This window comes from Pinus tabuliformis, chromosome 6, assembly GCF_031772625.1.
Source record: "Pinus tabuliformis cultivar Carrire ecotype Pingquan chromosome 6, CPIR1, whole genome shotgun sequence".
In the NCBI taxonomy this organism is placed as follows: Eukaryota; Viridiplantae; Streptophyta; class Pinopsida; order Pinales; family Pinaceae; genus Pinus; species Pinus tabuliformis.
Window position 1 is genome coordinate 175,206,550 of NC_142292.1, and position 72,089 is coordinate 175,278,638.

Sequence of the window (72,089 nt, forward strand, 5' to 3'; positions counted from 1 at the left end):
TATGGAAAAAAGATTGTATTCGCAATAACATCAAGGGGAAAGAAAGATGCATGTCCTCTAGAATGGATCTTCACACTGAGACCAATGCTAATGGTGTTGAGAAACTATTGTGCAATGGAATAAACAATGTTGAGGTGTAGAACAAATATATTTTTCCTCCCCAGGAGCAACCCAACATGTCTCAAGTATCTTTCTGCGAGAGCATTCTAGTGGTGGATCTGAAACACCTGGATGGCCCTAGCAGAACCACTGTCATACAACAAATTCAACGTGCATGTCAGGAGGATGGCTTTTTCTAGGTACAACCTTCAATCTCCAATGTCCCAAGTTATGATTTTTTTTGCAGAAGGGATTGGATTCATGAGGCTTTGAATTTTGAATCTCATGATATTGGGATATAAACTGTTTTGAAGATTTGAATTTTGAATTTTAAGATTTGAATTTTGAATCTCATAATATCTCTCAATAAACTTCCAAAATCTCAATTATGAACATTAATTCTCAAAAAAAATTCTGTTCAAATTCAGTATTAATATGGTTGAAGCTGCATGATATGATCAGATAGTGAACCACAGGGTACCAGAGAGGGTGATGAAAAACATGATGGGAATCGCCAAAGAATTCTTCGAAATGCCGATGGAAGATCGTGCATGCCTCTATTCAAAGGATCCAAAGCAACTAGCTTAGCTTGCTACAAGCTTCAATATTCACAAAGATGAAGTCCTTAACTGGAGGGACTATCTGAGACACCCTTGTTTTCCATTACACAAAGTCATTGACTCTTGGCCTAAAAAACCTGTAGCCTATAGGTAGCCATTAAACCTTATGTCAACCATTAAAGCAGCAATCATAACTTGTTTGGCTTAATATAATATTGAAGCTTTTGTTACAGGGAAATTGTAGGCAAGTACGCTGTGGAGGTGAGGGCACTGTGTTTAAGGCTGCTGGCTGCAATTTCTGAAGCTCTAGGAGTCCATTATGATTACTTGAATAATATTTTTGGGGAACACAGACAACGGTTACTTGTAAATAACTATCCACCATGCTCAAACCCAGATGTTACCCTTGCTTTAAGAAGCCATTCAGACACAGGTGGCATCATTGTTCTAATGCAAGGCGATGTCAGCGGTTTGCAAGTACTTAGAAAAGGGAAGTGGGTTGTTGTAGAACCCATTGCTAATGCCTTTGTTATCAAACGTAATAAGCGAGTCTTCCTCGGTTAAAATCAAAATAATTCACGGGCTACATAAGAAACCTCACAAGCTTTTGATAAGTGATCAGTTAAAGAATATTTGTGATGAGTCTGTTCAGAGTATTAATTTTCAACAATGATCAAAAATATTTTGAAAAAGAAGTTAAAATAACTGGGCGGGCATAAAAACGTTCCATTACAGATCGTTCAAGCGAAAGAATACTCACTCTATAATACTGTGTAATCCAGTTCTAGATATCATACTCACTCTATAATACTGCGTAATCCAGTTGAGCGATGAAGCTATATTTTTGATAACATGATTGAAGCATAAAACTAACCCATACCTGCCACCAACGAAATTCCTAAAATCTTGTACAGTTGATAACTGTGGCTATCAAGCCTGCCTGGGTATTCTTGTGGGTATGTTGTCTGTCGAACACATAAAGGTATCGCCATTTCATTAATTGGGCTCTCGATTGATTTCTGCATAAAGATTTGCATTGTCTAAATCTAAAGTCGTTTCCATTCAACAGTCTATAGATTCTTCTTTAACTATAGTAAAACTGGGAGATGGAACGCTTATCAAAGCTAAGGTAGCATCTTAAATCCAAACTTCTGACTCCCATTTGAAGTAGTAAAACTTGGGCGTAAATTTAGTAATGAATTGAATCCCCTCTTGCTAAACAAAGGTAATATTAATAACCCATATGCGTTGGTTTCTATCAGACAGGAATTTCTGTGGTGGTTTCTCTCATACACGAGTACTATTTGTGAAATTTGAATGTGAAACTGCTTTGAAAGAACATTCAAAATGATTTTATTTATTTTTTTTAAATAATTTTTTATATTGTCTCTAGAGAGACAATAGTTTGAATTATGATTTTATTTATTTATTTTTAAATAATTTTTTATATTGTCTCTAGAGAGACAATAGTTTGAATTATGGACATATTGTCTCTATAGAGACAATATGTTTTTAATCTCAGCTATTGTCTCTAAAAAGACAAAAATGTAATTGTCTCTAAAGAGACACAAATGAAGTTGTCTCTAGAGAGACAAATGAAATTGTCTCTAGAGAGACAAATGAAATTGTCTCTAGAGAGACAAATCAAATTGTCTCTTAATAGACAATAATTCTTGTCTTTATAGAGACAATAATAATATTTGTTCTATATTGTCTTTATAGAGACAAATTTTTGAGACATTATATTTTGAGACACCCGCTTAGAGACAATATTTAAGACAATGCACAAGTTTCTTTTTGTCTTAAGTTAAGACAATTGACTCAAATATTGTCTTAAATATTGTCTTAAAACCCCCCTACATGTAGTAGTGGCATCAAAATCCAACCCATATTACTTCAATTGATGAAGTATTTATACAATTTCCTCACAAAATATCTTGATAAAAATATCAAGAGCTATTACAAATATCTGAAAACTGTATTACAAAAATAGAACACAAATAAAGGTAACTAAAACTATTTGAAGAGTTCTAGTACTATCCTTGAGGATTTTTTTGATAAAGAAGAGAAATTCGAATTTGGTTGCAACTCATATTTGATGAGGTGGCCTCCAAGTCACTAACTGTCTTTGAACTTTTTCCTCCCGAAATTCTGAAAAATAGGGTCATGTAATACCTTTGTGTCTCCCAAAACATAATAGATGTTAGAAACGTGAGAGAGGTTTTTGTAAATGATTATGTTAGCAACAAAAACCTATTTCATGTTTTGAAAATTTGTTCCCCCCTACTCGGAAACCGCATTTCAAAACCCTGGCTAAAATAAGGAAACTTCTGGAAAACATGCCTGCAAAGATTCATCCAAATATCCCAAACCATAACCTCTGTTAATCTGAGGAACAAAAACCTCCTCCAATTTCCCAAGATTCATCTTTGTTTAGCCACCATATTCTCTGCAAAAAGGTGACTAAAACATGAAATTTCTAGAAAACAAGCCTTCAAAGATGTAATTGTATCTCCAAAACCATAACAACTGATAGAAAACTGAGAGTGGGTTTTGTAAATGAGGATGTTATAAACAAAAACCTCTTTCCATTTTTGAAAATTCATTTTCGGTTGTTTGTAAACCATGTTTGAATTTACTTTATTACATCATTTAATCATGTTTAAATGCATGATTAACTAAATCAACCAGCTAATGAGACTTAAATTTACATTTTGAGGGCGCATTTTACTCTTGCAGACCCATTTATTATTTCTAAACTACTAAAACCTATTATATCAGCAAACTTAAATTATCAAAACTAATCATGTTACAACATTGGCTCCAATGGGCACTGCTTCCCCCTGTGGGATGCAGAGAACTAGTAGACCGGTTGCCTTTAGTGTTGGGCATGGAGTCATACCATAAAACCACCAACCACTAATTTTCCATCTTATGTCAAAATATAATGAATCTCCATGGATCAGTGTTTTCATTTGAATACTCTGCTACTGCACACTACACACTACAACCTACAACTGTGAAATGCAACCATATGCCTGCACTAATTCAGATACTCTTTCATACTGAAATCTGAAAAATGAAAATTTCTAAAGACTGAAAATATAAGTTGATCTATCATATACTCTTCAAATCACACCACTCATAAAAATCGAACACGTTGATATACTACATACTGAAACTCAAAATATCTATTTAATCCCCACACCTCTATCTAACTGAACTGAAAAAATTTACACTATTAGGTGTAATCCGCTTTCCAATGTAACCAAGTGCGAAGTGGATTTATTGACAAACCATGTTGTGAGGAGCTGAAAATCTGAAGAATATATACAATATGAACATAAAATCCCATGGAAAACTTATACTCATAGGTGTACTTTAAAAGTTGCATCCTCTGTAGACATTTTAAATTTTTGACCATGGCTGAGAGGGAGAGACATATACTACTGATTGAAAGTATCAATGAACCTTGCATAGCAGTAAAGGTAGTTGAAATTTCGAAACAGTGGGATTGATCACCCAGTGGAATCGCCATATGACAAAGTGGAGTCACCAGGTGAAAGAAATGCAACCAATAATAAATGTCTACTCCTTGTTCACCATAAAAGAATAGATCTAATCTTTATCATTCCCCGGAGAAATATATATTCGTTACTTCGCTCCCCGGCAAGGACGCCAGATTTTGTACCTGTTTCCCATAGGCAGTCCTTGGATGCAAAAACTATGCCAGGAAACCAACTCAACTAGCCTTTAGGTTCAAGCTGGCCCTTGAAACAGAGGGGGCTCCATCAGTTGTTACGAGGCTTTGTTTAACGTTGTTCACCTGTCACTGAACAAAAGCCTTTGAAGCACAATGGCTAGATTTATGGTTTTATTGGGGATGGTTGGTGATCAATGACAATCCCTAATCATGATTAAAGGCCTCTCTCACAGGGTCCCTTTTGAAAGTGTCAGCTTCGAGCCTGACAGAATGACTTAGCTTTTTCAAGAATTATGGTAGAAGAATGTAAGGGGATTCCTAATAATTGAGCAGTCAGACTGACTACTTAACAACTAGGGAAATTTAGATGTGTGTAGAAGATTTCTACAGCCCAACAAAAACATATTCAAAGGTAACAGAAGGCCAAAGTGAAACTGATTCCAAGAGGAGCTATTTCAGACAAATAGTCTAATAAGCTAATCTCTTTCTAAAGGTTATGATTTTGCAGGGAATTACAGGGAGATTAAGACTTAATCTACCTTACCCAAACCTTCCTACAATTTCTTTGAACATATGTAGAAACAAGTTATGAAAACACTAGAAAGACATACAAGAATCACAAAATTTTGTCATAACTGGAGTTGGAAGGCTTTCATTAGAATTCTATAAGAGAAGCTATTACATAGTTTAAGAGCCTTGGCATCAAAATCCAACCCATATTACTTCAATTGATGAAGTATTTATACAATTTCCTCACAGAATATCTTGATAAAAATATCAAGAGTTATTACAAATATCAGAAAACTGTATTACAAAAATAGAACACAAATAAAGGTAACTAAAACTATTTGAAGAGTTATAGTACTATCCTTGAGGATTTTTTTTGATAAAGAAGAGAAATTTAAATTTGATTGCAACTCATATTTGATCAGGTGGCCTCCAAGTCACTAACTGTCTTTGAGCTTTTTCCTCCCGAAATTCTGAAAAATAGGGTCCTGTAATACCTTTGTGTCTCCCAACATAATAGATGTTAGAAAACTGAGAGAAGTGTTTGTAAATGATGATGTTAGCAACAAAAACCCTTTGATTTTTTGAAAATTCGTTTCCCCCTACTTGGAAACTGCATTTGAAAACACTAACTAAGAAAAGGAAAATTCTGGAAAACATGCCTGCAAAGATTCATCCGAATATCCCAAACCATAACCTCTGTTACAAAAAGGAGAGAGGTTTTTGTATAATAGAATTGTAGGAACAAAAACCTCCTCCAGGTTCCCAAGATTCATCTTTGTTTAGCCACCATATTCTCTGCAAAAAGGTGACTAAAACATGAAATTTCTGGAAAACATGCCTTCAAAGATGCATTTGTATCTCCAAAACCATAATAGCTGTTAGAAAACTGAGAGTGGTTTTTGTACATGAGGATGTTATAAACAAAAACCACTTTCTTTTTTTTTAAAATTCATTCGCGGTTGTTTGTAAACCATGTTTGAATTTACTTTATTACATCATTTAATCATGTTTAAATGCATGATTAACTAAATCAACCAACTAATGAGACTTAAATTTACATTTTGAAGGCGCATTTTACTCTTGTAGACCCATTTATTATTTCTAAAGTACTAAAACCTATTATATAAGCAAATTTAAATTATCAAAACTAATCATGTTACAACAGCTGCTAGAACGGGCGAATTATTTTGCCTCTTTAATTTTGCTAGTGATCCTAAAAATTCGGTGGGAAACTTTTGACCATATTGTTTAAATAAAATGAAAAAAACATAAAAAAGGGGTGGTGTGTTAAGACCCCCAATGAAATTTTTATATTATATAGTCAAACAAGGTGGATGGGCCACCCAATGGCGGACCCACCCAACCAAACGGCACAACATGGCAGAATACAATGGGTTGACAGGGTTTGAACTCACGTCGACCAGTGGCCAGCCTGCCCAATGTGGCAGCCTAATCAAAACAAAACCAAACTAAATGCGCCTCTACCACCAAATTGTGTAAAACACCAAAATCGTTATGTAACCACAGGAAATTTCAAGTGAGGGCAGGGTTGGAACCACCGACCTCCCTTGCCCAACTTAACCCCGCCACCAATGGCCCAAGTGGCTTGTCTTTGTATTGTTTGTGAAAAAACACATATTTAAACCCAAACATTCATTCACCTGGGACAGAAGAGGCAGCGCTGAACCCAATAATAGTGAAATTCAGAAGGCATGTTTTTGAAGACATAACCATTTTGAGAATATTCATTTTGCAGAAGCTTGAGGAATCTAAAAGATTCCCTTGGAGGCTGATTTTTTACAAAGGTAGAATGATGCCAACTTTATAGTCATTTTTATCAAAATTTTACAAGGAGCACGATGGTGGACTCAGAATGGTCATCTGAGCAGCAAGATTTCAGGGAGTCATTAATAAGGAATCTTTGGAGAATCTTTGAGATTCCTGAGGGTCCAGATTTGACAGTGTTAGAAAGGGGTCAAGTTTATAGTTGTTTAACATGATTTCGTGCCACAAATTCAACGATGATGTCTGTTTTTGTAACTAAGATTTGCATTTTCATGCCATCCCCGGAAGTGGAGGTATATGATGTAGTGATGCTATGTCTTTCTTTTGATTTGCTAAGATGATGATTTTGTTGTTGAGATCCTTGTTACCATTATGTTGAAAGATACTTGTATGCCATGTCATATGAGAATTTATTATCTTGTCATGCTGAAGGAGGGCCCATATGAGTGAGAGCTCTTATAGGAGAACGTCTCATGGAGGGAAATCCCACTCTATTTGAGGGAGTTTACCCTTGTAATGACAAATAATGTACCATGTACTTAACATCATTCTTCCACATTTAATGAAGCAGCCTCCCCACTCTTAACATCTAGCCCATAGACGTAACCCACACTTGGTGAACTTCATTATGAACTTCACTATCAACTTGTTTGTGTTCTTTGATTTGATGGTTGTCATTATTTTTCCTCTTCTTTAAAGCATGCACATACGGTTTTTCATACTCTTTCACATGAAATTTTGTTAACATCACAGAATTAAAAGATCTTGGCTAATTCTAGTAGCAGAGAGAATCCAGATCAAACTATGAAAGCAAAGTGCCTATGGAGTCTCTGGTATTCTCAAATCCATCTTAAAGGGTTAAAAGACATTATGGAGTGACGATAAATAAAGGAAAATCTTTGGATGTAATTCTAGAAGAAATTTAGGGAAATTTGTGTTACTACAAGATTGTTGCAAGATACCTCCATTATGCTACACGAAACTTCTACCAAGCTTATTTCTCGAGTTAACCTGCCAAATTCCTAAGCTAATAAAATGAAAATGTTGCGGGAATTTTTTATATTAATTTTAATTTTTTTAGGATTAAATCTATGTGGAACCAACATGAAAGATCTTCATTAGCATGTGTTAAAATTTAGCAGAAATTTACAACTAAAAACCAGAAATTTCAGAACAATGAAGTAGTAAGTTGATCTAAATACTAAAATTACTCACCTAATATAGTGAAAATGCTATGGGGTGAATTTTTTTGATTAATTTGAATGTTTTTAAACTTCAACATAAGTGGAATAAACTCAAAATAGGTTCATTAACATGTGCTAAAATTCAACAAAAAATTATTACTGAAACTAGAAATTTCAGAATTATAAACTAGTAAACTAATCCAAGTAACTCAATGATGAATATGAATTTGTAGAGTTGTTATAAGGATGCTTCATAATTTTAACTATATGTATGACCTAAAAATCAAATTATTTCAATCATTTAACTAATTTAACCTACAACAAATGAAGCATGAATACTAAATGCAAAAATACGAAATGCAAGAATAAGATATGTAAGTGACTAAGAAATGCAAAGAAGATAAATAAATTGTTTAGTAAGGACCTGAGGCTCCTAGGATGGCTAATCCCAAGGATACTCAAATTCCTATGAGGGAAACCAAGCCTCAGAAGCTGGAAATGAAACCAAACTTCATTACTCAGATCAAATCAAGTACATGCCTGCTATAAATGAAAGTAGAATTGCTAAATAACAATTTTTCTTCACAAGGCCAAATATTTCATGCCCCTAGAAGCTAATTTGAATTGGTACTTATACAATTTGATGGGGAAGCATCCCCCTTGAAAGGAGGCATCTTTCCCCTCCAAAATCCCTCAAAATGTGGATCTAGTCCTCAACAATAGGAATCTTCTTTAAATACTGAGTTTTGTTTTCTCTTGTAGCAGGGAATACATCCCTAGATTTTCTCAAACAGTGGAGCTACAAAATTTGTTCAATAATTGTATAATATCCTATTCATTTGTTGTTCCATCAAAGAAAGTTCCGAAATTCTCTCATTCTACATATCTTCAAAATTCGCTCAATATTCTACAAGTTAATTAATATTAGGCACATGATAAGCAATTATCTCTACACCTTCCTAAGAACTTATTAAAGCTAAGAAAACAATATTAAGTGTAAAATGAGATATTTAATATAGCCTTTATGTGCCTAGGAAAGGTTAGATGGGCTTTATTTTGCACCGAATTGGGAAGCCCATCACTAAGTTCCATTGAGGCTTGTGTACTTGCTTATGTATAATTTTTTAGGCGAGTGGGCCATTGTATTGATACATTGTAAGACCAAAGTTCCCATGTGATTAGGCTACATAGACTATGTGGTAAAAGTTCAGTGAGCCTAGTATACATATTATGTAAATACAATGGGATTAACATAATACCACCATGGTTGTAGACCGAGGTACAAAAAGTGTATGGGGGGCTAGGACTCCATGATCATAAAAGTGCTTTGATACATTATAATATTATAGTATATCATTAAAAAATGTAAAAGTAAGGGGTACCATTCCTATAAAATGGAGGTTCTCCTATTCAATTGGATGTGGCTAAGTGGGGACAAGTGTCTATATGTGAGGGCCTGGAGGGTAATTAGAGACTCATAAGGGTAGTAGGAACTCTTGGAAGCCACACGGTCTGGGAAATACATGGTCGACCAATTTGGTCACCCTGGAGGTAGTGGTATCGCCCGATTGACTGTTAGTGAAAAGAAGGGGGTGCATTAATTGAGTGCGGGGCAAATGGGGCATATGAGATTATTGGTTAGAGGTTGTTATGGTTTGGTACCTTGGCCTTATTTGTATCTGGTTGTGGATATGTACCTGGCTTTAGCAGGCATTACCATCATGGAGTAATGTCCCTAACTCGAGGGTGATTGAAAGCTAAGAGAGCACGAGTAACATGGTATATGGTTGGATGGTATGTCTAAGTCATATAGCTAGTCAACGAATTTCATAGATAAGTGCTTGAAACTTGTCATCTACATGTTTTATGTATTATCTATCATGTTATTTTACTATCTTGTCATTCTATATGTTTGTATATTGTGATTATGGTATCAAAGTCAGAAGCGGTGGCATTGCCTCAGTTGGGATACTAGGGGGTGTTACACAAGGCATTATTCTTATTGTATCTCTTTGATAATTCTTTTTCTTTTTTGGTAGGTAAGCACCCACGGGGGATTAGAACCAGTGACCTATCACAAGGAGTGTCTTAACAGTGCACCCATTCACCGTCAATCCAAAGCCCCATGGGCAATCTCTTTGACAAATCAATATATATATATATATATATATATATATATATATATATTCTTCCTCCCCCCTCCATCACCATGCCACCTAGTTACCCATCCCACTTGATTCCCTTACCCTTGAACCCTCCCACACCGACAAGATAAGGAAAAAAAAACTCTCTGATTTATTAACCTTTTAGCATCTATTAAATAATTAAATTGTATAAATAAAAAATAAAATAATTATACATGAAAACTTAGAAATATTATTATACCTGAAAGCATTGTATGTTTTCTTTTTCCCATTTTTAAATAACAATGTGAAAAATATTACATATAATTAGATTTTTTTTCTATCTTAAAAGATAATGCCAAACATGTCAACAACTCAAAATAATTTAATAGCATATATGATCAACATCATTACCAACTAATTTAATAGCATATATGAATTGGTACTTATACAAGTTGATGGGGAAGCATCCTCTTTGAAAGGAGACAACTTTCCCCTCGAAAATCCCTCAAAATGTGGATCTGGTCCCCAACAATAGGAATCTTCATTAAATTTTGAGTTTTGGCTTCTCATGTTTTAGTTTGAAAAAGTAAAACATGTTATATGAAAGGAGACTTTTTCATTCTTAAAAGACCATCTAAAACATATTGCTCTATAACTCTATTAGGAGATGGGCAAAACTATATAGTTTCACATTCAATAAATTGCTCTCAAAAATACTAGTAATGATAGTAGATAGTAGAACTATGTAGTGAAACTTTGATTTTGTTAAGCAATAGAATCTTACTCTTTATATATATATATATTGAACACCATTATCAATTAATTATTTTTTGTGATTAAATATTAACATCCAAACTGTATCAAACTCCGGATCACTGTACCATTTTTTTAGTTTGAAAAAGTAAAACATGTTATATGAAAGGAGACTTTTTCATTCTTAAAAGACAATCTAAAACAAACTCCGGATCATTGTACAATTTTTTTAGTTTGAAAAAGTAAAACACGTGATATGAAACCAAACTTTTTCATTTTTAAAAGACAATCTAAAACAAATTAGATAAAGGTAGACATTTTCTATTTTTGAATGTCGAAAGAAAATACGCAACTGACCATATCCTCCCGACAGACATATATATATATATATTTCACAAAACATAACTATAGACTCTAGACTCTAACTAACCAGAACTCTGACACAGTCGTATGCGGCAGAGGGGATTCGGTGGGTGGACCTGCAACACCGGGTCATTTAGCATAGTTATAAAAGGGAGCAACGCTCTCCATTCATAATCAAATTCAGTCCATCTCTATTTATTTTCGAATAGAAGAAAAGAAAAATAGTGAGTTACAGCCATGGAATCCTTTCCGGCGTTAGCAGTTGCAGTACTAGTGATCTTATCATACGCGAATAGTATTGTTATTGTGCGTGCAAGTGATCCAGATCCTTTACAAGACATTTGCGTTGCTGATATGCAAAGCAATGGTAATGTTTCCATGTTGTAATTATGTATGTCTTGTGCGTTTGCGAATGTCTGCTAGCTGATCATGGGTGAATAACATTTTATATATATTTTGAATTGTGCAGTTATTGTGAACGGGTTTCCATGTAAGAATGCGATGACGGTCACAGCAGACGACTTCCGGTTGAGGGGCCTAGATAAACCAGGAGATACCAGTAACCAGTTGGGATTCGTTGTAACGCCAGCTTTTGTAACGCAGCTACCAGGCTTAAACACCTTGGGAATTTCGTTGGTCCGCCTTGATTTCGCTGCTCCTCTCGGCCTCAACCCTCCTCACACACATCCGCGGGCCACCGAAATCTTGGTGGTGATCGAGGGTACTCTCTTGGTTGGCTTTATCACCACTAACAACACTCTGTTCTCCACAACGCTGGAGAAGGGAGACGTGTTTGTGTTCCCTCGAGGTCTTGTGCATTTCCAACAGAACATTGGCCCTGTCAACGCAGTGGCCTTCTCTGGACTGAACAGCCAGAATCCAGGAACTCAGCAGGTTGCGCCGGCCTTGTTCGGAGCCTCTCCTCCTGTTTCTGCCTCTGTGCTCGCCAGAGCTTTCCAGATCGATGACAAGCTCGTCCAAATTATCCAAAGCAGGTTCACATCCTCATGATCTTGATCCGATGCTGTCATAATACTATTCGCTCTTTCCTTCCTTCAATTGTGGTGGTATTTCTATACCAACCTCCCGATGTTGTTATCTGAGAGAGGTAATTATAATAGCAGACGCTGCGTTTAATTATAATATAAATAAAAGTTCAATATTTCAAATCTGACGCTGCGTTTGATACACGATTGACAAAGACTTGGAAATACATATCAGTGTTAATTTGGATTATGAAATTTCTCAGGTTAATCAATATTCAACTGTTCAGAGAAGAACACCATTCTCACAAAGAGAACAACATCCTTCTTTTAATGTATTTCATATATATCGTCAGGATTAAAGTAAATCATACTAAATAATTATTTATAACTTTATTATTAATAATTATAATATGGAATAAATTTTCAATCGTAAATTCATTCAAACAAATGACTAAAAAATTAACTTTTTTCATGTCAAAATATTTATATTTTATTTTTCAACATTTTAAAAACCAAATTGCCAAAAAAAAAAAAACATAACGCTTTAACATCAATCTTAACCTCTATCTTTATTACTATTTAATATTCATGGAAATTTTGTACAAGTTAAATCTCTATTGTTCACCTATCTTTTTTACATGTAATAATGAAAAGGTAACTTGACCCCAAGATTGGTCAATTGTAACTTAACTTGATTTGAGCAATCAAAATGGGTTAAATCATACTTTGGTTGTATTAAATAATGATATTTATATCTTTATTTCCAACAGAAATTTTCAATCATGGCCTTCTTGGATTGAACACCAAATGAACTCAACAGGTTGCGCCGGCCTTGTTCGGAGCCTTCCTATGTTTCTGCCTCTGTGCTCGCCAGAGCTTTCCAAATCGATGAAAAAAAAAAAAAAAAAAAAAAAGGTTCACATCCTCATGAACTTATCCTGCTGTCATCGCTCTTTCCTTCCTTATTATTATTTATATACCATAGATGTTTTTCTGACAAGTTAATCTTTATTGCAGACCTGCGTTTTGCATTATAATATAAAGGTAGTTGATTTCAAATATGGTGCAATTGATACACGATTGACAAAGACTTGGAAATACATATCAAATTTGGATTATGAAATTTCTCATGTTAATCAATATTCAACTATTCAGACAAAAATGAGGAAGAAGTCGGACATCATTTTCACAAAAATCAAATCCTTCTTTTAAAAATGTAGTCTATCAAAAGGCAGGAACTCTTTCATGTTCAAAATATTTATATTTATATTTTAATTTCTTTTATAAATTGTCAAAAAAATATAAATACCTTTAGAGAGAGAAAATCTTAACCCTCTATCCTATACTAGAAAAATATGATGGAAATGATCTATGTATACTATTAAAATATTATGGAAATGTACAAGTTAAAGCTATCACCTATAGTTTTAAATAATTGAGACAAGCACTTCACGATACCATGGATACTAAAGATAGGCCATGATACATTTAAAAATGAATGTTATTTATCTCTAAAATGTGTGATGTAACAATGTCGTAAAAAAGGGGCAAAAAACTGCATCAAAGAGAGCACATTAAAAAGGGGGCTTAGGAAATGCAAAGAACTGAATGGATGTAATCTTCTATAGTTTTCTCTTCATCATCAATCTTTGATTATCAATTTGCTGCAACATAAGTCCATAATAGAATTTTATCCCTTTGGGCTCCAATACATGAAAATTTCATTAACATTTTCATTTTCTACATCATTCATGTTGTCTTCAACACTCAGTGTTTCAACTTCTATGCAGACTTCATCAAAACCTGGTGTTTCAAACCTTGCTTCAAGGAACTTTAATTTTTCTTCAAATTTTGTTTCTTGTTCTATGTCATTTTCTTCATGATCTCATTTTACTAGAGTTGGAAGATGATTTTCCTATTTACTTGCACACTCAAAATAAATGTTAATTTTATATGAGAAACATTTGTAGAACCATATTTATTTTGTTCTTTCTACTCTACAATGAGAGATTTCTCCTCTTCCTCTTCCTTCTCTACCTCTGGCATTACATCATAATATTTATTTTCCAATTTTTTACCAACCTCTGTTGCTGTAGATAGGTTGTCTTCCACTTGTCTTCCATACAAAAGTGGTCTTCTCTCACCAAATAACAGCATATCAATGATCTATTTATGTTGCATCATGTGCAACCACTTGTCACTAGTTAATTTTTCTTCATCAAAGTTAACATCAAAAATTTTCATTGTTGGATCCACTAAACCTCTTGTTGCTCCATTGGTAGCTTTAACTATGCCAAACATAGTTGTTGGTGGTAACACTCCATTACCATCCACTTTCAAGTGGGATTCACTAAACTCTTCATCTTTCTATAGATCTATTGTTATATATCCAACTTCCTTTTCATTTTGAAGCACTGTTGCAGTAGTTTGTACGACAATACTATCTTCAACTTGATTACTCCTCCCTACACAAAAGATCCTCTCAAGGATATGCCAAGCCTACTTTATTGTCTTTGCATCTACAAGGAGGGGAAGAATGTTGCCATCAATGGATTAGTTTATGAATTTTATTGCCAAAACATTATTTTTCTTTTTGGTTTCCAACTCTTTCAATTAGATCTCAAACAACTCTTGTTATTTCTTTGACTTTCTCAGCGTCTTGGCTTTCTTATTTCTACCCAATATTTGCTTCACATATGGGTTGAACACTACAAGTCAAACACTATTTACCTTTGCATGGTTCCACTTAAAATAAAATGTGCCACATATCTAATGGTTTTTGGGCCGAAGCCATTAGTACTATTGTTTATTTGAAAAATAGGAGTCCAACCAAAATTTTAAATCTGAAAACACCTTTTGAAGCATTTGATGGACATAAACCAAAAGTGAATTGTTTAAGAGTTTTGGATGCAAGGCATTTGCACATATTCCAAAATATGAAATAAGAAAACTTTATGCAAAATCAATTAAGTGCACATTCATTGGTTATTGTGATGATCAAAAGGCATACAAGTTATTTGATCCTAGTTCACATAGATTTCTTGCAAGTAGGGATGTGGTGATTCATTAAAATGAGGATGAAGGTGATAAAATGAATAACACGGTTGTATGGCACGATATTGATGATTATTGAAAAATAGAAGCATGTTTTGAATAGGAACATGAACAGGTACAACAACATGAACAAGAACATGTATAGGTTCAAGAGCAGGAAGCATCCAATAGTCATGACACTCCAAGAAGAGAACAAGAAACTCCACAAAGTAGAAAGAAGGATGAAAGAAATAAAACTCTAAGGACGTCATCACGTCAAATTCAGCCACCTATAAGATATAAAGATTATGCATTTATGTCTCATGTAATGAATGTTGTAGAACCTTCAGTTTATGAAGCAGCTAAAGAATATAAAGAACGGAGAGATGCAATGAATGAGGAATACAACTCTATAATCAAGAATGACACATGAGAATTAACAGAATTGCCTAAAGATAAAGTTCCCATAGGATTCAAATGGTTTTTCAAACCAAAGTTTAATGTTGATGATAGTATTGATAAGTATAAAGCTACATCAGTTGCAAAAGAGTATTCACAAAAAGAAGGCGTTGATTATGAAGTTACTTTTGCACCTGTAGCTAAACTGAATATAATTAGAATCATGATTGCATTAGTTACAAAACAAGATTGGAAAATGCATCAGTTAGATGTCAAATCAACTTTCTCGAATGGTGAATTAAAATAACAAGTTTATTTGGTTATGCCTAAAGGGTTTGTAAAGCAGGGACAAGAGCATCTTGTCTGCAGGTTAAAGAAATATTTGTATGGTTTGAAACAAGCACCGAGATCTAGGTATGTGAAAATTGATTCATTCTTTTATGAAAAAAGGTTTTGTGAGAAGCAAAAGGGATCCTAACTTGTACATCAAGAGAGATAAAGATGGGAACATTGCCTTCATATCTCTGTATGTTGATGATCTTATCATAACAAGCAATGCACTCAGGTTGATTGAAGAAATTAAAATTCAGTTGTCACATGTATTTGAAATGAAGGACCTTGGTGAATTGTATTATTGTTTGGGTCTTGAAATTTGGAGGGAATTTGGTAAGACAATCCTTGAAAGATTTTATATGTTTGAATGCAAAACCAATGTCTACTTGTTTGGAACAGAATGCCAAGTTTTATAATGATGATGGATCTAAAGAAGTGAATGGAACTTGGTATCGTCAATTGGTGGGAAGTTTGAACTACCTCACCACCACCAGGCCAAATATAGTGTATTCTGTCAGCATCCTTAGTCACTTTATGGATAAGCCTTGTGAAATCCATTGGAAAGCAGCAAAGAAATTCCTTTGATATCTGAAGGGAACACTTTATTTTGGTATTTTGTATAGCGATGAATCTGATGTTGAGTTGGTGCGTTTTTATGATTCATATTGGGCTGGAAATCTTGATGATAGAGGATCAACCTCTAGATATGAATTCAATTTAGGATCGGGGGTCATATCATGGAGCATCAAGAAACAACCAACTGTTTCTTTGTCATCCACATAAGATGAACACAAAGCCTTGACCAATGCAACTTGTGAAGCTCTTCAGTTAAGGAGGATTCTTAAAGATGATGGAGAAAAACAAAAAGGACTAACAAGCATCAAATGTGACAATCAAAGTTCCATGAAGCTCGCAAATAATCCAATTTATCATGCCAAAAAAAACATATTGAAGTTGAGCATCATTTTGTAAGAGAAAATATACAATCAAATGAGACTCATTTAGTCTATTGTAATACAAGTGAGAATGTAGCTGACATCTTTACCAAGCCTCTTGGAAAGATGAACTTTGAAATATGTAGACAACAACTAGGCATTGTTGAAAATCCATTTCTCCGTTAATGGTGGATGTTGGAATAATGTGGAAATGATATGTCTAGATAGAGTTAATGAGTTGTGTTCTCATAGTTAGTGTTTGAGTCTAACTGTCATGAGTTGTGCCTTCGTAGTTTTTGTTGTGTGTTGGTGATCTGAATTATTTGGATCTAGATTGTCCTAGAAGCTCTCTATGTGTGCCTATATAATGTACTGGTTGTCCAAGTAGTTTGATTAATGAGATTTGATTTCATTCTTGTGCATCTCTATGTTTTGTCTAATAATGTATTTTGGTCAAACCTAGTTTGATTTTCATTTGCATTATGAGCCAACCCCCATGCGATGTTAGTGCATGAGGGGCAAAAGGGGAGGATGGGGAGAATGAGGCCCCTAGGAAAATAATCAAGCCCATCAGTAAGCCGAGGAGGTTGATGAGTCATTTCACTCATATGATCCTCTTGATATTTGAAGTGAATTTCGTAACCTTGAGACCATGGCAGTTGTTGGTATCTAGGTATGAACAATTTATCGACCCCTTTTCCTACATTAATTGTAGGTTTTAACCCCGTACAAAAATTACCTGCATATGAATTCTAAAACACAAAAAATAAATAATGCGAGAGCAGAACACATAAAACACATATACACAGAGATTTTCCCCTGGATCCCAAAACCGGGACTACCAGCTTGATTTTTCATTATTTTCCTTTCAATGTTATAATACATACTTATACATGCTGAAGCATCCAATACCATGGACCGAAAAACCATCGCATCCAATACCATGGACTGAAAACCATCATGTCCAATACCATGGAGCGAAAACCATCGCGTCCAAAAAACATGTGCGAAAATCATGCAAAAAACCATAGGTGGGTCTGCCCAACCTAACATAGGGTCCAAAACCAAAATTTTCCAGGGCGCTTCCCGAACCCCATAAAGTGCGGTTACGGGTGCCCTTCAAACCCCCTGTTAACTACATGGAAAGAATATAACACAACCCAACATTCTCCCATTTGTTGTTTTCTTTCCACAAGGGGCCACAAGAGAGCTTAGTCATTTTTCCAGCCCTGAAATGCCCATTGTCTCTCTACACCAAGAGAACTTCTCAGAGCTCACAGATTTTGTCAATGCATCTGCAATATTCTTCAAAGTGTCCACCTTTACCAGCAACACCTTTTTGTCTTCTATCATATCCCTCACAAAGTGATACTGAACATCAATGTGCTTTGTCTTTGAATGATATGCGGGGTTCTTTGCCAAGAAAATTGCACTTTGGTTGTCACAGTCTATTCTTATAGCTTCCTGTACTAACCCCATACTTGAACACAATCTCTGCAACCAAACTGCTTCCTTTCTTGCATGAGTGGCTGCCATGTATTCTGCCTCTGTAGTTGATAGTGTCACTACATATTGTTTCTTACTCATCCAACTGACTGCACCTCCAAATAGGTTAAACACATACCCACTTGTAGATCTTCTCTGATCCAGATCTCCAGCCCAGACTGCATCAACAAAGCCACAAATATCCAACATTCTATCCAATCCTGATCTTCCTTGGTAACACAAACCATAATCACTAGTGCCACGCAAATACCTGAAAACCCGCTTCACTGTTGTTCAATGCTCCTTTCCTGGTTTTGACATAAACCTGCTCAATACTCCCATTGCATGTGCAATGTCTAGTCTAGTACAGACCATTGCATACATCAGGCTATTGAATACACTTGCATAAGGAACATGGGACATGTCCTCTTCCTCTTCTTGTTTCTTGGGACATTGTTCAGCAGATAACCTCACACCTACAGGAATAGGAACCTTCACCAGTTTACTATCCTGCATATTAAACCTTCGTAATATTGTCTCGACATACTTCCTCTGGCTTAACCAGAGCTTCCTCTTTGCCCGATCTCTTTTAATTTCCATGCCCAAAATATAGTTTGCAGCACCAAGATCTTTCATGTCGAATTTGGAGGACAATTGGGTCTTCAAATCCTAGATAATTTCTTTGTCATTTCCAACCAACAACATATCATCCACATATAAGGCCAGATAAATAACACGGTCACCACTTAATTTAAAATACACACATTGATCTGCTTTTCTTCTGGTGAAGCCAAGTCCCCGTATAAATGTATCAAATTTCTGATACCACATCCTTGGTGACTGTTTTAACCCATACAAAGACTTCTTTAACTTGCATACCAGTTCTTTCTTACCATTCACTGCAAAGCCTTTAGGTTGCTTCATGTAGATTTCCTCTTCTAGATCCCCGTGAAGAAATGTTGTCTTCACATCCATCTGTTCTACCTCAAAATCAAAAGCAGTAGCAACAAATAAAAGTAATCTAATAGAAGTTACCTTGGCAACAAGAGAAAAAATATCACCAAAACCAATTCCCGGCACCTGGGAATAACCTTTTGCTACCAACCAAGCTTTGTATTTCTCCACTTTTTCTTCTACATTTGTCTTCATTTTGAACACCCATTTGCTGCCAACGGGTTTCCTTCCAGTCGGAAACTCCACCAGATCCCAAGCCTCATTTTTGTGCAAAGATGCGATTTCATCAACCATGGCCTATTTCCAGAGTTTTCCATCCTCTGAATCTACTGCTTCATTCACAGTTTTGGGATCATCGCCAGTAATAGATAAAGCAAAATTTGAATAGAAAGTAGATGGACTATACTTTTCAGGCTGCCTTGTTTCTTGAACTGATCTTATCACAACCGGAGCTTGTGGCTTTTCATCTTTTGATTCCTCCTTTGTTGTAGAGTTTGATTCTTCCTCCTTTAGCTCAAACACTATCTTCTCAGGTTCCTTTCGTTGGACTTCATGTTTATAACATCTTTCACCTCTCTGAACACCACATCTCAGTTGTACACAACCTTCCGTGTGACTGCGTTCCAAACCTTATAACCCTTTAAACCATCCTTATACCCAATAAAGATTCACTTTTCAGATTTACTATCCAACTTGGTTCGTTTCTCCTTTGGAACATGTACATATGCATCACATCTAAATACACTCAGATGTGAAAGAGAGGGTTTCTTACCAGTCAATACCTCTTGTGGAGTCTTATCCTCCAACGCTGATGAAGGTGACCTGTTGACCAGGTAACATGCAGTATCCGCCGCCTCTGCCCAGAATTCCTATCCTAACCCGGCACCACTGAGCATGCTTCTTGCCCTTTCCATCAATGTCTTGTTCATTCTTTCTGCAACTCCATTTTGTTGCCGTGATATACCAAACTTCTTATAGAATTCTTCAAATTCCTTGCTGCAAAACTCTCCACCATTATCTGTCCTCGGTGCCTTTATCTTCTTCTCTGTCTAATTTTCCACGAGAGCCTTAAATTATTTAAACCTGTCAAAGACTTCATATTTCTTCTTAAGGAAATATATCCATGTATTCCTCGAGAAGTCATCTATAAATGATACATAGTACAAAGACTTACCCAGTGATGGAACCTTCATAGGTCCAAACACATCACTGTTCACAAGCTCTAATATCTGTTTTGCCCTCTTACTACCAGAGGGGAAACTCACCCAATTCTACTTCCCATATACACAATTTTCACAAAAATCAAAATCAAAAGAGCTATTACTCACACCTTCTACCATACCTTTACCATGAAGTATTCGAAGGCCCTTCTCTCCAATATGTCCAAGCCTTTAATGCCACAACATGGTTTTCTCTCCAAATACCACTAGATTTTCTACTCCACTTTCAGGAACCAGACAACTATTGCACCCATCAATAATAGTGCTACCTTGCAGCTTGTACAGAGTTCCAATCCGAAATCCCCGCATCAATACCAATGCTCCCCGAACCATCTTGCAGGTATCCTTCTTAAACATTATTTTTACACCTGCATCATCCAACTTGCTTACAGAAATTAGATTTCTGGCCAATGCAGGAATATGCAGAACAACTGGAAGTGTTCTAACCCTTCCAGCTTGCAACTTCAACTTTACTTTTCTGCGACCAATGATTCTAGCCTTCCTATCATCCCCTAAGAGGACATCACCACCATCATATTTTTCATACTCGCGGAACCACTCTCTATGGGGAGTGAAGTAAAAAGATGCACCTGAGTCAATCAACCATGCCTCGTGATCTACATGTGTACTTGAAGAAGCCAAGTACACATCCCCACCTTCATTTGAAGTGGTTTTCACCTCTGCAGAAGGAGCATCATCAGATCCCTTTCCTTTATCCGGAGCTTTAGATTTACATTCCCTTTTGTAGTGCCCTTTCCGCATTTCCAACACGCCACCTTTACAGGTTTTCCTAGAGATTTAGATCTCCCACTCGATGACTTACTTTTTTTTTGTTCTGGGACCATCCTCGTACAAACAAGGCATCACCATTCTAGCTCTCTGTATTTTTTCGTCTCATCTCCTCCGTCAGCAAGGATGAGACTATTTCATCAAAATGCAAGGTAGTTGCATTGCTACCTATTGCAATAACCAGACTATCCCACGAATCTGGTAGAGAACACAACAAACTGATGCACTTATCTTCATCTGAAATTTTAATATCAACAGATGCTAACTGACTTACCACAATATTAAATGCATTCATATGCTCTGTCACCGAGTCTCCATCTTTCATCCTCAGGTTATACAGCTTTTTCCGCAAGAACAGTTTATTCACCAGAGACTTAGATTGGTACAAAGTCCCTAACTTGTCCCACAAAGCCTTTGTCGTAGCTTCCCCTAATACATTCAACAATACTGAATCTAAGACACACAATCGTATTGTGCTCTTTGCCTTCCGATCCAACTTCTTCCATTCTTCATCGGACACTCCTGTTGGTTTAGTACCCCGATCTATCGTGATCCACTGATCTTTATCCACAAACAAATCCTCCATCTTGAGTTTCCACAACTCAAAACTTTGACCATTAAATTTCTCGATCTCTATCTTTCCACTGCTCGCCATCTTCTTTCACCACTAGAATCGATCTTGCAGATCTCCCACTGAACAGGGTCTACCACAGGCCCGAGCGAAACCCCTCAGCAACAAAGGTGTCCCCTTGAAGCCAAAACTACTCTAATACCAAATGTAGGTTTTAACCCCATACAGAAATTACCTGCATACGAATTCTAAAACACAGAAAATAAATAATGCGAGAGCAGAACACATAAAACACATAGACACAGAGATTCCCTTGGATCCCAAAACCGGGACTACTAGCTTGATTTTTTTCATTATTTTCCTTTCAATGTTATAATACATATTTATACATGCTGAAGCATCCAATACAATGGACTGAAAAACCATCGTGTCGAATACCATGGACCGAAAACCATCGCATCCAACACCATGGACCGAAAACCATCGCGTGCAAAAAACATGTGCGAAAATCATGCACAAAACCATAGGTGGGTCTGCCGGACCCCATTAAGTGGGGTTACGGGTGCCCCTCAAACCCCCTGTTAACTACATGGAAAGAATATAACACAACCAAACATTAATGTATCAATCCGGGTGCATATTATTTTCAAGGCAACACGCAAGGTATATGCAGGGGCAAGGTTATAATATGTCATCGACCAAGCGTTCGTGATTACCAATCAAAGCATTGCTAAAACAGAAATAAAAACTCAACTGCGAAACTTAAAAAGGTATTCACAGTTATCTAAGGAATCTCTGACAGTAAGCAATAAATCAACACAGCAATAAACAATACACACAAATCAAGGAAACACGTAGCACCTAATCAAAAGAGCGGGCCCAGCTCTCTGATCAGGGCTGTGTTACTCACAGCAAACGATAGATCAGCAAAAAGTTTTGTATCTGATTAATCTGAATAATGTTGTTACAATACAATGCAGGGTCTGACTAAATTTTGATATAAGAATGACCCGTCTTTTATACAGTACGAAGGAGAATAACATCTCTCCCCAAAACCTGGCAACTATATGCCCAAAGATATACATCATTTCCATCACAACACTAGCGCCGAGAGAGCAAGAAGATGAATGATTCAAAAACGGGTTGGGAACAACTTCAAATCAATTATTTTGTTTCATCGTGGTCGGTTAGCTGTTGTGAATCACAGAATTGCTGCGATATGTCGTGTGGTCAACACCTGCGCTCCATAATCTATGGTCATAACATGTCTTAGTGGTTCACATAGGTAAAACCCTCATGACTCTACTTCTTTAATTAAATATCCCAAGAGACGATAAAAGGGGGAATTAACTCATAGTTTTACACAATAAATATATGTGAATGAATACAAAAGGGATGAAAAGAGGAGTGGAAATTCAGGGAAAAGATAGGCTAATTTGGTGCCCAACATCTCCCCCCAACTAGCCTTCTGTACGCCCTTGTGCAGCTTTCCATCTCCACAGATCTGGGTTGGATAGGCTGTGTGCTTCCTGAAGCCAGGCGAGATCGTATTCCTCGGCCATTTCTGTTCTTGGGACCTTAAACCCCTCTGAGAGGAGAACTTCCTTCCACCAATCATTTGGTACTTTATAGGATGGGGTGTAGTGTTCTTCCGGCAACCATAGTATAGGGTACTGAAATCAAATTCCCATCCACCAAACCCCACATGTTTGGATGAACGCCACTTATCTTGGCACCCTGATGAGTGCTCGTGCAAAATTTGGTGTTCCAAACAGTTCTCTGTTCCAGACAGATGTGGATGACATCATCCACCTTTTCTGACAACTATCCAGGGCCTCAGCCTAAAACGTGACCAATTGTTTGACACAAAGATCGATGCACCACTTTTGTGTCCTCATCATCCGTTCCTTATTTCCCATAATTTCCAAAAATGTAGTGTGCTTATTATACATAGTCATTGATCTCTCCAGTTATCCTCTTACCATAAAAGGCTTTGTGGCCTGATTTGACTCGAACGTGTCAGAAGCCTTCTGCCAGCTTATCTTATTAAAAGTGTAAGAGGTGAGGGCCCCTAAATGAACGTCCCCCACATATGGAACCGGATTAAATTCTCTCTCAACCCATAAGAGATACCCATGCATGTAAAGCTCACACGTCAAATGTTGAGTTGGCACATCATGGGCTTTCAATATCCAGAGGAACTGTACACCATCCTCAATCTCATGACTAATTTCTTTCTGGATGCTTTCTAAACAAAAGAAAAGAAAGCGTTCATGCAAAAATAAAGAATAACCAGAAGCGGGAGGGCGACATGCCATCACTTCTTGTGCTAAATGGAGCATCTGCTCTTTATCAGTTTTTAACTCTTCTACTTGCGTTTCCAGCTGCTCCACCTTGAGTTGTTGCTTTGCATGCCTCAATCGCATTATATCAATGCGCTCCACATATTCAAAGATAGTCGTAGATGCTCATTCTTGGGCTTTCTTCGCTTCATTTTGATATCGCGCTACATTGCATTTCCAAGTTTGTACCTCAACCATCAAAGAAAACTCACGGCCTTCAAACAAATATTCTATCGGGTCTGTCTGAGTGGCAACAGAAGTTGTTGCCACTTCATCTACCTGTGTCCCTGCTTCAGCCGTCATTGTTTTGGGCTTCTTAGCCTGCCGCTTGTATTTCTTCACTTGTTTCTTCAACCGGTGCATCTGTTTTCTCAGCCTCTTAACCTATGTTTTGAGCAGCATCGTTTCTTTGAATTGAAGCTGATATTTTTGCTTCATAGGCATCCTTCATTATTCACATAATTCTACCCATTCTTGTTTGACCACCACCTCATCTGGTACTGCATCCGGTTCGAAAGGTGGTGGATTACTTAAGGGAGTATCCACAAGGTTAATCGACGGGGCTTCTTTGCTTAGCCTCTCTTCGTGAGTAGCAGCCACTTCCTTACTGTCTCCTGCCTCGTCTTGTTGCGAAGCTATCTCGATAGGTGCCGGGCTCACTCGATGAATGTCCATCGGTGGTTCAACCAAACCTGCCCTTCCAGGTTCCCTCGTTTCAAAAACATCTGCCTCTTCCCTTAAACTAGGTTCCTGGGAAAGGTCTCCATTAGGGTATGCAGCCAACAAACCCGTGGCAGCTGGTTCCTTCTTCGACCCATCACACTTCAAAATTGGCAGAATGGCCACATCTTCCTCTGTGTATCGGGCAGAGCGAGACACCCTCGCCCTTTTTGGAATGGAGAAGTAAGAGGAAAATTGAAAGAATTTTCCTACCTGATCTATCTTGGCCCCAGTTGTAGCCTCGAGCTCTTTCCCTCTGTCTATAGCATCTCTGCTCTAGGTTAAAACCCCCGCCTGTGCAGTCCCCTGTTCTGAGGTTGATGCTGGTTCTTGTGGAATAGCATCAGTCCCAACATCTAATTCCTCTGTGGTCTCTAGGGTCGAACAGGTTGATGGTGGTTCTTTTGTAACACCACCTTCCATGTCCAGCAGTTCTTGAACAGACGATGTTGGCACTGTTTCTTCCAGCACGACATTGATACAAATGGATTCTTACATAATTACATCAATTCCATCCATTATACCCATAGCCTCTTCTTCTTTTGGCCCAACGGTTCTTTTGGCTTCGGGCCCCTCTCATCTAGGTTCATCTTCCTCCATTGGTTCTACAGTCGAGGGTGGTTCTTGTGGGACACCCCCAGCCACAATATTAACAGACTCCTCCACCTCAGCCTGATGTGGTCCCTCTTCGCTTATTATAGTGTTGCTGATTTGCTCCACTAGCTCCGTGATCGAGGTTGTTTCTTGAGGGACAACCTTGGTCGTGGTGCTAGTGGCCCTTTCTATATTGGCCCCTTTCTATAGCACTTCTTCTTTTATCAGTTCTGCGGTTGAGGTTGGTTCTTTTGGAGCAACCTCGACTATCCTCCCATGTTTGCACTCCTAGTTTTGTTCCAGCCCTTCAGTTTCCATCTCCATTTCCTCTAGTTCCTATTGATCTATGTATTCATCCTTTACTCCGGTTCCTTCCTCCATCGCTTCAGGCTCTTCTTCTCTAGCGGCTCTAGCAGCTACTATTTTTTCCTCTGTAGAATCCTAGAATGTTTCCCAAGGGATTTGAAATCGACCAATTGCGTGCATGTCTAATAGCTGGACTAGACCATGGTTGGTAATGACTGCTGCCACTTGTTGCAAGCACTGAGCAGAGTGCACCATCAGCTGGAGACTCCTTAACAGGAAGAAAGGCATATTCAATGAGAATGCTTCCGCCTGTGGGAACCGGAGGTGAGCCAATATTCTGAAATGGTATTTAAACATGGTGGTATACCTCCCCTTGTAGGTTATGTATCTCATTACAAAACCTGCTACCTCACCCCATGGGTGCGGTAATGAATTTCGGTCGTACCATCGGCCTTTCTGAACAACATTTTCTCCGGCCTGCAAGAATGCTTTGGGGAACTCCAGAAGGGAGGTTCTTCGTGAAAACCATTTTTTCCCCTGCTAGGGTACCCCGCTGACCTTTGCAATGGTTTCTTCTGTAATAGGGATTTCTATCCCCCAGACCCGAGAGCTCCCTTCCTCTAAATTGAGTGCAAATTCAATTGCAATTGCCTCATTAATCCCTTGCAATATGTCGAAATAGACGTTCCATCCTGCATTTTCAAAAACCTGCCATACTTCCTGATTGTTTCTGACCATTGTCGTGCCCTCCAGCTCATGGCACACAGCCAACCCACCCATCACCGTGAGAACTGGATGAACATGATGGATATAGTCGGCTGGTAGGGAAGAGTAACAACAACCCAATTGACGATGACAATATTGTTAGCATGGTGGCCGCGGGGTAAAAGAATGATAATAATGGTCGGTACACCTCAAAAAACACAGCAAATAATGGCAGGGTATGGTAGTACAGGTGAATGATTATGGTAATTGAATGCAATGTACTGGGGAAATGACCTGTAAAGTTCTTGGCATATGATTTGAAATTACGACGCGTAGGAATCATGATTACAAAACCGCATGATTTTTTTGGTTTTCATTCTCATTGGATTTGGTAATGATGTGATATGATTATGATTTTTAGGTATGCCGTCATTTCTTTATGACGGGACCACCCCCAACTTAAATGCAGTCGTCCGCAGCACATACTAGTCTCTTTCTTTTGGAATATTTTAATAAAATCCATAAGATTCAATGAAGGTGTACCCAACGACCTACATGGCAGTGGAGTAATAGAAAAAATAACCGGCGAAGTAATGGCAATGGCGAAGTAACAGCGCCGACGAAGTAACAACACTAGTGGAGTAACAACAGCTATGGAGTAACAACACCGAGGAGTAACAACAACGGCAGAGTAACAGCAATGACGGAGTAACAACACCAATGGAGTAACATCAATCGACAGAGTAACAACAATAGTGGAGTAACACCACCGACGGAGTAACAACACAGTGGATTAACAACACTGACGGAGTAACAGCAACAGTGGAGTAATAGCACCAGCAGAGTAACAGTGACAGTGGAGTAACAGCACCGGCGGAGTAACAGCAACAGTGGAGTAATAACACTGGCGAAGTAACAACAATAGTGGAGTAACAACACTGGCGGAGTAACAGCAATGGCGGAGTAACAGCAACGACGGAGTAACAACACTGATGGAGCAATAACAATGGGCAGAGTAACAACAACGACTATTACTTGAAAAATTTCTCTGTTTCTCCTTGTCATAATTCAGTTCTTATTCCTGCAAAAAGACAAACAAGTAAGTACTAACAGCATATATTTATTATTGTTATTATATATATATATATATATATATATATATATTCTCTATATATATATATCTTTATATATATATCTATATATATATATATATTATCTATATATCTATATATATATATATATATATATATATATTATATTTATTATATTTTTTTTTTTTTTCAGAAGGCAAAGGGAGAATTCTCTGCACCAACAACCATCAAACGAGATGTATCAGAAAGATGTTTGATGAAGGCATCTTTAGAAGTTGGACAGTGGTATAACTTCAAACAGTGTCCGTTCACTAGGAAGGAAGTACGATTTTCATCTATTGTAACCAATCTGACTGTGCCATTGTCGAATACAACGTCCACTTCATAGGGTCCCATCCAACGAGTGTGAAGCTTTCCTTTGAAGTCATTGAACCAGAAATCATATAACAATGCCCAGTCCCCTGTATGAAACACCTTTTTCTTGATAAATTTATTGTGCCATTTCATTCTCTGCTGTTGGATAGCAATAGTTCTCTGGACAGCTACTGAATAAATCTCGTCTAACTCATTGAGCTATTCCAGCTGCTGTTTCTAGTCCTCTGATAAGTCTAATCCCACTTACAAATCTTTTTTGAGCGTTTTGATCTCGAATTCAACCGGAAACAAGGGGGATTTCCTGTAGACTAGCTCAAATGGTTAAAACCCAGTTGTATTCCACCATGTTGTCCTATACGCCCAAAGAGCTTCTAGAATTTTCTGTGACCAATCCTGGCGATGACTTGCTATAGTTTTTGTCAAGATATTTTCCAATACCTTGTTTGTGCTTTCTACCTGTCCATTCGCTTGGGGATGGTATGGAGTTGTGACTCTATGTTTAACCCCATATTTCTACATGAGCCTCTCTATCATGTGGGATGTGAACTGTGCTCCTCCATCTGAAACAATTTCTCTTGGGGTACCATATTGGGCAAAAATCTCTTCAAAAAGAAAACCTGCCACCACATGTTTTGTCGGTTTTGCAACCACTCTGCTCCCACCCACTTAGTCACATAATCAGTACAAACCAAGACGTGAACTTTTCTGATGGGAAGGTGGGTTGATGGCTCTAAGGAAATTGATGGCCCACTTCTCAAAAGGTTCAAGGACTATTTGGGGTTGTAATGGCATTTCATCAGATTTCCCAGGTTGTCCCATCCGTTGACAGTTGTCACATCTTCAGACATAATCTCTAGCATCGCGAAAGATAGAAGGCCAGTAGTATCCCATTTGCAGCACCTTGTGGCTTGTTCTTTTATCTGCAAAATGTCCTCCACAAGGTCCACTATGGGCGGCCTTCAATATATCATAGATATCATCCTCTGATACATAGCGCCGGATCTGTTTATCAACCCCTATATGAAAGAGGTATCCAGCCATCCATGAATATCGGGTACTATGATGAATAATTTTCCATTGGCCCTTATATGAAAAATGACGAGGTATCTTCTCTGTAGCAAGATAGTTAGCAATATTTGCATACCATGGAGTGTTAGCGTCAATCAAAAATATATATTCATCTGGAAAGCTATCTTCGATAGGTGTACCTTCGGCATTATTTTCTAATCTAGACAGAAAATCAGCAACCACGTTGTCCTTCCATGGTTTATCTACTATGGTAATATCAAATTCTTGAAGTGGCAAAAGCCATCTTGTAATACGACCAGGAGTAACGGATTTATTCATCAGATACCTAATGGCTGCATGATCTGTGTGTACAAAAGTGGGGTAACCAGTGATATAGTGCCAAACTTGTTGATGGCATAGATGACAACAAGGAATTATTTTTCAGTCACTGTGTAGTTTAACTTAGTAGGAGCCAAGTTCTTACTAAAATAGTAAACTGCATATGGTACCTTATCCACTTGCTGCCCCAAAACTACCCCAACTGCTATCTAGGAAGCATCAACATGAATATGGAATGGTAATGTCCAGTCTGTTCCTCTAAGGATTGGAGCACTACAGACCAATTCCTTGATCTTCACAAAGGCTACATCAAAGTCATCTGTCCAGACAAAGTCTGCATCTTTTTTCAGTAATTGAAAAAGCAGATGTGTTGTTTTAGAAAAAATTTCTATAAAGCACCTGTAATAACCAGCACAACCAATAAAGCTACGTACCTGAGCGTGTGTTCTGGGTATTGAAAAATGTTGTATTACCTTTATCTTGGTTGGGTCCATCCGGATTCCTGCAGCCGAAAGAGAGTGTCCCAGGACTATTCCTTCATTCATCATCATATGGCATTTTTTTGTACTTAAAGAGACATGCGCATGCTTTCATCTTTCAAGAACTTTTTCTATCTTCCACAATGCTTCTTCCAATGAATCTCCATATGCCGTGAAATCATCCATATATATTTCAACACTATCATTCATCAGATCAGAGAACATCCCTAAAATTGCCCTCTAGAATGTTGCAGGTGCATTACAGAGACCGAACGAAAGGACTCTGTATGCAAATGTTCCCCAAGGGCATGTAAATTTGGTCTTATTCTGATCTTCAGGAGCTGTTTGGATCTGGTTGTACCCACTAAATCCATCCAGGAAGGAGAAAAACTTCTTCCCAGCTAATGTATCCAAGACTTGGTCAATGAATGGTAACGAAAAATGGTCTTTCTGAGTTGCCTTATTTAATTCTCTATAGTCCACACATATTCGCTATTTACCATTTTTCTTAGGGACGATTACCAATGGAGAAACCCATTAGCTGTATGAAATGGGGTAGATAAATCCCACGTCCAACAGCTTTTGAAGCTCTTGCTTAACAATATTTTTTAGAGCAGGGTTCATTCTTATCTGGGGTTGCCTCACATGACGACAGTCCTCCTTGATGTATAAGTGATGGGTGTATAGATCAGTAGGAATTCCCTTCATATCTGAGTAACCCCAGGTGCAGGCTTCTTTGTGTTTCCGAAGAACATCCAAGAGTTTTTTTTTTTTTTCTGAGAATCTGACAGATTTGGATTGACATTAAGGTATTTTCCCAGTTCTATTTCCACGAAAATACTGTCATGGGGTGCAGTTGTAGGTAGCTCATTGAATCCATCTGTTGTTATGATAATCTCCTGAGGCTCACAGCTCAAGACGGACTCCAGGATTTGCTGATTCAAATCTAAAACAGAACAAGGATCACTGATAAAGGTAGTAATTGTGTCATCTTCTATTTCGGCTTTCAACTGGAGGTCCTGTCCAATAGTAAGAACTAGTCTTAACTCCTCATTTTCTGATTCATACTCTTTCCTATATAAAGATTTCTTGCGGCCTGCTGGTTTTCCGGATGAGTTAGGTTTTGCGGGAGGATATAACACTAGGTTCTTAGTCTTTTTCCCATTCTAAATGATCATATGTCCAGACCGACACCCAATATAAGCATCTACGGTTGCCATCCAAGCCCTTCCCAGAATTAGGGGATGGCCTCCAGCTGGAGATTGCGTTTGGAGTACTAGGAAGTCCACACTGTAGTGCCATGAATCAACCGAAATCGTGATATATTCTAACCTCCCCACCAGTTTCACTGTAGATCGATCTGCCAATTATAACACTATAGGTGTGTGTTTCAAGTTACGAAGACCTAATGCATGCATGGTTTCAGTAGTGATGACATTTATGGCAGCACCCAAATCTACCAATACATTTGGAATTTCTACTCCATTAATTTGTACGGTTAAAATTGGGTTCCCGGGATCCCCATACTTTACAGGCATGGACCTTCCCATCATGAAATCTAATAGCTTCCCCATTACATGAATGGTGAACGGGTCTCTTGATTTCTTTTTAGGCTTCTTAGCCCAATATTCCCTAAGGTTTTTTGCATATATAGGTACATCCCTCATAGCTTGTAACAGGGGGATCTTAACAAATAAATTATGTAACTCCCCTAACAGGTCAAACTCAGCTTGAGGGGTTGGTTTACTCACAGCCAACCTTTCTCGATAGGGCGGTTCAGCTTGGTGCTTTTGAGTAACTAGTGGTTGAGGAGGTGTATAATTTTTGTTTACTCAGTTTGGTTCCTCTTCAACCATTTTTGGTTCCTTTTCCTTACTGTCAATCTATTCAATGATAACATGTGAGGGTTGAGCATCTACTGTTTGCCCAGATCGTAAATTCATCTCATAGAATTATGTGGTAGAGATGCTATATGAAGGTAGGTTGAGGGTGTCAGCTTGTTGAGCCCCTTTATTATTAGGATTCGGATTGGGTTGGATAGGGAGTTGGGGACGAACAAGTTGATTACCACGAGGCACATTAGAGGTCAACTGAATTTTTTGTTGTGGCATTGACTGGGGAAACTGACCAGGAAGAGAAGGTCCCCACCAGTTCGAAGCCCATGAGGAAGTTGAACTAGCTTGAGGAGCCCACCGCTGCCAAGGTGGAAACTGGTACTGGGGTGACGTGGGCGGATAAGGCATGGTCTGGGGACCCATATTAAAATTTCTAAAGTATTGAGATGGATCAGGAAACATACCTTGATTTCCCATTGATGGCCGAGGTTGCCATGGCTTTTTAGGTCCCATAAATTACAGTTGCTCCATCTCTTCGCCTGTCCCTTGAAAAACTGCTTTTAGTCATGGCAAGGATGGGCATGAACTTGTCACAAGATTCAGCTCACAGATTTCACATTCTTCTACGGAGTTTAATGGACATTCCCTCTGTGGGTGTTTCTTCCTGCAAGTTGGGAAAAATACGGCCATAGTTCTTTCCAATTCCAGATGTTTCTGTTTTACCTGCAGCATGTCTATCTGTTCAGACAAAGTACTCAGGATATCAGTCCTCAGGTTGTCAAATAAATTCCCAATTTCTGCTTTTGTAACACCTCCACCAGATACGTTTGTTGATCGAATCCCTTGTTTATTCCTTGCAACTCCTCTTGAGCATTGGATACACAACTTAGAGATGGTATCAAAGTTCTCCTTTGGTATATCTCCCTTTCCCGACTATATTCAACAATTCCAAAGAGTCTTCTGAGAAAGCCCGGAGAAGGATAATTTTCAAAATGTCCTTATCTAGGTCAGAGTGACCTGATCTCTGCAATTTGTATTTAAAGCATTCCACACAGTCTTCCATATTTTCGTCCTCTTTCTGTGTCAAATCTCTTCTTTAATATCCCGTGATTTACAGTAGTCCTGGTACTTCTCCAAGAAAGCAATTCTCATCTCCTCCCATGTGGTGATAGACCTTTCCGCAAGACCCATAAACCACTGCAGGGCTGTCCCTTTTAGCGTAGCAGGAAAGATTTTCAATTTCTAAGCATTTGTTATGTAATCATACCCTCGACACACAATGTCAAATTCGAACAAAAACGTGTCAGGGTCTTCTGAAGTAAGCCCATGGAAACTGGGTAAAGTTGTTAAAGGAATGGGCTTTGTTGGTGCACCAGTCCCTAAATCCCCAATTGGGAAGTCAATAGTAGAGGTTGTAGGGTCCATGAATATCCTCCAATACTCACTAGGGATTTCAGCAGGCTCCGCAGGAAGGGATTTTATCAAAGGGGTTCTAGCTGCCTTAACAGCACTTCCTCTATCCTTTGGTGATATAAATGTCTCTACAATCTCTTCCTTGCCGCCATAGTGGTTGTATCCTTCAGATCTCCTCTCTGCAACTCCTTCTTCCCTACTGGGATGGATCGTTCCTTTGGACGCTTTACTTGCAACTTCTTCTTCTTATGTTACAAGAAATGGGATCCCTTTAACAAGTGTAATGTTGCTTGTCTCCCCGATTGCTGGAAGGGTCTGTTGTATCGAATCAGTAGGGGGTGTTGTGAATAGCACTGGTTGTTCTACAGATTTTCCCTGAAATTTTGTCTGTGCACATGGCCTTAAGGTTGCACGGGAAGACACCTTTGACTCAACTTTTGCAATGATTTGCTGGATATAAGTGTTCCTTCCCAAATCCTGTCCTCCCTTATTTGGGGCTCTCCCTCTGCCCCTTTTATTTGGCTCTCTGTTCATACAAGTTGGTGTGGTGAAAAATGTTGCGATCAAACCAAAATGCTCAAGGCCTGGAGTAGGGTGTCAAAAGACCATTCCCTCCCCAGGACGAGAGATCACGTTGAAAAGAGGGCAGTTAACGGAAAAAAAAGAAAATAAAATAGGAACCTAGGGTTCAGGGCCTGGGGGAGGGCGTCAAAAGACTCCTCCCTCCCTGGGACAAGAACCCAACCAAGAAAATAACACACACACGAGAAAACCTAACACTTCAAGACTTGAAGTAGGGCGTCAAAGGACCCCTCCCCCCCCAGAGCGAGAGTTTGGTGTTCTCGAAATTGAAAACACAAAAATGTAAGGGAAATCTAAGCTTAGAGCCTGGAGTAGGGCATCAAAGGACTCCTTCCTCCCCAGGGCAAGAGATCAGCCCTAATAAAACAGGAAACAATAAAAACACGAAATAAATGAAATACCTACGCTGAGGACCTGAGCAGAGTGAGAAAGTTTGTTCTCTCCCTAAGATGAGAGATTGACCCTTTGGTTAATACAGATCGTGTCTTGCACCTCATTAGCCTCCCTTGCAACGACGCCAAAAAGTTGGTGTCCAGGTATGAACAATTTATCCACCCCTTTTCCTACATTAATGTATCAATCCAGGTGCATATTCTTTTCAAGGAAACACGCAAGGTATGTGCAGGGGCAAGGTTACAATCTGTCATCGACCAAGGTGTTGTTGGGAAAAGTATCCAATACGGAATGACCCTATCCCACTCTAAGGGTGATAGTACCTCAGCAACAACCGAAGCAAAGCTATCTAAGATTTCTTCTTTATGAAAGTAAAATAGGGGAGAAAGGGATCCACTAACCGATGTCTTTCGCTAATGATTGATCGAATCTTCTCTCCTTGCTGCTTGCTCCCAGCTCCTTGCTCTTTCACTGGCCCAGCTACACCAAGATCCTGCAAAATGGCAAGAAGGGGAAACTACAAGAAGCATACATTCATAATTGATTCAAGGATTAGAATAAATCAAATACACAAGTATAACAATACACCATTGAGACACATGCATATAGAAGAACCTCAAATGCTTTATTAATGGAAGAAGTAAAGTTCAGGAAGTGATACAACCATAAGAGGCCCAATCCAGCATCACCTCCCGGCAGAAAGAAATCTCCTCTTCACCTCCTTCAAAGCAAATCACCCAATAGCTCTAAACTCAAACCAACAGCACTTCCTTACATTCACCAGATTTTAGCCTCCCTTAGACCTCATGAGAGAGCTCTATATATAGGAGTTTTGGAGAAAGGATGAGTCAGCTTGAGGCTGGCATGAAGCTGACTAGTGTCCTCTCCCACTTCAGTTATTCTTCAGTTCTTGAGTCCACTTGGAGATCCTTGCTTCCACTTGGAGTTTAAGAACCTCTTACTCATCACTAGGCGAATTCCCTGATCCAAGTGTCATTTTGGAAGCTTCTTGGGCATTGACACCTTGAGGAATGACTGTGCCACTTGTCCAAGTACGCTCAGCGCAGGTGGCCTTCATTGCAGTTGACATTCAGCGCAGGTACAGAGTGGAGCACTTGACATTCAGCGCAGATGCTCAGTGGAGCAGTTGACATGATCCAGAATTTGCTTGTTTTTGAGTGTTTTCAGGTGGAGAACTGATATTCAGTGCTGTGGTTTGCTGACCTTGTTCCTCTAGGGGTAGGAACAACATGTTTAGGGACTTTGGATCCCTTAGATTATGGACATTTCATGCTTCATGCTGTAAGGCACAAAAATGTCTATAACAGCTGCCCCCTAAAGTATGAGGTCGTTTATCGGGTGAAATGCTTTATCAGGAGGATCCAAAGTTCATTCAATCGCTGAGAGGTGACCTGTAATAAAATACAATACAATACATTATTTTTCATTCTGCTTTCATGATCTAGCTGAGGCAGGCATTCCCATGCTCAGCTTTATAAATTCATTTTGGTACATAGAACAGACGATCGTCTGATGGTAGACTGATCATTCTCTGCTGAAATTATCATCCTTTGAGTAGGATGATCATCTGCTGCAATGATGTACATGTCAAATGTCTTTATATTTCCTGAATATATATCGCAGCCCGGATGGATGAAACTAGATCTGGGGTCTTCAAACTCGTTCGATCTTCACTCTAAGTACAAGTCGATCCATGTGAGAATTGCGCTGAAGTCGAACATGGAAAGACATCGCTTGATTACCGGTCAATGATGTAAACCGTTAAAAAGCGCGAGAGGAATCACCGATAATGATAATGACCCTCAAGGTACTGCAGTACAATTCACGTGGTGTGAATAAAGGACTTGGCGTCGAACACCATGCAAAATCTTTCGGTCGAAGGTCATTGATGTATACCTGTCGCCGGAAGTGAGAAACTTGCCATTGAGGCATGCAAGCTTCAAAGTACTGAAGGGGTTGTTCCTAGATCAACTTCTTGGATAATGAGCTGAAGTCGACAAGAAGCGATCCGTCAAAGGAGGGCCTTAATGAATCCCACATCAGTGACACAGAACGGAGCTAATGATTTTAGTGGAGGTGAAAACAATCTGTGACATATGATTCAGGGTGGCGGTCATGAATGGATGAAGGATAATGTATGGCAGTGGATGGGACACGGTTGACTCTTTCTGAACGACATCTCTTGAACATATAACGACACTGATGCGATGGATTGGTAGCATTACCCCAAATGTGGATGGTTTGGCGAGACCATGGTGATGAGACCGGTGAATGAAACAACCCAACCCGATGTGGTACGGAGGAAAAGTGTCATGTTCAAGAGCGACTTGCTACCATTAAAGCTTTGAGGTTCTCCCAATTTTTCCCCAGTCATTTTTGACCAGTACCTCTTTATTTTTGTCAAGCTTGAGGAGGATAACATATGCTTGTTCTATAACCTGCCCTTCGGGCAAGCCCATCGCTATGTTTTAACGAGCCTAGCGATAGGGAAACTCGTTCTCGTCTAAAGACAAGTTTGTCGCTATTTAATCATTTTAACGAGTCTAACGACAAGGAAAACTCGGTCCTTTTCATTTTTAGAGAGTCTGAAAAGGTACAGAAAGTTAACTCCAAAATTCCTTTTTCGTCATCTAATCCCTTAAGTCCGAAAAAGTATAAAACAATACAGAAGGGATGAGTTTTCGGTACTTTTAACGAGCCGAACAAAACAAGCGCTCGATCTTTTTGTGCAATAATCCCTCAGGTCCAAAAAGATTAAAATCTAGAGGAGGGATAGCTCTTCCGGTCACTTTAACGAGCTGGAAGGCCAAAACTCGGCAAACTTTTCATATTTTACGAGTCAGATGAAAAGAGCTTAAAGAAGACTCGTCTTTTGAGGAACGAGTGATAAACAGGGATAGCAACTGATTCCAGGTACAGGTTGGAATTTTCCAATCACGGCAGTGTCACAAGGATGGCTAGGTGAAATCACTCTTCGCAGCTGTTCCTCAAAATGGGTAAACAATCATATGGAGGTGAACGATCGGCCAAATGACGGTGGAGGTGACAGGTGCAAACACGACCAAGGCTTTTTATGGCTGATGAATTTACGATCACAATGGTTATTTACCGGTTCATTTTTTCTGGATGAGCTTGAACTCTAAGGGAAAGCCTGCTCACAACCTTATGTTTATTTTTTAACGAGCATGAACTATGTGCTAAAACTGCTCGGATCTTGCGTTTATTTTTTTTAACGAGCATGAACTGTGTGCTAAAACTGCTCGATATACCAGTCATAAGATAAGAAATGTCCCCTGTGAGATCTCTATTTTTTAAGGAGTTTCATCTCACTGAGCTCTACTCCATATCCTTTCTTTATGCAAGTTCGGAAACGGCTAATCCAAAAAACAGATAAATAACCGCTCTTAGCTTGCACTCCAAAAGGTTTGCATGCCCCCAGGTATAAAATACAATTTCAAGGCTGCCCCTCCTCTCCCCCACCTCTGCTTTTCTTTGGGTGTTCCCAGCTACTTGTCGTCTTGCCAGTCTAATGTTAACGATACTTGTCTTCTCGTTATTTTTAAGGGGTCTTACGCGGTACTTGTCTTCCCGTCAGCCCAACTTTTAACGAACAACTATTTGCGACAAGAGAAGAACACTACTCAAAGACAAAACATTTGTGTTATTGAGGGAGGCTTGCCTCTTTCTGGTTACCCAAAGATTTTTTTGTTAACTTCTTCAAACGAAAACATTTCCTCGGCACTGTCTACCGAAATAGACAAGGGTGAATGACTCTTGTCAAACACGTAACCTTGACAAAAGAATCCTATTCTAGAACAACCCCTCTTCCTCTATGGACGGGGTACGGACTAGTCATATTCTCTCGCGGAAATTCTACCTTATACCCAGGGTTTTTTCTGCCCGAAGCAGACCAGGATGCATGCCCCCTGGGTTCCAGTCCTATCTTTCCGAATCACTCGCATTCATCGGGAAGGAGGACTGGGGGTGGAGACATTTCTTGATTGAATAGACCATTCAGGGTTGGTATTTGAGTATTTGCGATGCATGATCCCGGAAATGAAAGTTGGTCTACGAGCTTGACCATTCTTCCTTCGTGTGGAAAACACATTACTCTAAAGAGTGAGGAGACTATTGCTCCCATGCAATATATATAGTCTCGTCCAAGGAGTAGGTTATAATCCAAGGGTCCTTGAACGACCATCACGTTCATTTGAACGGTCTTCCCTTTCAATGTAACAGGCACATTGGGGAGGATCCCTAATGGTCGACTGGTTCCTTTATCAAAACCTGAGAGATTTCTTATCTCAGGCAAAAGCGCCGGGGAACCCAGTGCTTTCCAAGCAATAGAGGAAAGGATACTCACAGATGCCCCTTCATCAATGATAGTGCCAGCCATTATCATTCTGTATATTTGGACTATGATTCTGAATGGTATACTAGCTGGCAACCGAGGTCTGCCTAGTTGATTCCAATCAAAGGATACAACCAGGTTGCTTGGTGGTGGGACCGAATATACGGCCGGATATGACCCTGACGATGTTCCTTCCTGCGATAAAGGAATGGGCGCATTGCCCTGATGCTCATCAGAGTCTGTGTTGATGAAAAGAATCTGGATGGTGTCATCCTTATTCTCTTCTGTGAGGGTGTCATTTGAAGATGAATCTTCAGTGACGGTGTCATTTGAAGATGAAACTTCTGAAGGGAGAACCGGGTCAACTGTCGTTTCGACCTTTGGACTTTCGTCCGGTCTGGATTCAGTAGGTTCATTTTCAGTGACTGACGCTTCAGCCGACCACTTGAGCGGGCCAGCTGTATTTTCAACCAACGAAGGACTTGGCATGAGTTTTTTGTATCCAGGAGGAAGTCTCAACGGTGAAACCGGACGATCTTCCAAAACTCTCTTCGCTTTGTTTAAGAAGGGACAACGGTGGATGGCATGATCGCCTTCACACAGTCTGTAGGGGAATCTTACTCCCCCTCTTTGTCTTGAACCTTCACTTTCGCTGGTTGATGGTAAGCATTCAACATGGCTATTAGAGGTTGATGCTCCCGAATTGTGCAAACGAGGGGACCAGTCCCTTAGTATCCGGGGAATACAGGGACAATCTCTATGGAAGTGGTCTCCTCTACATATGACACATGGCGATTTAGGCCCGGTCTGTGCCGTGTGTGGATTTTTGTCAGATGTCTTTTGCTTGCCCCCAGTCGCCTTAGGCTCCTTCTTCTTCTTCTCCTTCTTCTCCATGGGAGCTTGGCTTTTGTTGGCTCTACCTTGCGAAGATGAGGGATTGGAGGAAGAGTTATAGGAAGTAGAAGGCTGGTGGGCAGCTCTAGACTGATCTAACTGTTGACTCGACTGTTCAGGAACCATGGTGTTCTGAACTACATTGGTTGAGAATAGCCAAATCGGCAAGCCAATTGTCAGTCCTGGAAGCGACAATGTGGCCATGTGGGGCGCACCAACTTCTCCCCAAGAGGAGAAAGGACTAGGATTTCCATCATGGGGAATTCCTTGGTTGGGGCGTTCCATGTTCTCAACCTACAGATCAACGCAGGAATAGGAGGTGATTATGTTCCATTTAAAATAAATTTTATAACGACGCTTTAGACACAACTTGCTTTTTCACTTTTTAAGAGTCGAGAAAAAGCTAAAGATGACTCTAGTCTCCTTCGATGTTTTAACGAGCCCGAAGTGACAAATGCTCGGTTGGACTTTTTCAGTTATAGAGTTTGAAAAATGCCAAAAGAAACTGCTCTGGAGATCTAGGCAGAGGGTGTGCCAAACCTTTCGCGAAACCACAAAATACGTTTTACGGTACGGGTGGTCGATCTTCGTGAATGCTGTGTTCACTGCATCGCGATCAGTAGGGCGGCCGACACGGCTTCCTAAGGATAAAGGCTTTGTTCCTATAGGGGTCTCCCAATATATACGCGACGGTACGTGGGAGCACAAGTCCGTATTGATACTTATCGCTTCACCGTGGAGGAATCACCCAACCACTCAACGCTAAGATATCACGTTTAACGACGCTGGAACACGTCTCTAGCTTAGACCTCTATGTGTTTGCGTTATGTTTCAAAGCGTTGTTATGTAAATTCAATTCATTTTAAGTTGATCTTGTTTAGCAGTTTGCCTTTATGGATCACCACGAGATGTATAATACAACTTCCTAAATGCAGTCTAAGATGATAAGCAAGCTTTTCAATCTTTCAACTTTGAAAATCTTAACTACTGAGGGAAAAGAAAGACATCATCTTTTCACACAGATCATAGAGCACACACTAATGCACTTTTCCCTAAATCAACATGCAAGCTGTCAAGATGCACATGCACAATGCAGGTATTTCTTTTCTCTTTCTTAATGTTGGTGTATTACAAAAAAGAAAGCTATTGTATAATTTTGAATTCAATTTCAAGTGAAAGCAAACAAGCTTTGTCCAAAATCAAAAGACACCTTAAGATTTACTTGTTTCAACACTAGAAATACATAAATTCAAACCATATGACGAAAGCAAAAGCTCAGTCAGCTATGAACAGCAAACAAACTAACTCTTAAGATCAATACGACACTTATCACAGGTCTAGATCTAAGAGGCCACAGCAAGACTAGTTCACTTTTCGTTATGGGAAACTGTAAATGATGTAACAAATACACAAAGAACAATCACAGTTTCTTTATACAACCGAGGCGGAATAGTGGTAAGGAAAGTTGGTTTCAGATAGGTACTTTGACTGGTAACAGGCTGCAAAAACAAGGATGAAAACAGGGCAAGAAATAGCAGGGAACCCCAGTAGCACAAGGTAAGACTGGTTCAGCGCAGGTAGTACACTGTCAGTTTGACATTCAGCGCAGGTAGCCCCTTCGGGAACTGCGCTGAAATGCAGACTGCCTTCACAGTGCCTGCAATGAAGCGAGAAACTTTCGTTTCTCTTGGTTTCCGGGTCACAGATTGCTCAAAAATTCACAGTTTTTGGCCAAATCAGAAGCTATCAATCAAGTACACACTAAAGGGTAATTAGGAGGATGAAAAGCTATCACTAAGAGCTGTTCAGAGTCCTTGTGGATCAGCTCTTCAAATCATAAACATGCCCAGAAACTGAGCTAGAGTAGCTGCCCTCTACTTTGCATTTGAAAGATCCAAATGCAGTTCGATTCGGTACTCCCTGTGTTTATGAAATGAATAGCAAAAACACAAACAACCAACAAGATACGATCCCCAGTGGAGTCGCCAATTTGTTGTTGGGAAAAGTATCCAATACGGAATGACCCTATCCCACTCTAAGGGTGATAGTACCTCAGCAACAACCGAAGCAAAGCTATCTAAGATTTCTTCTTTATGAAAGTAAAATAGGGGAGAAAGGGATCCACTAACCGATGTCTTTCGCTAATGATTGATCCAATCTTCTCTCCTTGCTGCTTGCTCCCAGCTCCTTGCTCTTTCACTGGCCCAGCTACACCAAGATCCTGCAAAATGGCAAGAAGGGGAAACTACAAGAAGCATACATTCATAATTGATTCAAGGATTAGAATAAATCAAATACACAAGTATAACAATACACCATTGAGACACATGCATATAGAAGAACCTCAAATGCTTTATTAATGGAAGAAGTAAAGTTCAGGAAGTGATACAACCATAAGAGGCCCAATCCAGCATCACCTCCCGACAGAAAGAAATCTCCTCTTCACCTCCTTCAAAGCAAATCACCCAATAGCTCTAAACTCAAACCAACAGCACTTCCTTACATTCACCAGATTTCAGCCTCCCTTAGACCTCATGAGAGAGCTCTATATATAGGAGTTTTGGAGAAAGGATGAGTCAGCTTGAGGCTGGCATGAAGCTGACTAGTGTCCTCTCCCACTTCAGTTATTCTTCAGTTCTTGAGTCCACTTGGAGATCCTTGCTTCCACTTGGAGTTTAAGAACCTCTTACTCATCACTAGGCGGATTCCCTGATCCAAGTGTCATTTTGGAAGCTTCCTGGGCATTGACACCTTGAGGAATGACTGTGCCACTTGTCCAAGTACTCTCAGCGCAGGTGGCCTTCAGTGCAGTTGACATTCAGCGCAGGTACAGAGTGGAGCACTTGACATTCAGCGCAGATGCTCAGTGGAGCAGTTGACATGATCCAGAATTTGCTTGTTTTTGAGTGTTTTCAGGTGGAGAACTGATATTCAGTGCTGTGGTTTGCTGACCTTGTTCCTCTAGGGGTAGGAACAACATGTTTAGGGACTTTGGATCCCTTAGATTATGGACATTTCATGCTTCATGCTGTAAGGCACAAAAATGTCTATAACACAAGGGTTTGTGATCACCAATCAAAGAATTGTTGAAACAGAAATAAAAACTCAACTGCAGAACTTAAAAAGGTATTCACAGTTACCTAAGGAATCTGCGACAAAAAACAAGAAATAAACACAACAATAAACAATACACACAAAGCAAGGAAACACGCAACACTTGATCAGAAAAGCAGGCCCGGCTCTCTGATCAGGGTTTCGTTACTCATAACGAACGATAGATCAACAAAAAGGCTTGTATCTTATTAGTCTGAATAATGTTGTTACAATACAATGCAGGGTCTGACTACACGATACCATGGGTACTAAAGATAGGCCATGATACATTTAAAACAAGAACCATTGGTGATGTTATTGTTCTCTTTTTTATGTTTTTTTTGCATGCAACATATCAAGGGTGGACCATTTGAAACTTTTCCTAAATAATTTGAAATAAATAAAATATATTTAATTGTACCGTGTGCTAACGAAACATTATTTATAGAATTAAATTTTATTTAGAATTATTACACATTATTTTAAAATGCATCTAATTTTAGAATCAATGAACTATATTAGATAATGAGTTTTTAAATTGAACATCTAACATGTAATTTGATTTCATTTGTAAAATAAAAGTAGAACAGAATTACTAGTGTACAAATAAATCTAAAACAATAAAACAAAAATTATATAATATTTATAGATAATTTGGTGACAAATAACTAGAATTTTATAAAAAAATAAATTATCAAAAAAAACTAATATCAAAGTTACTTTTTTGGCTGTTGTTGTTCATGTTTCCCGTAGGCAGTCATTGGCCGCAAAAACTACGCCAGGAAACCAACTCAACTAGCCTTTAGGTTCAAGCTGGCCCTTGAACCATAGGGGGCTCCCTCAGTTGTTACGAGGCTTTGTTTAACATTGTTCACCTGTCACTGAACAACATCCTTTGAAGCACAATGGCCATATTTATGGTTTTAATGGGGATGGTTGGCGATCAATGATAATCGCTAATCATGATTAAAGGCCTTTCTCACAGGGTCCCTTCTGAAAGTGTCACCTTCCAGCCTGACAGAATGACTTAGTTTTTTCAAGAATTAGGGTAGAAAAATGTAAGGGGATTCCTAATAATTGAGCAGTCAGACTGACTACTTAACAACTGGGAAAATTTAGATGTGTGTAGAAGATTTCTATTGCCCAACAAAAACATATTCAAACGTAACAAAAGGACAAAGTGAAACCGATTCCAAGAGGAGATATTTCAGATAGATAGTCTAATAAGCTAATCTCTTTTAATGGCTATCAAAAAACATAAAGCAAAAACCAGTCAAAGAGGAATTATATTGGACAAATAGTCCAATAAGCTAATCTCTTTGTAAAGGTTATGATTTGCAGGGAATTACAGAGAGACTAAGACTTAATCTACCTTACCCAGACCTTCCTACAATTGTTTTGAACATATGTAGAAACAAGTTATGAAAACATTAGAAAGACATACAAGAAACACAAAATTCTGTCATAACTAGAGCTGGAAGGCTTTCATTAGAACTCTACAAGAGAAGCTATTACATATTTTAAGAGCCTTGGCATCAAAATCCAACCCATATTACTTCAATGGATGAAGTCTTTATACAATTTCCTCACAGAATATCTTGATAAAAATATCAAGAGCTATTACAAATATCTGAAAACTGTATTACAAAAATAGAACACAAATAAAGGTAACTAAAACTATTTGAAGAGTTCTAGTACCATCATTGAGGAGTTTTTTTGATAAACAAGAGAAATTCGAATTTGATTGAAACCCATATTTGATGAGGTGGCCTCCAAGTCACTAACTCTCTTTGAACTTTTTCCTCCTAAAATTCTGAAAAAATAAGGTCCTATAATACCTTTGTGTCTACCAAAACATAATAGATGTTAGAAAACTTTGAGAGAATTTTGTAAATGATGATGTTACCAACAATTGGAAAACCTCCTCCAGGTTCCCAAGATTCATCTTTGTTTAGCCACCATATTCTCTGCAAAAAGGTGACTAAAACATGAAATTTCTGGAAAACATGCCTTCAAAGATGCATTTGTATCTCCAAAACCATAATAGCCGTTAGAAAACTGAGAGTGGTTTTTGTACATGAGGATGATATAAACAAAAACCACTTTCTTTTTTTTTAAATTCATTCGCAGTTGTTTGTAAACCATGTTTGAATTTACTTTATTACATCATTTAATCATGTTTAAATGCATGATTAACTAAATCAACCAACTAATGAGACTTAAATTTACATTTTGAAGGCGCATTTTACTCTTGTAGACCCATTTGTTATTTCTAAAGTACTAAAACCTATTATATAAGCAAATTTAAATTATCAAAACTAATCATGTTACAACAGCTGCTAGAACGGGCGAATTATTTTGCCTCTTTAATTCTGCTAGTGATCCTAAAAATTTGGTGGGAAACTTTTGACCATACTATTTAAATAAAATGAAAAAAACATAAAAAGGGGTGGTGTGCTGCCACCCGCAACGAAATTTTTATATGATATAGTCAAACAAGGTGGATGGGCCACCCAATGGCGGACCCACCCAACCAAATGGCACAACATGGCAGAATACAATGGGTTGACAGGGTTTGAACTCACGTTGACCAGTGGCCAGCCTACCCAATGTGGCAGCCTAATCAAAACAAAACCAAACTAAATGCGCCTCTACCACCAAATTGTGTAAAACACCAAAATCGTTATGTAACCACAGGAAATTTCAAGTGAGGGCAGGGTTGGAACCACCGACCTCCCTTGCCCAACTTAACCCCGCCACCAATGGTCGAAGTGGCTTGTCTTTGTATTGTTTGTGAAAAAACACATATTTAAACCCAAACACGCATTCACCTGGAACAGAAGAGGCAGCGCTGAACCCAATAATAGTGAAATTCATAAGGCGTGTTTTTGAAGACATAACCATTTTGAGAATATTCATTTTGCAGAAGCTTGAGGAATCTAAAAGATTCCCTTAGAGGCTGATTTTTTACAAAGGTAGAATGATGCCAACTTTATAGTCATTTTTATCAAAATTTTACAAGGAGCACGATAGTGGACTCAGAATGGTCATCTGAGCAACAAGATTTCAGGGAGTCATTAATAAGGAATCTTTGGAGAATCTTTGAGATTCTTGAGGGTCCAGATTTGACAGTGTTAGAAAGGGGTCAAGTTTATAGTTGTTTAACATGATTTCGTGCCACAAATTCAACGATGATGTCTGTTTTTGTAACTAAGATTTGCATTTTCATGCCATCCCCGGAAGTGGAGGTATATGATGTAGTGATGCTATGTCTTTCTTTTGATTTTCTAAGATGATGATTTTGTTGTTGAGATCCTTGTTACCATTATGTTGAAAGATACTTGTATGCCATGTCATATGAGAATTTATTATCTTGTCATGCTGAAGGAGGGCCCATATGAGTGAGAGCTCTTATAGGAGAACGTCTCATGGAGGGAAATCCCACTCTATTTGAGGGATTTTACCCTTGTAATGACAAATAATGTACCATGTACTTAACATCATTCTTCAACATTTAATGAAGCAGCCTCCCCACTCTTAACATCTAGCCCGTAGACGTAACCCACACTTGGTGAACTTCATTATCAACTTGTTTGTGTTCTTTGATTTGATGGTTGTCATTATTTTTCCTCTTCTTTAAAGCACGCACATACGGTTTTTCATACTCTTTCACATGAAATTTTGTTAACATCAAATAATTAAAAGATCTTGGTTAATTCTACTAGCAGAGAGAATCCAGATCAAACTATGAAAGCAAACTGCCTATGGAGTCTCTGGTATTCTCAAATCCATCTTAAAGGCTTAAAAGACATTATGGTATCAAAGTTCTCCTTTGGTATGTCTCCCTTTCCCGACTATATTCAACAATTCCAAAGAGTCTTCTGAGAAAGCCCGGAGAAGGATAATTTTCAAAATGTCCTTATCTAGGTGAGAGTGACCTGATCTCTGCAATTTGTATTTAAAGCATTCCACACAGTCTTCCATATTTTCGTCCTCTTTCTGTGTCAAATCTCTTCTTTAATATCCCGTGATTTACAGTAGTCCTGGTACTTCTCCAAGAAAGCAATTCTCATCTCCTCCCATGTGGTGATAGACCTTCCCGCAAGACCCATAAACCACTGCATGCTGTCCCTTTTAGCGTAGCAGGAAAGATTTTCAATTTCTAAGCATTCGTTATGTAATCGTACCCTCGACACACAATGTCAAATTCGAACAAAAACGTGTCAGGGTCTTCTGAAGTAAGCCCATGGAAACTGGGTAAAGTTGTTAAAGGAATGGGCTTTGTTGGTGCGCCAGTCCCTAAATCCCCAATTGGGAAGTCAATAGTAGAGGTTGTAGGTGCCATGAATATCCTCCAATACTCACTAGGGATTTCAGCAGGCTCCGCAAGAAGGGATTTTATCAAACGGGTTCTAGTTGCCTCAACAGCACTTCCTCTATCCTTTGGTGATAGAAATGTTTCTACAATCTCTTCCTCCCCGCCATAGTGGTTGGATCCTTCAGATCTCCTCTCTGCAACTCCTTCTTCCCTACTGGGATGGATCGTTCCTTTGGACGCTTTACTTGCAACTTCTTCTTCTTATGTTACAAGCAATGGGATCCCTTTAACAAGCGTAATGTTGCTTGTCTCCCCGATTGCTGGAAGGGTCTGTTGTATCGAATCAGCAGGGGGTGTTGTGAATAGGACTGGTTGTTCTACAGATTTTCCCTCAAATTTTTTCTGTGCACATGGCCTCAAGGTTGCATGGGAAGACACCTTTGACTCAGCTTTTGCAATGATTTGCTGGATATAAGTGTTCCTTCCCAAATCCTGTCCTCCCTTATTTCGGGCTCTCCCTCTGCCCCTTTTATTTGGCTCTCTGTTCATACAAGTTGGTGTGGTGACAAATGTTGCGATCAAACCAAAATGCTCAAGGCCTGGAGTAGGGTGTCAAAAGACCATTCCCTCCCCAAGATGAGAGAGCACGTTGAAAAGAGGGCAGTTAACGAAAAAAAAAGAAAAGGAAATAGGAACCTACGGTTCAGGGCCTGGGGGAGGGCGTCAAAAGACTCCTCCCTCCCTGGGACAAGAACTCAACCAAGAAAATAACACACACACGAGAAAACCTAACACTTCAAGACTTGAAGTAGGGCGTCAAAGGACCCCTCCCTCCCCAGAGCGAGAGATTGGTGTTCTCAAAATTGAAAACACAAAAATGTAAGGGAAATCTAATCTCAGAGCTTGGAGTAGGGCATCAAAGGAATCCTCCCTCCCCAGTCCAAGAGATCAGCCCTAATAAAATAGGAAATAATAAAAACACGAAATAAATGAAATACCTACGCTGACGACCTGAGCAGAGTGAGAAAGTTCGTTCTCTCCCTAAGATGAGAGATTGACCCTTTTGTTAATACAGATCGTGTCTTGCACCTCATTAGCCTCCCTTGCAACGACGCCAAAAAGTTGGTGTCCAGGTATGAACAATTTATCCACCCCTTTTCCTACATTAATGTATCAATCCAGGTGCGTATTCTTTTCAAGGAAACACGCAAGGTATGTGCAGGGGCAAGGTTACAATCTGTCATCGACCAAGGGTTCGTGATCACCAATCAAAGCATTGTTGAAATAGAAATAAAAACTCAACTGCAGAACTTAAAAAGGTATTCACAGTTACCTAAGGAATCTGCGACAACAAACAAGAACTAAACACAACAATAAACAATACACACAAAGCAAGGAAACACGCAACACTTGATTAGAAAAGCAGGCCTGGCTCTCTGATCAGGGTTGCGTTACTCATAACGAACGATAGATCGACAAAAAGGCTTGTATCTTATTAGTCTGAATAATGTTGTTACAATACAATGCAGGGTCTGAAACAATCATGATTGCATTAGCTAAACTGAATATAATTGGAATCATGATTGCATTAGATACAAAACAAGATTGGAAAATGCATCAGTTAGATGTCAAATCAACTTTCTCGAATGGTGAATTAAAATAACAAGTTTATTTGGTTATGCCTAAAGGGTTTGTAAAGCAGGGACAAGAGCATCTTGTCTGCAGTTTAAAGAAATCTTTGTATGGTTTGAAACAAGCACCGAGATCTAGGTATGTGAAAATTGATTCATTCTTTTATGAAAAAAGGTTTTGTGAGAAGCAAAAGTGATCCTAACTTGTACATCAAGAGAGATAAAGATGGGAACATTGCCTTCATATCTCTGTATGTTGATGATCTTATCATAACAAGCAATGCACTCAGGTTGATTGAAGAAATTAAAATTCAGTTGTCACATGTATTTGAAATGAAGGACCTTGGTGAATTGTATTATTCTTTGGGTCTTGAAATTTGGAGGGAATTTGGTAAGACAATCCTTGAAATATTTCATATGTTTGAATGCAAAACGAATGTCTACTTGTTTGGAACAGAATGCCAAGTTTTTTAATGATGATGGATCTAAAGAAGTGAATGGAACTTGGTATCGTCAATTGGTGGGAAGTTTGAACTACCTCACCACCACCAGGCCAAATATAGTGTATTCTGTCAGCATCCTTAGTCACTTTATGGATAAGCCTTGTGAAATCCATTGGAAAGCAGCAAAGAAATTCCTTTGATATATGAAGGGAACACTTTATTTTGGTATTTTGTATAGCGATGAATCTGATGTTGAGTTGGTGGGTTTTTATGATTCATATTGGGCTGGAAATCTTGATGATAGAGGATCAACCTCTAGATATGAATTCAATTTAGGATCGGGGGTCATATCATGGAGCATCAAGAAACAACCAACTGTTTCTTTGTCATCCACATAAGATGAACACAAAGCCTTGACCAATGCAACTTGTGAAGCTCTTCAGTTAAGGAGGATTCTTAAAGATGATGGAGAAAAACAAAAAGGACTAACAAGCATCAAATGTGACAATCAAAGTTCCATGAAGCTCGCAAATAATCCAATTTATTATGCCAAAAAAAACATATTGAAGTTGAGCATCATTTTGTAAGAGAAAATATACAATCAAATGAGACTCATTTAGTCTATTGTAATACAAGTGAGAATGTAGCTGACATCTTTACCAAGCCTCTTGGAAAGATGAACTTTGAAATATGTAGACAACAACTAGGCATTGTTGAAAATCCATTTCTCCGTTAATGGTGGATGTTGGAATAATGTGGAAATGATATGTCTAGATAGAGTTAATGAGTTGTGTTCTCATAGTTAGTGTTTGAGTCTAACTGTCATGAGTTGTGCCTTCATAGTTTTTGTTGTGTGTTGGTGATCTGAATTATTTGGATCTAGATTGTCCTAGAAGCTCTCTATGTGTGCCTATATAATGTACTGGTTGTCTAAGTAGTTTGATTAATGAGATTTGATCTCATTCTTGTGCATCTCTATGTTTTGTCTAATAATGTATTTTGGTCAAACCTAGTTTGATTTTCATTTGCATTATGAGCCAACCCCCATGCGATGTTAGTGCATGAGGGGCAAAAGGGGAGGATGGGGAGAATGAGGCCCCTAGGAAAATAATCAAGCCCATCAGTAAGCCGAGGAGGTTGATGAGTCATTTCACTCATATGATCCTCTTGATATTTGAAGTGAATTTCATAACCTTGAGAGCATGGCAGTTGTTGGTATCTAGGTATGAACAATTTATTGAATCCTTTTCCTACATTAATTGTAGGTTTTAACCCCATACAAAAATTTCCTGCATATGAATTCTAAAACACAAAAAATAAATAATGCGAGAGCAGAACACATAAAACACATATACACAGAGATTTTCCCCTGGATCCCAAAACCGGGACTACCACCTTGATTTTTTTCATTATTTTCCTTTCAATGTTATAATACATACTTATACATGCTGAAGCATCCAATACCATGGACCGAAAAACCATCGCATCCAATACCATGGACTGAAAACCATCATGTCCAATACCATGGAGCGAAAACCATCGCGTCCAAAAAACATGTGCGAAAATCATGCAAAAAACCATAGGTGGGTCTGCCCAACCTAACATAGGGTCCAAAACCAAAATTTTCCGGGGCGCTTCCCCGAACCCCATAAAGTGCGGTTACGGGTGCCCTTCAAACCCCCTGTTAACTACATGGAAAGAATATAACACAACCCAACATTCTCCCATTTGTTGTTTTCTTTCCACAGGGGGCCACAAGAGAGCTTAGTCATTTTTCCAGCCCTGAAATGCCCATTGTCTCTCTACACCAAGAGAACTTCTCAGAGCTCACAGATTTTGTCAATGCATCTGCAATATTCTTCAAAGTGTCCACCTTTACCAGCAACACCTTTTTGTCTTCTATCATATCCCTCACAAAGTGATACTGAACATCAATGTGCTTTGTCTTTGAATGATATGCGGGGTTCTTTGCCAAGAAAATTGCACTTTGGTTGTCAAAGTCTATCCTTATAGCTCCCTGTACTAACCCCATACTTGAACACAATCTCTGCAACCAAACTGCTTCCTTTCTTGCATGAGTGGCTGCCGTGTATTCTGCCTTTGTAGTTGATAGTGTCACTACATATTGTTTCTTACTCATCCAACTGACTGCACCTCCAAATAGGTTAAACACATACCCACTTGTAGATCTTCTCTGATCCAGATCTCCAGCCCAGACTGCATCAACAAAGCCACAAATATCCAACATTCTATCCAATCCTGATCTTCCTTGGTAACACAAACCATAATCACTAGTGCCACGCAAATACCTGAAAACCTGCTTCACTGTTGTTCAATGCTCCTTTACTGGTTTTGACATAAACCTGCTCAATACTCCCATTGCATGTGTAATGTCTAGTCTAGTACAGACCATTGCATACATCGGGCTATTTAATACACTTGCATAAGGAACATGGGACATGTCCTCTTCCTCTTCTTGTTTCTTGGGACATTGTTCAGCACATAACCTCACACCTACAGGAATAGGAACCTTCACCAGTTTACTATCCTGCATATTAAACCTTCGTAATATTGTCTCGACATACTTCCTCTGGCTTAACCAGAGCTTCCTCTTTGCCCGATCTCTTTTAATTTCCATGCCCAAAATATAGTTTGCAGCACCAAGATCTTTCATGTCGAATTTGGAGGACAATTGGGTCTTCAAATCCTAGATAATTTCTTTGTCATTTCCAACCAGCAACATATCATCCACATATAAGGCTAGATAAATAACACGGTCACCACTTAATTTAAAATACACACATTGATCTGCTTTTCTTCTGGTGAAGCCAAGTCCCGGTATAAATGTATCAAATTTCTGATACCACATCCTTGGTGACTGTTTTAACCCATACAAAGACTTCTTTAACTTGCATACCAGTTCTTTCTTACCATTCACTGCAAAGCCTTTAGGTTGCTTCATGTAGATTTCCTCTTCTAGATCCCCGTGAAGAAATGTTGTCTTCACATCCATCTGTTCTACCTCAAAATCAAAAGCAGTAGCAACAAATAAAAGTAATCTAATAGAAGTTACCTTGGCAACAAGAGAAAAAATATCACCAAAACCAATTCCCGGCACCTGGGAATAACCTTTTGCTACCAACCAAGCTTTGTATTTCTCCACTTTTTCTTCTACATTTGTCTTCATTTTGAACACCCATTTGCTGCCAACGGGTTTCCTTCCAGTCGGAAACTCCACCAGATCCCAAGCCTCATTTTTGTGCAAAGATGCGATTTCATCAACCATGGCCTATTTCCAGAGTTTTCCATCCTCTGAATCTACTGCTTCCTTCACAGTTTTGGGATCATCGCCAGTAATAGATAAAGCAAAATTTGAATAGAAAGTAGATGGACTATACCTTTCAGGCTGCCTTGTTTCTTGAACTGATCTTCTCACAACCGGAGCTTGTGGCTTTTCATCTTTTGATTCCTCCTTTGTTGTAGAGTTTGATTCTTCCTCCTTTAGCTCAAACTCTATCCTCTCAGGTTCCTTTCGTTGGACTTCATGTTTATAACATCTTTCACCTCTCTGAACACCACATCTCAGTTGTACAAAACCTTCCGTGTGACTGCGTTCCAAACCTTATAACCCTTTAAACCATCCTTATACCCAATAAAGATTCACTTTTCAGATTTACTATCCAACTTGGTTCGTTTCTCCTTTGGAACATGTACATATGCATCACATCTAAATACACTCAGATGTGAAAGAGAGGGTTTCTTACCAGTCAATACCTCTTGTGGAGTCTTATCCTCCAATGCTGATGAAGGTGACCTGTTGACCAGGTAACATGCAGTATCCGCCGCCTCTGCCCAGAATTCCTATCCTAACCCGGCACCACTGAGCATGCTTCTTTCCCTTTCCATCAATGTCTTGTTCATTCTTTCTGCAACTCCATTTTGTTGCCGTGATATACCAAACTTCTTATAGAATTCTTCAAATTCCTTGCTACAAAACTCTCCACCATTATCTGTCCTCGGTGCCTTTATCTTCTTCTCTGTCTAATTTTCCACGAGAGCCTTAAATTATTTAAACCTGTCAAAGACTTCATATTTCTTCTTAAGGAAATATATCCATGTATTCCTCGAGAAGTCATCTATAAATGATACATAGTACAAAGACTTACCCAGTGATGGAACCTTCATAGGTCCAAACACATCACTGTTCACAAGCTCTAATATCTGTTTCGCCCTCTTACTACCAGAGGGGAAACTCACCCAATTCTACTTCCCATATACACAATTTTCACAAAAATCAAAATCAAAAGAGCTATTACTCACACCTTCTACCATACCTTTACCATGAAGTATTCGAAGGCCCTTCTCTCCAATATGTCCAAGCCTTTAATGCCACAACATGGTTTTCTCTCCAAATACCACTAGATTTTCTACTCCACTTTCAGGAACCAGACAACTATTGCACCCATCAATAATAGTGCTACCTTGCAGCTTGTACAGAGTTCCAATCCGAACTCCCCGCATCAATACCAATGCTCCCCGAACCATCTTGCAGGTATCCTTCTTAAACGTTGTTTTTACACCTGCATCATCCATCTTGCTTACAGAAATTATATTTCTGGCCAATGTAGGAATATGCAGAACAACCGGAAGTGTTCTAACCCTTCCAGCTTGCAACTTCAACTTTACTTTTCTGCGACCAATGATTCTAGCCTTCCTATCATCCCCTAAGAGGACATCACCACCATCATATTTTTCATACTCGCGGAACCACTCTCTATGGGGAGTGAAGTAAAAAGATGCACCTGAGTCAAACAACCATGCCTCGTGATCTACATGTGTACTTGAAGAAGCCAAGTGCACATCCCCACCTTCATTTGAAGTGGTTTTCACCTCTGCAGAAGGAGCATCATCAGATCTCTTTCCTTTATCCGGAGCTTTAGATTTACATTCCCTTTTGTAGTGCCCTTTCTGCATTTCCAACACGCCACCTTTACAGGTTTTCCTAGAGATTTAGATCTCCCACTCGATGACTTACTTTTTTTTTGTTCTGGGACCATCCTCATACAAACAAGGCATCACCATTCTAGCTCTCTATATTTTTTCGTCTCATCTCCTCCGTCAGCAAGGATGAGACTATTTCATCAAAATGCAAGGTAGTTGCATTGCTACCTATTGCAATAACCAGACTATCCCATGAATCTGGTAGAGAACACAACAAACTGATGCACTTATCTTCATCTGAAATTTTAATATCAACATATGCTAACTGACTTACCACAATATTAAATGCATTCAGATGCTCTGTCACCGAGTCTCCATCTTTCATCCTCAGGTTATACAGCTTTTTCCGCAAGAATAGTTTATTCACTAGAGACTTAGATTGGTACAAATTCCCTAACTTGGCCCACAAAGCCTTCGTCGTAGCTTCCCCTAATACATTCAACAATACTGAATCTAAGACACACAATCGTATTGTGCTCTTTGCCTTCCGATCCAACTTCTTCCATTCTTCATCGGACACTCCTCTTGGTTTAGTACCCCGATCTATAGCGATCCACTGATCTTTATCCACCAACAAATCCTCCATCTTGAGTTTCCACAACTCAAAACTTTGACCATTAAATTTCTCGATCTCTATCTTTCCTCTGCTCGCCATCTTCTTTCACCACTAGAATCGATCTTGCAGATCTCCCACTGAACAGGGTCTACCACAGGCCCGAGCGAAAGACCTCAGCAACAAAGGTGTCCCCTTGAAGCCAAAACTACTCTAATACCAAATGTAGCTTTTAACCCCGTACAGAAATTACCTGCATACGAATTCTAAAACACAGAAAATAAATAATGCGAGAGCAGAACACATAAAACACATATACACAGAGATTCCCCTGGATCGCAAAACCGAGACTACTAGCTTGATTTTTTTCATTATTTTCCTTTCAATGTTATAATACATATTTATACATGTTGAAGCATCCAATACAATGGACTGAAAAACCATCGTGTCGAATACCATGGACCGAAAACCATCGCATCCAACACCATGGACCGAAAACCATCGCGTGCAAAAAACATGTGCGAAAATCATGCACAAAACCATAGGTGGGTTTGTCGGACCCCATTAAGTGGGGTTACGGGTGCCCCTCAAACCCCCTGTTAACTACGTGGAAAGAATATAACACAACCAAACATTAATGTATCAATCCGGGTGCATATTATTTTCAAGGCAACATGCAAGGTATATGCAGGGGCAAGGTTATAATATGTCATCAACCAAGCGTTCGTCATTACCAATCAAAGCATTGCTAAAACAGAAATAAAAACTCAACTGCGAAACTTAAAAAGGTATTCACAGTTATCTAAGGAATCTCTGACAGCAAGCAATAAATCAACACAGCAATAAGCAATACACACAAATCAAGGAAACACGTAGCACCTGATCAAAAGAGCGGGCCCAGCTCTCTGATCAGGGCTGTGTTACTCACAACAAACGATAGATCAGCAAAAAGTTTTGTATCTGATTAATCTGAATAATGTTGTTACAATACAATGCAGGGTCTGACTAAATTTTGATATAAGAATGACCCGTCTTTTATACAGTACGAAGGAGAATAACATCTCTCCCCAAAACCTGGCAACTATATGCCCAAAGATATACATCATTTCCATCACAACACTAGCGCCGAGAGAGCAAGAACAGGAATGATTCAAAAACGGGTTGGGAACAACTTCAAATCAGTTATTTTGTTTCATCGTGGTCGGTTAGCTGTTGTGAATCACAGAACTGCTGCGATATGTCGTGTGGTCAACACCTGCGCTCCATAATCTATGGTCATAACATGTCTTAGTGGTTCACATAGGTAAAACCCTCATGACTCTACTTCTTTAATTAAATATCCCAAGAGACGATAAAAGGGGGAATTAACTCATAGTTTTACACAATAAATATATGTGAATGAATACAAAAGGGATGAAAAGAGGAGTGGAAATTCAGGGAAAAGATAGGCCAATTTGGTGCCCAACATCTCACCCCAACTAGCCTTCTGCACGCCCTTGTGCAGCTCGCCATCTCCACAGATCTGGGTTGGATAGGCTGTGTGCTTCCTGAAGCCAGGCGAGATCGTATTCCTCGGCCATTTCTGTTCTTGGGACCTTAAACCCCTCTGAGAGGAGAACTTCCTTCCACCAATCATTTGGTACTTTATAGGATGGGGTGTAGTGTTCTTCCGACAACCATAGTATAGGGTACTGAAATCAAATTCCCATCCACCGAACCCCACATGTTTGGATGAAAGCCACTTATCTTGGCACCCTTCTGAGTGCTCGTGCAAAATTTGGTGTTCCAAACAGTTCTCTGTTCTAGACAGATGTGGATGACATCATCCACCTTTTCTGACAACTATCCAGGGCCTCAGCCTAAAACGTGACCAATTGTTTGACACAAAGATCGATGCACCACTTTTGTGTCCTCATCATCCGTTCCTTATTTCCCATAATTTCCAAAAATGTAGTGTTCTTATTATACATAGTCACTGATCTCTCCAGTTCTCCTCTTACCATAAAAGGCTTCGTGGCATGATTTGACTCGAACGTGTCAGAAGCCTTCTGCCAGCTTATCTTATTAAAAGTGTAAGAGGTGAGGGCCCCTAAATGAACGTCCCCCACATATGGAACCAGATTAAATTCTCTCTCAACCCATAAGAGATACCCATGCATGTAAAGCTCACACGTCAAATGTTGAGTTGGCACATCATGGGCTTTCAATATCCAGAGGAACTGTACACCGTCCTCAATCTCGTGACTAATTTCTTTCTGTATGCTTTCTAAACAAAAGAAAAGAAAGCGTTCATGCAAAAATAAAGAATAACCAGAAGCGAGAGGGCGACATGCCATCACTTCTTGTGCTAAATGGAGCATCTGATCTTTATCAGTTTTTAACTCTTCTACTTGCCTTTCCAGCCGCTCCACCTTGAGTTGTTGCTTTGCATGCCTCAATCTCATTATATCAATGCGCTCCACATATTCAAAGATAGTCATAGATGCTCATTCTTGGGCTTTCTTCGCTTCATTTTGATATCGCGCTACATTGGATTTCCAAGTTTGTACCTCAACCATCAAAGAAAACTCACGGCCTTCAAACAAATATTCTATCGTGTCTGTTTGAGTGGCAACAGAAGTTGTTGCCACTTCATCTACCTATGTCCCTGCTTCAGCCGTCATTGTTTTGGGCTTCTTAGCCTGCCGCTTGTATTTCTTCACATGTTTCTTCAACCGGTGCATCTGTTTTCTCAGCCTCTTAACCTTTGTTTTGAGCAGCATCGTTTCTTTGAATTGAAGTTGATATTTTTGCTTCATAGGCATCCTTCATTATTCACATAATTCTACCCATTCTTGTTTGACCACCACCTCATCTGGTACTGCATCCGGTTCGAAAGGTGGTGCATTACTTAAGGGAGTATCCACAAGGTTAATCGGCGGGGCTTCTTTGCTTAGCCTCTCTTCGTGAGTAGCAGCCACTTCCTTACTGTCTCCTGCCTCGTCTTGCTGCGAAGCTATCTCGATAGGTGTCGGGCTCACTCGATGAATGTCCATCGGTGGTTCAACCAAACCTGCCCTTCCAGGTTCCCTCGTTTCAAAAACATCTGCCTCTTCCCTTAGACTAGGTTCCTGGGAAAGGTCTCCATTAGGGTATGCAGCCAACAAACCCGTGGCAGCTGGTTCCTTCTTCGACCCATCATACTTCAAAATTGGCAGAATGGCCACATCTTCCTCTGTGTGTTGGGTAGAGCGAGACAACCTTGCCCTTTTTGGAATGGAGAAGTAAGAGGAAAATTGAAAGAATTTTCCTACCTGATCTATCTTGGCCCCAGTTGTAGCCTCAAGCTCTTTCCCTCTGTCTGTAGCATCTCTGCTCTAGGTTAAAACCCCCGCCTGTGCAGTCCCCTATTCTGAGGTTGATGTTGGTTCTTGTGGAATAACATCAGTCCCAACATCTAATTCCTCTGTGGTCTCTAGGGTCGAACAGGTTGATGGTGGTTCTTTTGTAACACCACCTTCCATGTCCAGCAGTTCTTGAACAGACGATGTTGGCACTGTTTCTTCCAACACGACATTGATACAAATGGATTCTTACATAATTACATCAATTCCATCCATTATACCCATAGCCTCTTCTTCTTTTGGCCCAACGGTTCTTTTGGCTTCAGGCCCCTCTCGTCCAGGTTCATCTTCCTCCATTGGTTCTACAGTCGAGGGTGGTTCTTGTTGGACACCCCCAGCCGCAATATTAACAGACTCCTCCACCTCAGCCTGATGTGGTCCCTCTTCGCTTATTATAGTGTTGCTGATTTGCTCCACTAGCTCCGTGATCGAGGTTGGTTCTTGAGGGACAACCTTGGTCGTGGTGCTAGTGGCCCTTTCTATATTGGCCCCTTGCTATAGCACTTCTTCTTTTATCAGTTCTGCGGTCGAGGTTGGTTCTTTTGGAGCAACCTCGACTATCCTCCCATGTTTGCACTCCTAGTTTTGTTCCAGCCCTTCAGTTTCCATCTCCATTTCCTCTAGTTCCTCTTGATCTATGTATTCATCCTTTACTCTGGTTCCTTCCTCCATCGCTTCAGGCTCTTCTTCTCTAGCGGCTCTAGCAGCTACTATCTTTTCCTCTGTAGAATCCTAGAATGTTTCCCAAGGGATTTGAAATCGACCAATTGTGTGCATGTCTAATAGCTGGACTAGACCATGGTTGGTAATGACTGCTGCCACTTGTTGCAAGCACCGAGCAGAGTGCACCATCAGCTAGAGACTCCTTAACAGGAATAAAGGCATATTCAATGAGAAGGCTTCCGCCTGTGGGAACCGGAGGTGAGCCAATATTCTGAAATGGTATTTAAACATGGTGGCTCCCCTTGTAGGTTATGTATCTCATTACAAAACCTGCTACCTCACCCCATGGGTGCGGTAATGAATTTCAGTCGTACCATCGGCCTTTCTGAACAACATTTTCTCCGGCCTGCAAGAATGCTTTGGGGAACTCCGGAAGGGAGGTTCTTCGTGAAAACCATTTTTTCCCCTGCTAGGGTACCCCGCTGACCTTTGCAATGGTTTCTTCTTTAACAGGGATTTCTATCCCCCAGAACCGAGAGCTCCCTTCCTCTAAATTGAGTGCAAATTCAATTGCAATTGCCTCATTAATCCCTTGCAATCTGTCGAAATAGACGTTCCATCCTGCATTTTCAAAAACCTGACATACTTCCTGATTGTTTCTGACCATTGTCGTGCCCTCCAGCACATGGCACACAACCAACCCACCCATCACCATGAGAACTGGATGAACATGATGGATATAGTCGGCTGGTAGGGGAGAGTAACAACAACCCAACTGACGATGACAATATTGTTAGCATGGTGGCCGCGGGGTAAAAGAATGATAATAATGGTCGGTACACCTCAAAAAACACAGCAAATAATGGCAGGGTATGGTAGTACAGGTGAATGATTATGGTAATTGAATGCAATGTACTGGGGAAAAGACCTGTAAAGTTCTTGGCATATGATTTCAAATTCCGACGCGTAGGAATCATGATTACAAAACCGCATGCTTTTTTTGGTTTTCATTCTCATTGGATTTGGTAATGATGTGATATGATTACGATTTTTAGGTATGCCGTCATTTCTTTATGACGGGACTACCCCCAACGTAAATGCAGTCGTCCACAGCACATACTAGTCTCTTTCTTTTGGAATATTTTAATAAAATCCATAAGATTTAATGAAGGTGTACCCAGCGACCTACATGGCGGTGGAGTAATAGCGAAAATAACCCGCAAAGTAATGGCAATGGCGAAGTAACAGTGCCGACGAAGTAACGACACTAGTTGAGTAACAACAGCTATGGAGTAACAACACTGAGGAGTAACAACAACGGCAGAGTAACAGCAATGACGGAGTAACAGCAATGACGGAGTAACAACACCAATGGAGTAACAGCAATCGACAGAGTAACAGCAATAGTGGAGTAACACCACCGACGGAGTAACAGCACAGTGGATTAACAACACTGACGGAGTAACAACAACAGTGGAGTAATAGCACCAGCAGAGTAACAGTGACAGTGGAGTAACAACACCGGCGGAGTAACAGCAACAGTGGAGTAATAACACTGATGGAGCAATATTTGCATACCATGGAGTGGTAGCTCGAGTTAAATAGTAGTTCTTTCTTACCATTCACTGCAAAGCCTTTAGGTTGCTTCATGTAGATTTCCTCTTCTAGATCCCCGTGAAGAAATGTTGTCTTCACATCCATCTGTTCTACCTCAGAATCAAAAGCAGTAGCAACAAATAAAAGTAATCTAATAGAAGTTACCTTGGCAACAAGAGAAAAAATATCACCAAAACCAATTCCCGGCACCTGGGAATAACCTTTTGCTACCAACCAAGCTCTGTATTTCTCCACTTTTCCTTCTACATTTGTCTTCATTTTGAACACCCATTTGCTGCCAACGGGTTTCCTTCCAGTCGGCAACTCCACCAGATCCCAAGCCTCATTTTTGTGCAAAGATGCGATTTCATCAACCATGGCCTATTTCCAGAGTTTTCCATCCTCTGAATCTACTGCTTCCTTCACAGTTTTGGGATCATCGCCAGTAATAGATAAAGCAAAATTTGAATAGAAAGTAGATGGACTATACCTTTCAGGCTGCCTTCTTTCTTGAACTGATCTTCTCACAACCAAAGCTTGTGGCTTTTCATCTTTTGATTCCTCCTTTGTTGTAGAGTTTGATTCTTCGTCCTTTAGCTCAAACTCTATCTTCTCAGGTTCCTTTCGTTGGACTTCATGTTTAATAACATCTTTCACCTCTCTGAATACCACATCTCAGTTGTACACAACCTTATAACCCTTTAAACCATCCTTATACCCAATAAAGATGCACTTTTCATATTTACTATCCAACTTGGTTCGTTTCTCCTTTGGAACATGTACATATGCATCACATCTAAATACACTCAGATGTGAAAGAGAGGGTTTCTTACCAGTCAATACCTCTTGTGGAGTCTTATCCTCCAAGGCTGATGAAGGTGACCTGTTGACCAGGTAACATGCAGTATCCGCCGCCTTTGCCCAGAATTCCTATCCTAACCCGGCACCACTGAGCATGCTTCTTGCCCTTTCCATCAATGTCTTGTTCATTCTTTCTGCAACTCCATTTTGTTGCCTTGATATACCACACTTCTTATAGAATTCTTCAAATTCCTTGCTGCAAAACTCTCCACCATTATCTGTCCTCGGTTCCTTTATCTTCTTCTCTGTCTAATTTTCCACGAGAGCCTTAAATTATTTAAACCTGTCAAAGACTTCATATTTCTTCTTAAGGAAATATATCCATGTATTCCTCGAGAAGTCATCCATAAATGATACATAGTACAAAGACTTACCCAGTGATGGAACCTTCATAGGTCCAAACACATCACTGTGCACAAGCTCTAATATCTGTTTCGCCCTCTTACTACTAGAGGGGAAAATCACCCAATTCTGCTTCCCATATACACAATTTTCACAAAAATCAAAATCAAAAGAGCTATTACTCAGACTTTCTACCATACCTTTACCATGAAGTATTCGAAGGCCCTTCTCTCCAATATGTCCAAGCCTTTAATGCCACAACATGGTTTTCTCTCCAGATACCACTAGATTTTCTACTCCACTTTCAGGAACCAGAGAACTATTGCACCCATCAATAATAGTGCTACCTTGCAGCTTTTACAGAGTTCCAATCCGAACTCCCCGTATCAATACCAATGCTCCCCGAACCATCTTGCAGGTATCCTTCTTAAACACTGTTTTTACACCTGCATCATCCAACTTGCTTACAGAAATTAGATTTCTGGCCAATGCAGGAATATGTAGAACAACCAGAAGTGTTCTAACCCTTCCAGCTTGCAACTTCAACTTTACTTTTTTGCGACCAATGATTCTAGCCTTCCTATCATCCCCTAAGAAGACATCACCACCATCATATTTTTCATACTCGCGGAACAACTCTCTATGGGGAGTGAAGTAAAAAGATGCACCTGAGTCAATCAACCATGCCTCGTGATCTACATGTGTACTTGAAGAAGCCAAGTACACATCCCCACCTTCATTTGAAGTGGTTTTCACCTCTGCAGAAGGAGCATCATCAGATCCCTTTCCTTTATCCGGAGCTTTAGATTTACATTCCCTTTTGTAGTGCCCTTTCCGCATTTCCAACACGCCACCTTTACAGGTTTTCCTAGAGATTTAGATCTCCCACTCGATGAATTATTTTTTTTTGTTCTAGGACCATCCTCGTACAAACAAGGAATCACCATTCTAGCTCTCTGTATTTTTTCGTCTCATCTCCTCCGTCAGCAAGGATGAGACTATTTCATCAAAATGCAAGGTAGTTGCATTGCTACCTATTGCAATAACCAGACTATCCCACGAATCTGGTAGAGAACACAACAAACTGATGCACTTATCTTCATCTGAAATTCTAATATCAACAGATGCTAACTGACTTACCACAATATTAAATGCATCAGATGCTCTGTCATCGAGTCTCCATCTTTCATCCTCAAGTTATACAGCTTTTTCTACAAGAACAATTTATTCACCAAAGACTTAGATTGGTACAAAGTCCCTAACTTGTCCCACAAAGCCTTCGTCGAAGCTTCCCCTAATACATTCAACAATACTGAATCTAAGACACACAATCGTATTGTGCTCTTTGCCTTCCGATCCAACTTCTTCCATTCTTCATCGGACACTCCTGTTGGTTTAGTACCCTGATCTATCGCGATCCACTGATCTTTATCCACCAACAAATCCTCCATCTTGAGTTTCCACAACTCAAAACTTTGACCATTAAATTTCCCGACCTCTATCTTTCCACTGCTTGCCATCTTCTTTCACCACTAGAATCGATCTTGCAGATCTCCCACTGAACAGGGTCTACCACAGGCCCGAGCGAAACCCCTCAGCAACAAACGTGTCCCCTTGAAGCCAAAACTACTCTAATACCAAATGTAGCTTTTAACCCTGTACAGAAATTACCTGCATACGAATTCTAAAACAGAGAAAATAAATAATGCGAGAGCAGAACACATAAAAAACATATACACAGAGATTCCCCTGGATCCCAAAACCGGGACTACTAGCTTGATTTTTTTCATTATTTTCCTTTCAATGTTATAATACATATTTATACATGCTGAAGCATCCAATACCATGGACCGAAAAACCATCGTGTCCAATAATATGGACCGAAAACCATCGCATCCAACACCATGGACCGAAAACCATTGCGTCCAAAAAACATGTGCGAAAATCATGCACAAAACCATAGGTGGGTCTGTCGGACCCCATCAAGTGGGGTTACGGGTGCCCCTCAAACCCCCTGTTAACTACGTGGAAAGAATATAACACAACCCAACATTAATGTATCAATCCGGGTGCATATTATTTTCAAGGCAACACGCAAGGTATATGCAGGGGCAAGGTTATAGTATGTCATCGACCAAGGGTTCGTGATTACCAATCAAAGCATTGCTAAAACAGAAAAACAAACTCAACTGCGGAACTTAAAAAGGTATTCACAGTTATCTAAGGAATCTCTGAGAGCAAGCAATAAATCAACACAGCAATAGACAATACACACAAAGCAAGGAAACACGTAGCACCTGATCAAAAGAGCGGGCCCAGCTCTTTGATCAGGGCTGTGTTACTCACAGCAAACGATAGATCAGCAAAAAGTTTTGTATCTGATTAATCTGAATAATGTTGTTACAATACAATGCAGGGTCTGACTAAATTTTGATATAGGAATGACCCGTCTTTTATACAGTACGAAGGAGAATAACATCTCTCCCCAAAACCTGGCAACTATATGCCCAAAGATATACATCATTTCCATCACAACACTAGCGCCGAGAGAGCAAGAACAAGAATGATTCAAAAACGGGTTGGGAACAACTTCAAATCAGTTATTTTGTTTCATCGTGGTCGGTTAGCTGTTGTGAATCACATAACTACTGCGATATGTCGTGTGGTCAACACCTGCGCTCCATAATCTGTGGTCATAACATGTCTTAGTGGTTCACATAGGTAAAACCCTCATGACTCTACTTCTTTAATTAAATATCCCAAGAGACGATAAAAGGGGGAATTACCTCATAGTTTTACACAATAAATATATGTGAATGAATACAAAAGGGATGAAAAGAGGAGTGGAAATTCAAGGAAAAGATAGGCCAATTTGGTGCCCAACATCTCCTCCCAACTAGCCTTCTGCACGCCCTTGTGCAGCTCGCCGTCTCCACAGATCTGGGTTGGATAGGCTGTGTGCTTCCTGAAGCCAGGCGAGATCGTATTCCTCGGCCATTTCTGTTCTTGGGACCTTAAACCCCTCTGAGAGGAGAACTTCCTTCCACCAATCATTTGGTACTTTATAGGATGGGGTGTAGTGTTCTTCCGGCAACCATAGTATAGGGTACTGAAATCAAATTCCCATCCACCGAACCCCACATGTTTGGATGAACGCCACTTATCTTGGCACCCTGCTGAGTGCTCGTGCAAAATTTGGTGTTCCAAACAGTTCTCTGTTCCAGAGAGATGTGGATGACATCATCCACCTTTTCTGACAACTATCCAGGGCCTCAGCCTAAAATGTGACCAATTGTTTGACACAAAGATCAATGCACCACTTTTGTGTCCTCATCATCCGTTCCTTATTTCCCATAATTTCCAAAAATGTAGTGTGCTTATTATACATAGTCACTGATCTCTCCAGTTCTCCTCTTACCATAAAAGGTTTCGTGGCCTGATTTGACTCGAACGTGTCAGAAGCCTTCTTCCAGCTTATCTTATTAAAAGTGTAAGAGGTGAGGGCCCCTAAATGAACGTCCCCCACATATGGAACCAGATTAAATTCTCTCTCAACCCATAAGAGATACCCATGCATGTAAAGCTCACACGTCAAATGTTGAGTTGGCACATCATGGGCTTTCAATATCCAGAGGAACTGTACACCGTCCTCAATCTCGTGACTAATTTCTTTCTGGATTCTTTCTAAACAAAAGAAAAGAAAGCATTCATGCAAAAATAAAGAATAACCAGAAGCGGGAGGGCGACATGCCATCACTTCTTGTGCTAAATGGAGCATCTGCTCTTTATCAGTTTTTAACTCTTCTACTTGTCTTTCCAGCCGCTCCACCTTGAGTTGTTGCTTTGCATGCCTCAATCGCATTATATCAATGCGCTCCACATATTCAAAGATAGTCGTAGATGCTCATTCTTGGGCTTTCTTCGCTTCATTTTGATATCGCGCTACATTAGATTTCCAAGTTTGTACCTCAACCATCAAAGAAAACTCACGGCCTTCAAACAAATATTCTATCGGGTCTGTCTGAGTGGCAACAGAAGTTGTTGCCACTTCATCTACCTGTGTCCCTACTTCAGCCGTCATTGTTTTGGGCTTCTTAGCCTGCCACTTGTATTTATTCACCTGTTTCTTCAACCGGTGCATCTTTTTTCTCAGCCTCTTAACCTCTGTTTTGAGCAGCATCATTTCTTTGAATTGAAGCTGATATTTTTGCTTCATAGGCATCCTTCATTATTCACATAATTCTACCCATTCTTGTTTGACCACCACCTCATCTGGTACTGCATTCGATTCGAAAGGTGGTGGATTACTTAAGGGAGTATCCACAAGGTTAATCGACGGGGCTTCTTTGCTTAGCCTCTCTTCGTGAGTAGCAGCCACTTCCTTACTGTCTCCTGCCTCGTCTTGCTGCGAAGCTATCTCGATAGGTGCCGGGCTCACTCGATGAATGTCCATCGGTGGTTCAACCAAACCTGCCCTTCCAGGTTCCCTCGTTTCAAAAACATCTGCCGCTTCCCTTAAACTAGGTTCCTGGGAAAGGTCTCCATTAGGGTATGCAGCCAACAAACCCGTGGCAGCTGGTTCCTTCTTCGACCCATCATACTTCAAAATTGGCAGAATGGCCACATCTTCCTCTGTGTGTCAGGCAGAGCGAGACACCCTCGCCCTTTTTGGAATGGAGAAGTAAGAGGAAATTGAAAGAATTTTTCTACCTGATCTATCTTGGCCCCAGTTATAGCCTCGATCTCTTTCCCTCTGTCTGCAGCATCTCTGCTCTAGGTTAAAACCCCTGCCTGTGCAGTCCCCTGTTCTGAGGTTGATGCTGGTTCTTGTGGAATAGCATCAGTCCCAACATCTAATTCCTCTATGGTCTCTAGGGTCGAACAGGTTGATGGTGGTTCTTTTGTAACACCACCTTCCATGTCCAGCAGTTCTTGAACAGACGATGTTGGCACTGTTTCTTCCAGCACGACATTGATACAAATGGATTCTTACATAATTACATCAATTCCATCCATTATACCCATAGCCTCTTCTTCTTTTGGCCCAACGGTTCTTTTGGCTTTGGGCCCCTCTCGTCCAGGTTCATCTTCCTTCATTGGTTCTACAGTCGAGGGTGGTTCTTGTGGGACACCCCCAGCCGCAATATTAACAGACTCCTCCACCTCAGCCTGATGTGGTCCCTCTTCGCTTATTATAGTGTTGGTGATTTGCTCCACTAGCTCCGTGATCGAGGTTGGTTCTTGAGGGACAGCCTTGGTCTGGTGCTAGTGGCCCTTTCTATATTGGCCCCTTGCTATAACACTTCTTCTTTTATTAGTTCTGCGCTCGAGGTTGGTTCTTTTGGAGCAACCTCGACTATCCTCCCATGTTTGCACTCCTAGTTTTGTTCCAGCCCTTCAGTTTCCATCTCCATTTCCTCTAGTTCCTCTTGATCTATGTATTCATCCTTTACTCCGGTTCCTTCCTCCATCGCTTCAGGCTCTTCTTCTCTAGCGGCTCTAGCAGCTACTATATTTTCCTCTGTAGAATCCTAGAATGTTTCCCAAGGGATTTGAAATCGACCAATTGCGTGCATGTCTAATAACTGGACTAGACCATGGTTGGTAATGACTACTGCCACTTGTTGCAAGCACCGAGCAGAGTGCACCATCAGCTGGAGACTCCTTAACAGGAAGAAAGGCATATTCAATGAGAAGGCTTCTGCCTGTGGGAACCGGAGGTGAGCCAATATTCTGAAATGGTATTTAAACATGGTGGTATACCTCCCCTTGTATATTATGTATCTCATTACAAAACCTGCTACCTCACCCCATGGGTGCGGTAATGAATTTCGGTCGTACCATCGGCCTTTCTGAACAACATTTTCTCCGGCCTGCAAGAATGCTTTGGGGAACTCCGGAAGGGAGGTTCTTCGTGAAAACCATTTTTGCCCCTGCTGGGGTACCCCGCTGACCTTTGCAATGGTTTCTTCTATAACAGGGATTTCTATCCCCCGGACCCGAGAGCTCCCTTCCTCTAAATTGAGTGCAAATTCAATTGCAATTGCCTCATTAAACCCTTGCAATCTGTCGAAATAGACGTTCCATCCTCCATTTTCAAAAACCTGCCATACTTCCTGATTGCTTCTGACCATTGTCGTGCCCTCCAGCTCATGGCACACAGCCAAACCACCCATCACCGTGAGAACTGGATGAACACGATGGATATAGTCGGCTGGTAGGGGAGAGTAACAACAACCCAACTGACGATGACAATATTGTTAGCATGGTGGCTGCGGGGTAAAAGAATGATAATAATGGTCGGTACACCTCAAAAAACACAGCAAATAATGGCAGGGTATGGTAGTACAGGTGAATGATTATGGTAATTGAATGCAATGTACTGGGGAAATGACCTGTAAAGTTCTTGGCATATGATTTCAAATTCCGACGCGTAGGAATCATGATTACAAAACCGCATGCTTTTTTTGGTTTTCATTCTCATTGGATTTGGTAATGATGTGATATGATTACGATTTTTAGGTATGCCGTCATTTCTTTATGACGGGACCACCCCCAACTTAAATGCAGTCGTCAGCACATACTAGTCTCTTTCTTTTGGAATATTTTAATAAAATCCATAAGATTCATTGAAGGTGTACCCAACGACCTACATGGCTGTGGAGTAATAGCGAAAACAACCGGCGAAGTAATGGCAATGGCGAAGTAACAGCGCCGACGAAGTAACAACACTAGTGGAGTAACAACAACTATGGAGTAACAACAGCTATGGAGTAACAACACCGAGGAGTAACAACAATGGCAGAGTAACAGCAATGACGGAGTAACAGCAATGACGGAGTAACAACACCAATGGAGTAACAACAATCGACAGAGTAACATCAACAGTGGAGTAACACCACCGACGGAGTAACAGCACAGTGGATTAACAACACTGACGGAGTAACAGCAACAGTGGAGTAATAGCACCAGTAGAGTAACAGTGACAGTGGAGTAACAGCACCGGCGGAGTAACAACAACAGTGGAGTAATAACACTGGCGAAGTAACAACAATAGTGGAGTAACAACACTGGCGGAGTAACAACAATGGCAGAGTAACAGCAACGACGGAGTAACAACACTGATGGAGCAATATTTGCATACCATGGAGTGTTAGCGTCAATCACAAAGATATATTCATCTGGAAAGCTATCTTCGATAGGTGTACCTTCGGCATTATTTTCTAATCTAGACAGAAAATCAACAACCACGTTGTCCTTCCCTGGTTTATCTACTATGGTAATATCAAATTCTTGAAGTGGCAAAAGCCATCTTGTAATACGACCAGGAGTAACGGATTTATTCCTCAGATACCTAATGGCTGCATGATCTGTGTGTACAAAAGTGGGGTAACCAGTGATATAGTGCCATACTTGGTGATGGCGTAGATGACAACAAGGAATTATTTTTCAGTCACTGTGTAGTTTAACTCAGTAGGAGCCAAGTTCTTACTAAAATAGTAAACTGCATATGGTAGCTTATCCACTTGCTGCCCAAAAACTACCCCAACTGCTATCTAGGAAGCATCAGCATGAATATGGAATGGTAATGTCCAGTCTGTTCCTCTAAGGATTGGAGCACTACAGACCAATTCCTTGATCTTCACAAAGGCTGCATCACAGTCATCTGTCCACACAAAGTCTGCATCTTTTGTCAGTAATTGAAAAAGCAGATGTGTTGTTTTAGCAAAATTTTCTATAAATCACCTGTAATAACCAGCACAACCAATAAAACTACATACCTGAGCGGGTGTTCTGGGTATTGAAAAATGTTGTATTACCTTTATCTTGGTTGGGTCCATCCGGATTCCTGCAGCCGAAAGAGAGTGTCCCAGGACTATTCCTTCATTCATCATCATATGGCATTTTTCTGTACTTAAAGAGACATGCGCATGCTTTCATGTTTCAAGAACTTTTTCTATCTTCCCCAATGCTTCTTCCAATGAATCTCCATATGCCGTGAAATCATCCATATATATTTCAACACTATCATCCATCAGATCAGAGAACATCCCTAAAATTGCCCTCTAGAATGTTGCAGGTGCATTACAGAGACCAAACGAAAGGACTCTATATGCAAATGTTCCCCAAGGGCATGTAAATGTGGTCTTATCCTGATCTTCAGGAGCTGTTTGGATCTGGTTGTACCCACTAAATCCATCCAGGAAGGAGAAAAACTTCTTCCCAGTTAATGTATCCAAGACTTGGTCAATGAATGGTAACGGAAAATGGTCTTTCTGAGTTGCCTTATTTAATTCTCTATAGTCCACACATATTCGCTATTTACCATTTTTCTTAGGGACGATTACCAATGGAGAAACCCATTAGCTGTATGAAATGGGGTAGATAAATCCCACGTCCAACAGCTTTTGAAGCTCTTGCTTAACAATATTTTTTAGAGCAGGGTTCATTCTTATCTGGGGTTGCCTCACATGACGACAGTCCTCCTTGATGTATAAGTGATGGGTGGATAGATCAGTAGGAATTCCCTTCATATCTGAGTAACCCCAGGTGCGGGCTTCTTTGTGTTTCCGAAGAACATCCAAGAGATTTTTTTTTTTTCTGAGAATCTGACAGATTTGGATTGACATTAAGGTATTTTCCCAGTTCTATTTCCACGAAAATACTGTCATGGGGTGCAGTTGTAGGTAGCTCATTGAATCCATCTGTTGTTCTGATAATCTCCTGAGGCTCACAGCTCAAGACGGACTCCAGGATTTGCTGATTCAAATCTAAAACAGAACAAGGATCACTGATAAAGGTAGTAATTGTGTCATCTTCTATTTCGGCTTTCAACTGGAGGTCCTGTCCAATAGTAAGAACTAGTCTTAACTCCTCCTTTTCTGATTCGTACTCTTTCCTATATAAAGATTTCTTGCGGCCTGCTGGTTTTGCTGATGAGTTAGGTTTTGCGGGAGGATATAACACTAGGTTCTTAGTCTTTTTCCCATTCTAAATGATCATATGTCCAGACCAACACCCAATATAAGCATCTACGGTTGCCATCCAAGGCCTTCCCAGAATTAGGGGATGGCCTCCAGCTGGAGATTGCGTTTGGAGTACTAGGAAGTCCACACTGTAGTGCCATGAAACAACCGAAATCGTGATATATTCTAACCTCCCCACCAGTCACTGTAGATCGATCTGCCAATTATAACACTATAGGTGTTTGTTTCAAGTTACGAAGACCTAATGCATGCATGGTTTCAGTAGTGATGACATTTATGGCAGCACCCAAATCTACCAATACATTTGGAATTTCTACTCCATTAATTTGTACGGTTAAAATTGGGTTCCCGGGATCCCCATACTTTACAGGCATGGACCTTCCCATCATGAAATCTAATAGCTTCCCCATTACATGAATGGTGAACGGGTCTCTTGATTTCTTTTTAGGCTTCTTAGCCCAATATTCCCTAAGGTTTTTTGCATATATAGGTACATCCCTCATAGCTTGTAACAGGGGGATCTTAACAAATAAATTATGTAACTCCCCTAGCAGGTCAAACTCAGCTTGAGGGGTTGGTTTACTCACAGGCAACCTTTCTCGATAGGGCGGTTCAGCTTGGTGCTTTTGAGTAACTAGTGGTTGAGGAGGTGTATAATTTTTGTTTACTCAGTTTGGTTCCTCTTCAACCATTTTTGGTTCCTTTTCCTTACTGTCAATCTATTCAATGATAACATGTGAGGGTTGAGCATCTACTGTTTGCCCAGATCGTAAATTCATCTCATAGAATTATGCGGTAGAGATGCTATATGAAGGTAGGTTGAGGGTGTCAGCTTGTTGAGCCCCTTTATTATTAGGATTCGGATTGGGTTGGATAGGGAGTTGGGGACGAACAAGTTGATTACCACGAGGCACATTAGAGGTCAACTGAATTTGTTGTTGTGGCATTGACTGGGGAAACTGACCAGGAAGAGAAGGTCCCCACCAGTTCGAAGCCCATGAGGAAGTTGAACTAGCTTGAGGAGCCCACCGCTGCCAAGGTGGAAACTGGTACTGGGGTGATGTGGGCGGATAAGGCATGGTCTGGGGACCCATATTAAAATTTCTAAAGTATTGAGGTGGATCAGGAAACATACCTTGATTTCCCATTGATGGCCGAGGTTGCCATGGCTTTTTAGGTCCCATAAAGTACAGCTGCTCCATCTCTTCGCCTGTCCCTTGAAAAACTGCTTTTAGTCCTGGCAAGGATGGGCATGAACTTGTCACAAGATTCAGCTCACAGATTTCACATTCTTCTACAGAGTTTAATGGACATTCCCTCTGTGGGTGTTTCTTCCTGCAAGTTGGGAAAAATACGGCCATAGTTCTTTCCAATTCCAGATGTTTCTGTTTTACCTGCAGCATGTCTATCTGTTCAGACAAAGTACTCAGGATATCAGTCCTCAGGTTGTCAAACAAATTCCCAATTTCTTCTTTTGTAACACCTCCACCAGATACGTTTGTTGATCGAATCCCTTGTTTATTCCTTGCAACTCCTCTTGAGCATTGGATACACAACTTAGAGATGGTATCAAAGTTCTCCTTTGGTATATCTCCCTTTCCCGACTATATTCAACAATTCCAAAGAGTCTTCTGAGAAAGCCCGGAGAAGGATAATTTTCAAAATGTCCTTATCTAGGTCAGAGTGACCTGATCTCTGCAATTTGTATTTAAAGCATTCCACACAGTCTTCCATATTTTCGTCCTCTTTCTGTGTCAAATCTCTTCTTTAATATCCCGTGATTTACAGTAGTCCTGGTACTTCTCCAAGAAAGCAATTCTCATCTCCTCCCATGTGGTGATAGACCTTCCCGCAAGACCCATAAACCACTGCAGGGCTGTCCCTTTTAGCGTAGCAGGAAAGATTTTCAATTTCTAAGCATTTGTTATGTAATCATACCCTCGACACACAATGTCAAATTCGAACAAAAACGTGTCAGGGTC

At 39.8% G+C, this 72,089-nt stretch overlaps 1 protein-coding gene across 1 annotated transcript; it reads left to right on the top strand.

Moving 5' to 3' along the window:
- Positions 1-11,320: 11,320 nt before the first annotated feature.
- On the top strand, positions 11,321-22,779 carry LOC149258033 (germin-like protein 8-2). The gene is made up of 4 exons (XM_089397797.1): positions 11,321-11,450; positions 11,553-12,058; positions 20,769-20,850; positions 22,769-22,779. The coding sequence occupies exons 1-4, from the start codon at positions 11,321-11,323 to the stop codon at positions 22,777-22,779; spliced, it is 729 nt and encodes a 242-aa protein (XP_089253923.1).
- Positions 22,780-72,089: the final 49,310 nt, after the last annotated feature.

Excerpts from the sequence above, each read along its gene's own strand:
- LOC149258033 (XM_089397797.1), top strand. The coding sequence starts at position 11,321 with ATGGAATCCTTTCCGGCGTTAGCAGTTGCAGTACTAGTGATCTTATCA. Across the intron at positions 11,451-11,552 it reads TGCTGATATGCAAAGCAATG|TTATTGTGAACGGGTTTCCA; the intron begins GTAATGTTTCCA and ends TGAATTGTGCAG. Across the intron at positions 12,059-20,768 it reads TCCAGATCGATGACAAGCTC|GTATCCTTCTTAAACATTAT; the intron begins GTCCAAATTATC and ends ACCATCTTGCAG.